The sequence below is a fragment of the Thalassophryne amazonica genome, chromosome 19 (genome assembly GCF_902500255.1).
Source record: "Thalassophryne amazonica chromosome 19, fThaAma1.1, whole genome shotgun sequence".
Classification (NCBI taxonomy): Eukaryota; Metazoa; Chordata; class Actinopteri; order Batrachoidiformes; family Batrachoididae; genus Thalassophryne; species Thalassophryne amazonica.
Genome location: NC_047121.1, coordinates 26,684,366 through 26,756,454, shown reverse-complemented (window position 1 = coordinate 26,756,454; position 72,089 = coordinate 26,684,366). Strand labels below are relative to the sequence as shown.

Below are 72,089 nucleotides of genomic sequence, written 5' to 3'. Positions count from 1 at the left end.
CTGCACTCCGCGCCGCCATTGTAAACGGACTGTCGTCAGTCCTGAAGGAGCATCTGGTGGCTAAGGATGAGCCGCGGGATTTAGATGGGCTTATTGATCTAGTTATACGATTAAACAATCGGTTAGAGGAATGCCGTCGGGAGCGAGACAAAGGACGTGGCCGGGTACGCGTGGTCCTTCTCCCTTCCAGGTCCGAAAAGGTTCCACTCTCCCCACGCTCCACTGCCTCAGCGTTCCGTGTGGCAACAACTCCCCCTGCTGACGATGCTATGGACACGAGCAGGGCTAAATTCAGAGCTACTAACAGACAAAGGAGACTGGCCCGCGGGGAGTGCTTCATCTGCGGCTCAAGCGAGCATCAGCAGAGAGACTGCCCCAAATGGTTAAACACCAACGCCCCCTCTTAAAAACTGGGCTAAGGGTGGGCCAAGAAATTCTGGGACAAACCCGTATTTCTGCACGGCTCCCAGTTACGATCCTGAGTGGGGATCTAACCCTTCAGGCCCCTGCACTGGTGGACACGGGGTCAGAAGGGAATCTGCTGGACAGCAGATGGGCAAGGGAGGTAGGGCTCCCCCTATCAATCAATCAATCAATCAATTTTATTTATATAGTGCCAAATCACAACAAACAGTTGCCCCAAGGCGCTTTATATTGTAAGGCAAGGCCATACAATAATTACGTAAAAACCCCAACGGTCAAAACGACCCCCTGTGAGCAAGCACTTGGCGACAGTGGGAAGGAAAAACTCCCTTTTAACAGGAAGAAACCTCCAGCAGAACCAGGCTCAGGGAGGGGCAGTCTTCTGCTGGGACTGGTTGGGGCTGAGGGAGAGAAGCAGGAAAAAGACATGCTGTGGAGGGGAGCAGAGATCAATCACTAATGATTAAATGCAGAGTGGTGCATACAGAGCAAAAAGAGAAAGAAACACTCAGTGCATCATGGGAACCCCCCAGCAGTCTAAGTCTATAGCAGCATAACTAAGGGATGGTTCAGGGTCACCTGATCCAGCCCTAACTATAAGCTTTAGCAAAAAGGAAAGTTTTAAGCCTAATCTTAAAAGTAGAGAGGGTGTCTGTCTCCCTGATCTGAATTGGGAGCTGGTTCCACAGGAGAGGAGCCTGAAAGCTGAAGGCTCTGCCTCCCATTCTACTCTTACAAACCCTAGGAACTACAAGTAAGCCTGCAGTCTGAGAGTGAAGCGCTCTATTGGGGTGATATGGTACTATGAGGTCCCTAAGACAAGATGGGACCTGATTATTCAAAACCTTATAAGTAAGAAGAAGAATTTTAAATTCTATTCTAGAATTAACAGGAAGCCAATGAAGAGAGGCCAATATGGGAGAGATATGCTCTCTCCTTCTCGTCCCCGTTAGTACTCTAGCTGCAGCATTTTGAATTAACTGAAGGCTTTTCAGGGAACTTTTAGGACAACCTGATAATAATGAATTACAATAGTCCAGCCTAGAGGAAATAAATGCATGAATTAGTTTTTCAGCATCACTCTGAGACAAGACCTTTCTAATTTTAGAGATATTGCGTAAATGCAAAAAAGCAGTCCTACATATTTGTTTAATATGCGCTTTGAATGACATATCCTGATCAAAAATGACTCCAAGATTTCTCACAGTATTACTAGAGGTCAGGGTAATGCCATCTGTTGTGTGGGCCGCCAGAAGAGGAGGTACTGCTGGCCCACCACCAGAGGGCGCCCTGCCTGGAGTGCGGGCTCCAGGCACCAGAGGGCGCAGTCGCCTCACAGGAGCAGCCAGAGTGACAGCTGTCATGCATCACCTGCAACAGCTGTTACCAATCAGCAGGGGTACATCAGCAGGACGACGTCTCCACCTCTTTGCCGAGATATCGTTCTACCTGGAAGGTAACATTCTCAGCTAACTGTGTGACAGTAACCTTTTGTGACTTTTGTGCGTTGTATAACAGACTCCTTTTCCAACGAGAGGTGGAGGTAGTTTTCCTGCCGTGCGGATTGCTGGGTGCAAACGCGCCCACATTTAATTGTTTCTTTGTTCCTCACCAGCAGTACCAGGTCCGACACGCGGAGGCAGTGGACACCTGGGAATTCGGGACTTGGCGGCTCCAGTATTCCCGGGGTCTGGTGGCGGAGGAAATCATGTGGTTCCGGTTCTGCTTTGGACAGACGTCTCCTATCTTCGAGCCTGCCCACACGACACATCTTTGTTAATTGACTTTTGTCCATTGTTGTAATCTGTTGTATTTGTTGTGCACATTCACAACAGTAAAGTGTTGTTATTTGACCTACTCCATTGTCCGTTCATTTGCGCCCCCTGTTGTGGGTCCGTGTACTTACACTTTCCCAACAGGATATCTCGGCCAACGTCATGGACCCCGTGGGGCGTCAACCGGCTGTTGAACGGCCAATGGAACAACAGGGCGCACAGGCATCTGCAGGAGGAATGATCGGTGAGTTGCAGCGGATCCTCACCGCTTTCACGGCTCGGTTGGATTTAATGACCGAGAAGAACGTCCTCCTTAACCGCAGGGTGGAGGCTCTCGCCGCGCAGGTGGAAGCGCGCCCTCAGGGCGCTGCTGCGGCTCTCCCTCCTGTCGACCCTGTGCGTAACAGTGACGTTCCACAGGTCGTTCAACGACCCCTCCCACCTTCCCCTGAAGCATACATAAGCCCTCCAGAGCCGTACGGGGGTTGTGTGGAGACATGCGCGGACTTTCTTATGCAGTGTTCGCTCGTCTTTGCACAACGTCCCGTCATGTACGCGACTGATGCTAGTAAGATAGCTTATGTAATTAATCTGCTTCGCGGCAAGGCACGCGCTTGGGCTACAGCGCTTTGGGAGCAAAATTCACGGCTCCTTCTGACATATGATGGGTTTGTGAGGGAATTCAGAACAGTGTTCGATCACCCAAATAGAGGAGAGACCGCTTCAGCCATGCTGCTGTCAATGAGACAGGGGCGCCGGAGCGCAGCTGCTTATGCAGTCGACTTCCGCATCGCGGCTGCGAGGTCCGGCTGGAAAAACACTGCCCTCCGCGCCGCCTTCGTAAACGGACTGTCGTTGGTCCTGAAGGAGCTCCTGGTGGCCAAGGACGAACCGCAGGATTTAGACGGGCTTATTGATCTCGTTATACGATTAGACAATCGGTTAGAGGAACGCCTTCGGGAGCGAGGCGAAGGACGTGACCGGATACGCGCCGCCCCTCTCCCTTCCGGGTTCGAAAAGGGGCCGCCCTCCCCACGCTCCACAGCCGCAGCGCTTTGTGGGGCAACAGCTCCCCCTGTTGACGTTGTTAGGGAAACGCACAGGGCCAAAATGGGGAGGCTGATCCGTGGAGAGTGTTTTCTCTGCAGCTCAACAGAGCACACACAGAGAGACTGCCCCAAACGGCCAAAACGTCAACACTCGCCCTTAGAGACTGGGCTAAGGGGGGGTCAAGACATTCAAGTGAGACACACACAAATTGCCACACGACTCCCAGTCACAATCCTGAGCGGGGATTTAAACCTTCAAGCCCGAGCACTGGTGGACACGGGGTCAGAAGGGAATCTGCTAGACAGCAGATGGGCAAAGGAGGTAGGGCTCCCTCTGGTGGCGCTTCCTACGCCATTGCAGGTGCGGGCACTAGATGGCACCCTCCTCCCTTTACTCACACACAAGACACCACCAGTAACTCTGGTGGTGTCTGGAAACCACCGGGAGGAGATTGAGTTTTTTGTAACTCCTTCTACCTCCCGCGTGATTTTGGGCATCCCATGGATGTTAAAGCACAATCCCCGGATCGATTGGCCGTCTGAGGTGGTGGTTCAGTGGAGCGAAACCTGCCATCGGGTGTGTTTAGGATCCTCGGTTCCTCCCAGTTCCCAGGCTAAGGAGGAGGTCAAAGTCCCTCCCAATCTGACGGCAGTGCCGGTTGAGTACCACGATCTTGCTGACGTCTTCAGCAAGGATCTGGCACTCACCCTTCCCCCGCACCGTCCGTACGATTGTGCCATTGATTTGGTTCCAGGCGCTGAGTTCCCGTCCAGCAGGCTGTACAACCTCTCACGACCTGAGCGCGAATCAATGGAGACCTACATCCGGGACTCATTCACTGCCGGGCTGATCCGGAACTCCACCTCCCCGATGGGGGCAGGTTTCTTTTTTGTGGGCAAGAAAGATGGCGGACTTCGTCCATGTGTTGATTACAGGGGGCTGAATGAGATTACGGTTCGCAACCGATACCCGTTGCCATTATTAGATTCCATGTTCACCCCCCTGCATGGAGCCAAAATCTTTACTAAGCTGGATCTTAGAAATGCGTATCACCTGGTTCGCAAATTTCTACAGGAGGTTCATTAAGGGCTACAGTCAGGTAGTTAGCCCCCTGACAGCCCTGACCTCACCAAAAGTCCCCTTCACCTGGTCGGATCGTTGCGATGCCGCGTTCAAGGAGTTGAAACGGCGCTTCTCGTCTGCACCCGTTCTGGTGCAGCCCGATCCTAGTCGCCAGTTAGTGGTTGAAGTGGACGCCTCGGACTCAGGGATAGGAGCCGTGCTTTCCCAGAGCAGGAAGACCGATAAGGTCCTTCACCCGTGTGCCTATTCCCACAGGTTGACCCCGGCTGAACGGAACTATGACGTCGGCAATCGAGAACTCCTTGCGGTGAAAGAGGCTCTTGAAGAGTGGAGACATCTGTTGGAGGGAACGTCCGTGCCATTCACGGTTTTCACTGACCACCGGAACCTGGAGTATATCAGGACCGCCAGGCGGCTGAACCCCAGGCAAGCCCGCTGGTCACTGTTCTTCGGCCGTTTTGACTTCCGGATCACCTACCGTCCCGGGACCAAGAACCAGAGATCGGATGCCTTGTCCCGGGTACATGAAGATGAAGTCAAAGCGGAGTTGTCGGATCCACCGGAACCCATCATCCCGGAGTCCACTATCGTGGCCACCCTCACCTGGGACGTAGAGAGTACCGTCCGGGAGGCCCTGGCACGAAGCCCGGACCCCGGAACTGGGCCGAAGAACAAACTATACGTCCCACCAGAAGCTAGGGCTGCAGTCCTGGACTTCTGTCACGGCTCCAAGCTCTCCTGTCATCCAGGGGTGCGAAGAACCGTGGCAGTTGTCCGACAGCGCTTCTGGTGGGCGTCCCTAGAGGCCGATGTCCGGGATTATATCCAGGCCTGCACCACATGCGCCAGGGGCAAGGCTGACCATCGCAGGGCATCAGGTCTACTCCAGCCGCTGCCTGTGCCTCATCGCCCCTGGTCCCACATCGGCCTGGATTTTGTCACGGGCCTCCCGCCGTCCCAGGGTAACACCACCATCCTCACGATAGTGGACCGATTCTCCAAGGCGGCCCACTTCGTGGCCCTCCCGAAGCTCCCAACAGCCCAGGAGACAGCGGACCTCCTGGTCCACCACGTCGTCCGGCTGCATGGGATTCCAACAGACATCGTCTCCGATCGCGGTCCCCAGTTCTCCTCGCAAGTCTGGAGGAGCTTCTGCCGGGAACTGGGGGCCACGGTGAGTCTCTTGTCCGGGTACCACCCTCAGACCAACGGGCAAGCAGAACGGGTAAACCAGGAGGTGGAGCAGGCCTTGCGCTGCGTGACTGCCGCACACCCGGCGGCCTGGAGTACCCATTTGGCCTGGATCGAGTATGCCCATAACAGCCAGGTGTCTTCAGCCACCGGCCTCTCCCCTTTTGAGGTATGTCTGGGGTATCAGCCCCCGTTGTTTCCGGTGGTTGAGGGAGAGGTCGGTGTGCCCTCGGTCCAGGCCCACCTACGGAAGTGCCGTCGGGTGTGGCGTGCCGCCCGTTCTGCTTTGCTAAAGGCCCGGACGAGGGCAAAAGCCCATGCAGACCGTCGGCGGACCCCGGCCCCTGCGTATCGGACAGGGCAGGAGGTGTGGTTATCCACAAAGGACATCCCCCTCAAAGTGGACTCCCCCAAGTTACAAGACCGTTACATCGGCCCATTCAAGATCCTGAAGGTCATCAGTCCAGCCGCAGTGAGGCTTCAGCTGCCGGCCTCACTGCGGATCCATCCTGTGTTTCATGTGTCCCGGATTAAACCTCATCACTCCTCACCCCTCTGTACTCCAGGTCCGGCGCCGCCTCCTGCCCGGATCATCGATGGCGAGCCGGCTTGGACTGTGCGCCGGCTTTTGGATGTCCGTAGGATGGGCCGGGGCTTCCAGTATTTGGTGGACTGGGAGGGGTACGGCCCCGAAGAACGCTCCTGGGTGAAGAGGAGCTTCATCCTGGATCCGGCCCTCCTGGCCGATTTGTACCGCCGCCACCCGGACAAGCCTGGTCGGGCGCCAGGAGGCGCCCGTTGAGGGGGGGGTCCTGTTGTGTGGGCCGCCAGAAGAGGAGGTACTGCTGGCCCACCACCAGAGGGCGCCCTGCCTGGAGTGCGGGCTCCAGGCACCAGAGGGCGCAGCCGCCTCACAGGAGCAGCCAGGGTGACAGCTGTCACGCATCACCTGCAACAGCTGTTACCAATCAGCAGGGGTACATCAGCAGGACGACGTCTCCACCTCTTTGCCGAGATATCGTTCTACCTGGAAGGTAACATTCTCAGCTAACTGTGTGACAGTAACCTTTTGTGACTTTTGTGCGTTGTATAACAGACTCCTTTTCCAACGAGAGGTGGAGGTAGTTTTCCTGCCGTGCGGATTGCTGGGTGCAAACGCGCCCACATTTAATTGTTTCTTTGTTCCTCGCCAGCAGTACCAGGTCCGACACGCGGAGGCAGTGGCCACCTGGGAATTCGGGACTTGGCGGCTCCAGTATTCCCGGGGTCTGGTGGCGGAGGAAATCGTGTGGTTCCGGTTCTGCTTTGGACAGACGTCTCCTATCTTCGAGCCTGCCCACACGACACATCTTTGTTAATTGACTTTTGTCCATTGTTGTAATCTGTTGTATTTGTTGTGCACATTCACAACAGTAAAGTGTTGTTATTTGACCTACTCCATTGTCCGTTCATTTGCGCCCCCTGTTGTGGGTCCGTGTACTTACACTTTCCCAACAGCCATCCAGAGTAAGGATCTGGTTAGACACCATGTTTCTAAGATTTGTGGGGCCAAGTACAATAACTTCAGTTTTATCTGAGTTTAAAAGCATGAAATTAGAGGTCATCCATGTCTTTATGTCTGTAAGACAATCCTGCAGTTTAGCTAATTGGTGTGTGTCCTCTGGCTTCATGGATAGATAAAGCTGGGTATCATCTGTGTAACAATGAAAATTTAAGCAATGCTGTCTAATAATACTGCCTAAGGGAAGCATGTATAAAGTGAATAAAACTGGTCCTAGCACAGAACCTTGTGGAACTCCATAATTAACCTTAGTCTGTGAAGAAGATTCCCCATTTACATGAACAAATTGTAATCTATTAGATAAATATGATTCAAACCACCGCAGCACAGTGCCTTTAATACCTATGGCATGCTCTAATCTCTGTAATAAAATGTTATGGTCAACAGTATCAAAAGCAGCACTGAGGTCTAACAGAACAAGCACAGAGATGAGTCCACTGTCTGAGGCCATAAGATCATTTGTAACCTTCACTAATGCTGTTTCTGTACTATGATGAATTCTAAAGCCTGACTGAAACTCTTCAAATAGACCATTCCTCTGCAGATGATCAGTTAGCTGTTTTACAACTACCCTTTCAAGAATTTTTGAGAGAAAAGGAAGGTTGGAGATTGGCCTATAATTAGCTAAGATAGCTGGGTCAAGTGATGGCTTTTTAAGTAATGGTTTAGTTACTGCCACCTTAAAAGCCTGTGGTACATAGTCAACTAATAAAGATAGATTGATCATATTTAAGATCGAAGCATTAAATAATGGTAGGGCTTCCTTGAGCAGCCTGGTAGGAATGGGGTCTAATAGACATGTTGATGGTTTGGATGAAGTAACTAATGAAAATAACTCAGACAGAACAATCTGAGAGAAAGAGTCTAACCAAATACCGGCATCACTGAAAGCAGCCAAAGATAACGATACATCTTTGGGATGGTTATGAGTAATTTTTTCTCTAATAGTTAAAATTTTATTAGCAAAGAAAGTCATAAAGTCATTACTAGTGAAAGTTAAAGGAATACTCGGCTCAATAGAGCTCTGACTCTTTGTCAGCCTGGCTACAGTGCTGAAAAAAAACCTGGGGTTGTTCTTATTTTCTTCAATTAGTGATGAGTAGTAAGATGTCCTAGCTTTACGGAGGGCTTTTTTATAGAGCAACAGACTCTTTTTCCAGGCTAAGTGAAGATCTTCTAAATTAGTGAGACGCCATTTCCTCTCCAACTTACGGGTTATCTGCTTTAAGCTGCGAGTTTGTGAGTTATACCACGGAGTCAGGCACTTCTGATTTAAAGCTCTCTTAATAGATTAAATGCAGTGTTGAGGCTGTCATTCTCAGCCTCTGTGTGGATGTTAAAATCACCCACTATAATTATCTTATATGAGCTAAGCACTAAGTCAGACAAAAGGTCTGAAAATTCACAGAGAAACTCACAGTAACGACCAGGTGGACGATAGATAATAACAAATGAAACTGGTTTTTGGGACTTCCAATTTGGATGGACAAGACTAAGAGTCAAGCTTTCAAATGAATTAAAGCTCTGTCTGGGTTTTTGATTAATTAATAAGCTGGAATGGAAGATTGCTGCTAATCCTCCGCCTCGGCCCGTGCTACGAGCATTCTGGCAGTTAGTGTGACTCGGGGGAGTTGACTCATTTAAACTAACATATTCATCCTGCTGTAACCAGGTTTCTGTAAGGCAGAAAAAATCAATATGTTGATCAATTATTATATCATTTACTAACAGGGACTTAGAAGAGAGAGACCTAATGTTTAATAGACCACATTTAACTGTTTTAGTCTGTGGTGCAGTTGAAGGTGCTATATTATTTTTTCTTTTTGAATTTGTATGCTTAAATAGATTTTTGCTGGTTATTGGTGGTCTGGGAGCAGGCACCGTCTCTACGGGGATGGGGTAATGAGGGGATGGCAGGGGGAGAGAAGCTGCAGAGAGGTGTGTAAGACTATAACTCTGCTTCCTGGTCCCAACCCTGGATAGTCACGGTTTGGAGGATTTAAGAAAATTGGCCAGATTTCTAGAAATGAGAGCTGCTCCATCCAAAGTGGGATGGATGCCGTCTCTCCTAACAAGACCAGGTTTTCCCCAGAAGCTTTGCCAATTATCTATGAAGCCCACCTCATTTTTTGGACACCACTCAGACAGTCAGCAATTCAAGGAGAACATGCGGCTAAACATGTCACTCCCGGTCCGATTGGGGAGGGGCCCAGAGAAAACTACAGAGTCCGACATTGTTTTTGCAAAGTTACACACCGATTCAATGTTAATTTTAGTGACCTCTGATTGGCGTAACCGGGTGTCATTACTGCCGACGTGAATTACAATCTTACCAAATTTACGCTTAGCCTTAGCCAGCAGTTTCAAATTTCCTTCAATGTCGCCTGCTCTGGCCCCCGGAAGACAATTTACTATGGTTGCTGGTGTCGCTAACTTCACATTTCTCAAAACAGAGTCACCAATAACCAGAGTTTGATCCTTGTCGGGTGTGTCTTCGAGTGGGGAAAAACGGTTAGAAATGTGAACGGGTTGGCGGTGTACACGGGGCTTCTGTTTAGGGCTACGCTTCCTCCTCACAGTCACCCAGTCGGCCTGCTTTCCCGGCTGCTTGGGATCTGCCAGAGGGAAACTAATGGCGGCTAAGCTACCTTGGTCCGCACCGACTACAGGGACCTGGCTAGCTGTAGAATTTTCCACGGTGCGGAGCCGAGTCTCCAATTCGCCCAGCCTGGCCTCCAAAGCTACGAATAAGCTACACTTATTACAAGTACCATTACTGCTAAAGGAGGCCGAGGAATAACTAAACATTTCACACCCAGAGCAGAAAAGTGCGGGAGAGACAGGAGAAGCCGCCATGCTAAACCGGCTAAGAGCTAGTAGCTGCGCTAAGCAAGCGGATTCCTAAAAACACACAAAGTGAATAATGTGTAAATAATTTAGAGGTGATTCAGCAGAGGGAGTGCTTTAGTTAAGCCACGTGAAGATTACACTGTGAAACAAATTGTTATCTAGGTAACTAGATCAATCTAACTGCGCAGATTAAACAGCTAACAGATACAGCAAAACACTGCTGTGCTCCGGAACAGGAAATGATACAATACCGCAGTGAGAGCCAACCACCAGTAGAGACCCTAGTGGCGCTTCCTTCCCCATTGAAGGTGTGAGCACTAGATGGCACCCTTCTTCCCTTAATTACACACAAGACACTACCAGTTACTTTGGTGATGTCTGGGAATCACCGGGAGGAGATAGAGTTTTATGTAACTCCTTCTACCTCCCGTGTAATTTTGGGCTTCCCATGGATGCTAAAACACAATCCCCGGATCGATTGGCCGTCTGGGGTTATCGCTCAGTGGAGCAAAACCTGTCACCGGGAATGTCTAGGATCCTCGGTTCCGCCCGGTTTGACTGCTAACGAGGAGGTTAACGTCCCCCCCAATCTCACGGCGGTGCCTGAGGAGTACTATGATCTCGCTGACGTCTTCAGCAAAGATCTGGCACTCACTCTTCCCCCACACCATCCGTACGATTGCGCCATTGATCTGATCCCGGGCGTTGAGTACCCGTCCAGCCGGCTGTACAACCTCTCACGTCTGGAACGCGAATCAATGGAGACCTACATCCGGGACTCGTTAGCTGCCGGGCTGATCCGGAACTCCACCTCCCTGATGGGTGCAGGTTTCTTTTTTGTGGGTAAGAAAGACGGCGGCCTCCATCCATGCATCGACTACAGGGGACTGAACGAGATTACGGTTCGCAACTGATACCCTCTACCCCTGTTAGATTTGGTGTTCACGCCCCTGCATGGAGCCCAAATATTCACAAAACTTGATCTTAGGAATGCGCACCACCTGGTTCGGATCCGGAAGGGAGACGAGTGGAAGATGGCATTTAACACCCCATTAGGTCACTTTCAGTACCTGGTCATGCCATTCGGCCTCACCAACGCCCCTGCGACGTTTCAAGCCTTGGTGAATGACGTCTTGCGGGACTTCCTGCACTGATTCGTCTTCGTGTATCTGGATGATATTCTCATCTTTTCCCCAGATCCTGAGACCCATGTCCAGCATGTACGTCAGGTCCTACAGCGGTTGTTGGAGAACCGGCTGTTTGTGAAGGGCGAGAAGTGTGAGTTCCACCACACTTCTTTGTCCTTCCTGGGGTTTATAATCTCCTCCAACTCCGTTGCCCCTGATCCGGCCAAGGTTGCGGCGGTGAGAGATTGGCCCCAACCTACAAGCTGCAGGAAACTGCAACAGTTCCTCGGCTTTGCAAATTTCTATAGGAGGACTGCTCTGACCTCCCCCAAAGTACCATTTACCTGGTCGGATCGGTGCAAGGCTGCATTTAGGGAGTTGAAATGCCTGTTTTCAACTGCACCAGTTCTGGTGCAGCCCGATCCTAGCCGCCAGTTTGTGGTTGAAGTGGATGCCTCGGACTCAGGGATAGGAGCCGTGCTGTCCCAGAGCGGGGAGTCCGATCAGATTCTCCATCCTTGTGCCTATTTTTCATGCAGGTTGACCCCGGCTGAACGGAACTATGACATGGGCAATCGGGAACTCCTCGCGATGAAGGAGGCTCTTGAGGAGTGGAGACATCTGTTAGAGGGAGCCGCGGTACCATTTATGGTTTTCACGGACCACCGGAACCTGGAGTATATCAGGACAGCCAAGCGGCTGAACCCCAGGCAAGCCCGCTGGTCATTGTTCTTTAGGCGTTTTGACTTCCGGATCACCTACCGCCCCGGGACCAAGAACCAAAGATCGGATGCCCTGTCCCAGGTTCACGAAGTCTAAGTCAAAACAGAGCTGTCGGATCCGCCGGAAGCCATCATCCCCGAGTCCACTATCATGGCCACCCTCACCTGGGACATGGAGAAGACCCTCCGGGAGGCCCTGGCATGGAACCCGGATCTGGGGACGGGCCCAAGGAACAAACTTTACGTCCCACCAGAAGCCAGAGCTGCAGTCCTGGACTTCTGTCACACTTCCAAGCTCTCCTGTCATCCAGGGGTGTGAAGGACCGTGGCAGTGGTCCGGCAGCGCTTCTGGTGGGCATCCATGGAAGCCGACGTCCAGGACTATGTCCAGGCTTGTACCACCTGCGCCAGGGGTAAAGCTGACCATCAACGGGCACAGGGACTCCTCCAGCCGTTACCTGTGCCCCATCACCCCTGGTCCTACATCAAACATAAAAGAAACTGTTGTTCCAGCTGACTGTTTACTGGGTGTGTTTCCACACACTCATTATATCTGTTTCTCTGATTCCTGCCAGCAGTACCAGATCCGACAGTTGGAGATGGTGACCACCTGGGGACTCAAGACTTGGCGGCTCCAGTATCCTTCGGGTTCGGTGGCAGTGGAAATCGTGTGGGATCCGGTTCTTCTCGGGACGGACGTCTCACGTCACCTTGTACATTTTGATTGTAATCCAAATTCTGTATTTGTCTGTATTCTCGTTGTGCACATTTCACAACAGTAAAGTGTTGTATTTTGGCTCATCTATTGTCCATTCATTTGCGCCCCCTGTTGTGGGTCCGTGTCGTTACACTTTCCCAACAGTCATCCTTGCTAAGAAAAGGGATGTTTCAGGTGTCCACCCCCATGAGTCACCTCGGGTTTGGACGGGGACGATGTCACTAGTTAATACATTGCAAACATGGACAGTCGATAAAAAGATGAAGTTATTAAAAATAAATGTTTGATTGTAATTATCTTTCCTTAATTATTATTATATTCAAATAACACTGATCTCATTAAAATGATCAATTTTAGGTTTTGGTTTCTTATGTGACTGAAATAAAGAATCATTCTTAATTGTCTCTGAAAGAACATTTCAAATACTAATAAACATACACCCTTGAGCAGTGAGATATTTTTTCCTCCCAAATTACAGAAATTTAAGTGTTCAGATAAAAACCAGTGCCCGTATTCACAAAGCATCTCAGAGAGCTCCCAACTTAGCCTAAGACCCGTCACGCATACGTAGCACGAATGAGGCCAAAGGTCATCCGAATGAAGAACCAACCCACATTCGAAGTGTCAAGGTGCAGTCTGGTGCGGTCAGTCTTAGGAGCAGTCAACACTGCCGGGCCCATTCACGGCTGCCTCAAATGTTTTGCACATGCCCAAAACACTCGTGGCACAGTCGAGGTGGGACACCTATTGAACGGCAGTCTATGTGCAGCCTGAGCACAATCCCACTGCAATCTACATAATCGTACGGCGTCATAACAGCATTCGGAGCAATTTGATTGTGGTCGGGAGAAACTCAAAATGAATTGGGCACATCAAATCCTGCCGGCATATCCCGCTTGTGCCACGTATATGCACCTTCACTGGATCCCATTCAGGCAGCGCAAAGGAAATGTCGATATGCAACATGTATGTGGCACGCATACATCATGTGAAGTGGATGTGAACATTGCGCAATCAAACCAAAAGTACTGTCTGTCACTGTGAGTGAATGCATCATTGTGCATGTCAGAGGCTTGGCACGGCACCTGCAATGCAGATGAATGGGATGTCACCCCGTAATACACATGTTTACCATCAAACTCTGTCGCAGGAATGATGGTGGAACTGTTTCGTCAGCTCATGACACCATAAATAACATGTATACTCATCTCCGGTATGGCCCCAGGTGTGTGTCACAGTGCAGGGTGGACAACGGCCAGGGGCTGCAGCCTGTGGCATAGGGGTAGGAGGTGGGGGGGAGGGCAACTGCTGCCCTTGGGCTCGGTAAAATGCTCAAATTCGGACAGATGGGCCATGTAGACTCTGAATACAGACTAAAATAACCTAAAATGTCAGACTTATTTTCGCAATTAATGTAAGCAATAAAACCGCTATTTGGTCACCAGTAAAAATATAAATATGGGTATATAAATATATGGTAATTTAAAGAGTCATGGGGGTTTCTGAAATTCGGGCAAATTTGGTGTCGCCCCCCCCAAATAGACCCCACCTCCTATGCCTATGTGAACATCGGCTCACAAATACCTTGTCCACCACGACATAAAAATATCCCATATCAGGTGCCGTCCCACGGCGTGCACCGATGATCGGACAAACAGGGCGGCACACAGCCCCTCTGTGTACTCTGTGCTGTGTCTGTGAGCACAGTGCTGACAGTCCATCATGTATAGGACACACATGTCCATCCTGCCAGCGGAATGTCCTGCTCAGAGTTCAGTGCGCGCGAGGGAGAGAGTGGACGAGCGAATCAGTGAGTGAGTGGGTGAGTGAGTGACAGCACTCAAGCACATTCGTCCGGCAGTCTGAGCTCTTTATTTATGATCTTGGTGCAGTCTGACAGCAGTCTATGTTTCTGTACTGTTGTCTAATAACAGTACGGAGCTGCGGTCGTGCGGGTGCACACGAATCAGTCCGGACTGGATCTGCCCACATTTTACGTGGTCGTCCGGCAGTCGTATATGGCTGTCTGAGTGTCTCTCCCTCCTGACTGCATCTCAGTTATTGCCATTTTTGCTATTCCGGCCTCAGTTGGCCTGGTTTGTGTACATTCATACAATGTGTGACAGGGGTCTAAAGATTCCTAGCAAGGAATCTTAGCCTAAAAGTGATCCAAGAAGTGTTCTTTGAGCAAGGAGGGAACAGAAACATTTATCTTTGGGAGGAGACCGGGTTGACCCCATTGCTAGGAATGACACAATCTTCTAAGAGCTGTGATTGGCTGTCACAAAAAGGAAAGAGAAAAAAAAAATATATGCACTCTGTACTCCTAATTATGAATGGACAGTAAAATCAACCGATCATATAACTTGAACTGTATTAAGAAATATGTACAAACGTGAAAATAATTTAATGTTATGATGAAACTCAGGAAAATGAAATGAAGTGTTACACAGCTTGAAAATGTTTGAACGTACCTCATTCACATGCTGATCATTATATTGATTAGCTTATTACACACACCTGTTCCTAATCTGTAGTTCATCACCAGGGTGTATATAAGCTTCACGGGTTGCACTGTTTCCTTGCCAGATCGTTGTGCTTTATGGCATCGCTTCATAGCCCTGTTCCGTATGTTTTGTCTCAGCCTGTTTTCTAGCTGTGTATTTCGGACTGCCTGCCTGTTTTTTGGGCCATGCCTTTGCCTCATGTTTCTGACACTGTTGCTGATTTTGACTGCCTCTCTGTGCACCAGACCCTGCTTTTTGTACCAGTAAAACCCTTTTACCAAATTCCATCTGAATCTGAGCTCTGCACTTGTGTCCAGCCATTTTGTACCACTGTTTCTGAGACTAACCTGGTTAAATAAATGTAAAAAAAAAAAAAAAAATACTATAATAAGCACTGTCACCCATGGATCTCAGGGCCTATATAGGACTTACTTTACTACTTCAAGGAAAAAAAAAAAAAAAAAGTCTGCAATTAACTGGTGTGGCATATAGGCATGTATTTCCACAAGAAAAGTTTATAGTTAAAACACAAAACATGACGATATTTTGCTGTTTTATTGATAATACTTCTTCAGATTAAAATTCCTGATTAAATTTCAGTCTTTCCTGCTAAACAGAATAAAGACAGAGGGAAATGAGCAGCCAAAATAAGATCACCAATCACTTTATCACCTTCCACATTCCACATTTTCTCTCAGTGACTTTGATTTAATTTCACCTCGTTACTTTCACTGCAAAGGGGGAAAAAATCCAGGCCCACAATTAGTCTAAGGGAGGCAGGGGTGCGGAGTCAGACGGACCGGGGCGAGTTGTGATTTGGCTTGAGTTTCAAGGCAAATGGGTAATTAAGGCTTTTCCCTGGCTGGCCTGCACTTTGCAGTCCCCTACAGGGGGGATTATCTCAGCCAAGAGAAAGAAAGTGAGAGAAGTAATGAGACCCAGTAAGAGGGGAGAAAGTGAGAAAGCAGTGGATGGCAAAGGAGTGAAGAGATTTAAAAAAATCACCGCTAATTCATATTAAAATATCCTGGATGGACATGGTGGGTAGATATGCGTCACGTTTGAAATACCAAAATAAATGTCTGAGGTTTGTGTGTGAAAGTGCTGATGGTAATGTAATTTAGTCAGTGTCACAGCATCATATTAGGTCAAATAAACAAAGAACAACACGGCAGTGTTTTAGTTTTAATTAAGAGATGTGTCTTTGTTGACTTGCCGCTTCAGTCGACCCCACCACAGCTGACAGGACGTGATGAGGATGGCACCCTCTCTGCTACCTCTCCTTCATTATTAGCCCTGCAACCTGCTTTTATTTCCACTACCTCAAAAGTGTGTGAGGGGTGGGGGTTGGATTAAGTCAGACAGACACCTCTGGTTATTCAGAGGTATGGAATTATTTCAAGACCCTGACTGGCTGTCAGCGCTTGCTGCGTTTCTTCCCCTCCTCATTAAAAAAAAAAAAAAAGCTACTTCAAATGACTTAAGCCGCTGGTCGTCAGCGCAAAAGCCACACTGTTGACAGGTACAGTAGGGTCTTAAGCCTTCAAGATCAATGACGCTATTCTCACTGACAAAATCCCCCTGCGGGGCTCCTCCCCGACTGGATGACAGAGAAGTGATAGGGTGGAGGGGGAGAAAGTGATGGAGGAGTGTACGTTTAGAGGGACTAACATATCAAGGCGGGGGGGGGGGGTCAAATGAGAAATGACAGAAAAACAGTAGACCCACCTTTGAAACATTACAATAGGTTGATTACTGTGACACTTACACTGTGTGGCTTACTTTTTCAGGTGCTTGACAGCTGTGCCAGAGTTGTACTGATTGGCCAGTGGTGCGGTGTCATCAGTCGGCCAGTACCAGCACTTTGACATAACATAGACCTTTGGGCCTTTTGTAGTTGCTGCTCAGACAAGCTTACATGAACAACATATATAGTAGCATCACCTTCAGCATGCATATGTCTAAAGTGGATATGCATAAATTATGGTTGTTTTGTGGTAGACATTATTATATATTATATAGTTCAGGAATGTAAATACCACAGGAGATATAATTTTTTAATTGTTTTAAACCCTATGCAAAGCAGACAGAAATGAAATGAGAGAGATGAGATTTACTGTCCTTGTCATTACACGAGTGCAACAACAACGAAATTACATTTACACTCCAATTACCTCAGCCAAGATACAGCAATTTATCCACAATTATTACTTGTTTACCCTAATAATGGCACACATCAGAATTAAAGACAACACATACATTTGACATTGTTTATGTGCACTAAACTTGAAACAGTCTTTCATCCGAATTGAGGTCTAGAGTAAAAATTTATGAAGAATATTCTCTGGTCCTCAGCAGCACATTCTTTTGCAATGCAGCGATATGCTCCGAGATGGTATCCATTTTGCGTTTGAGTTCAAGAGTTCATACAGTCAGAGATTACACAGCATTGCCCAATTCATTAATCATGATGGACAGATAAGGGGATGAGATTCTGGAAGCAGCCGTCTTACTAATATTCCTGTGGGTCAGGGCAGCGCACAAACCAAACAGCGCCAAACCTCCCACCATAAAAGCGAATAGAAATAAATCCTCAACGTCTTCCACAGAGAGTGGAGCCAAGCATGTCACACTCCATTCTCTCAGGCATTGAGAGCATAGCCCACTGGGTAGGTTCCATCAGTGCACGCAGGGTCCCCGAGCCCTGATTTCCTTGTCGAAAAAAATTGTGTCAATAGCATTGAGAGACCAGATGATCAATTCCATGGTTAATCCAAATCTTAATTTGAAGAATTCACAGTCTGGTGAAGCTGGGACTTTGAAGGTTGGAGCAGACATAAAGAACAGAAAGGAGGAGAGGAGAGGGGAGGAATGTGACCATCCTTGCTGGAGTCCCAAGCTGAATAGACCTGCAGGATGGGAGGTGGTCCTGTAACATGGAGACTTGGGTACGATTCCTATTCATGCTACGTGTGTCCTTGGGCAAGACACTTCATCTGCATTGTCTCAGTCAATCCAACTGTAAATGGATACTGGCCTTAGCTGGGGGAATAAATTGCAATAAAGTGCGAAGTTGTAGACATTCATGCACTTGACACTTGGGGATAAGCAATGACATCCGTCGACCTCAGGGAATGTATAGGTCTTACTTCTTCTACATGCTGCTGAGGAGTACAGAGGCATGGTGACACCAGTGCTTTTGCCAGCACATTTTCCTCCCAACTTGTCACAAATTTATGTTTTGTGTGTATTTCTAAATCATGTCATTTTGTGTGTATTTCCAAATCATGTCCAATCAACTGAATTTACCCCAAGTGGACTCCAATTAAGTTGTAGAAACATCTCAAGGATGATCAGTGGAAACATGATGCACCTGAGTTCAATTTTGAGCTTCATGGCAAAGGTTGTAAATACTTATGTACATGTGATTTCTTAGTTTTTTTTTTTATTTTTAATAAATTTGCAAAAATCTAAAAAAAAACAAAACTTTTTTTTTACACTGTCATTATGGGGTATTGTGTGTAGAATTTTGGAATAAGGCTGTAACATAAGGTGTGGAAAAAGTGAAGCGCTGTGAATACTTCCCAAATGTACTTTATTACAATATTTATTACAATCAGTTATATCTCTGTGTATTGTAGTGGCATCTTTTGCCGGTTCATTCCAACCTTTTTACCAGGCTTCATTAAAAGTACTTTATGTTTAACCAATCCTGCTCAGAAGCTAATAACAAAAATGATAAAATCACACTCTGTGGTGGAGGTAACCATGAGGCAGGAGTGTTTAATTATGGCAGAGGTTTCACGGCCAATCAGGGAGGAGTCCCTCGATGTGGCTGGTAATTATTAACATTATCATTCACCAACCTTGTCCCTGTCCAATTGATTGGCATGCCTGTTTCATGGCTCTTTCCAAAAGCATCAGCGCTATCACATTCCCCGGTCTCTGCCTCGCTTCCACTGTCAATTTCCCCCGGCAAATGAATCCTCATCAGAGGTTTAGTGGGCTGAATTTGATCCCTGAGTGCAGACCTGCACACAAATGGAGGAAGAACTGGCACTGCCTCCTGTTTCACCCAAAATAAAGGAACACAAAGTAAGTGATTGTACATGATTTGAGTCAACGTGTTCTTTCAAGCTTTTGTTTCTTTGTATGTGCATATTGTTCCACCACAAAACCTCGTATTGCAGTTTTTGTTACAAAGCAAAACCCATCGATTTACAACACACTTGCAATCACAGCCACTTAGACAATTATACAAATTTATTATCTGAATGAATCAAAGCTTTCATATCAGTGAGAACAAACAAAGAATGAGCAAAATGTGATTTTCTGCAGCAAACACTGAAAACTTGAAAATGTGGCATCATCTTCTTTTTTTTTTTTCATGCAAGCAAAGTGACAAGCGGGGTGGGTTTTTTTAAAAGATGCTGCAGAGAGAAAAGAGGGAAGCGGTGCGTTCGGGGTGGAAGAACTGAAGGCGTGCTGTAAGAGGTACGTGGCGTCTTTTTGATATTCAGATTCGCCTGCCTACACACGGCATTATGACACATTTGGATGATCGCATTGTAGGATTAACGGGCCTGCCTTGTCATTTTCAACAACAATGCCACGATTTAGGGATGCTATTTCTCACACAGCGCTTCGCATTAACGCCCGGCCCAAAGATTTACATAAATCTTTGTCTTAAGATGAAAGCGGAGTGGGGCTTGAGACAATGAAGTTAAGCTTTGGAAATAGGAGAGAGAAGAGAGGAAGGAGAGCCGTCATCGGGGCGTCTGTGATGGAGGGATGAGATGGAAGAGAAGAAAAGGGAGGAAAGTTTGAGCCTAAATCAACTGGTAGTCATGCTGATTTTAAGAGTCCCCCCGCCCATCCAGATTGGCGTCCATATGGCAGAAATAATAGTGAATCGCCGAGGAGGAGAGAAATTTGCATTTTGTGTCTTGGAGGAGTTACGGGACGGTTAGACAATTGGAGGTGAAGGTGATGAATGCATCTGTGATTCAGTGTCGCGTCTCTGAAAGAAAGGCTTCTGCTGGTTCAGAGCAACTCTGCCTTACTTCTCCCCCCGTCTTTCTCACCCTTTCTGTCCTCTAATCTCCTGGCCTGCAGCAGTTGTTGGGAAAAGTGCCCTAGATTGTTGCGCCTCCCCCTTTGCCTTGATTGGATTCATCCATGCTGATTGGGAATCTAAGCCAGTGGAGAAAAAAAAAAGATAAGATCAGATATATCTGACCACTCAAGGCATTTTTTTCTTTGACATAGAGAGAAGGTTACGGGGGGAATGAGCGATTAGAAAGAGAGAGAAAAAAACAATGACAACAGCACTACGATTATCACTCATTGCAGTCGTTGCATCATAGGCTATATTTGACATACTGGCCATGATTATAGAAGTGACACCTTCCACCAAAGGCACATACAAACATTGACTGCACACCATCACTCCAATCTTTTTTTGTGTGTTCATGATAATTCATCAACACAAAACAGTTGAGCAAATCCTTTAAATACACTTTGCAGTGCAGTGAGACCCCAAGTACTACCATCCCAGTCCATCCGCCAACTTCAGAGTCAGCCCAAAGACAGGGTTTGATCTTTAAATACACCTTATAGTGTAGCAGTACCATCTCACTTCAACCACCAACTTATCACGCCCTGCATCACCTTTGGGGGTCTTGATGTGATACAAGAATACAGGCACACAAGTCACCTATCACTAAGTGGACAAAACATGTGACTACTGCGAAACAAACCTTGGTAGAACTGACAAATACCTCTGCAGACACTGCTCAAATTCATGACTTGAATGTTGGTCTTCCATGATCCTGAAAAGAACCTGACTGGCCGTCTTCCTAAACTGTCAGCAAGACTTTTTTTCCGCAGCCAGCAAATCTTTCATTGCAGTCAGTGGAAATTTCTCCAGTCAGTCCAAAGACAGGGTTGTGTCCAATCATTGCACAATAGAAATGATGCAAGAACTGCAGACAATTTGTGTGAACATCCAATGTTAGAGTGATGTGTTAACTCAGTACATTTATTTTGGCATAATTACAAGGCAACGACTCAGTTGCTCACATGGTGAAGAAGATGACACCTCTGTGAAAAGGTAGAATGTTAACACTAAACTAATGCTGACACTAGACACTGCAAAGCCTGCTGAGAAGAAAATGGATGCTGCTCAAATTTAGGAACACCATTATTGTGTATTCAGAGCTGATTAGTGACTGGTAAATCTGAGTGATGCACACTGATGTATATTTGGTCCTGATGCAGTTCTCAGAATGAAAGTACAAATTCAGCTTTATCCCTGTCACTTTTAAATGTTCAACCACTGACTGACTAGTTTTGCAAAATCAATAAAAAAAAAACACACAATCATGTGTACAACCTGGCCTTGAGGTGCATGGATGGACTGCATTTAAATGGACTGCAGATGCGCAAAGCACTTCACAATTATGCCTCACATTCACCCATTCACACAAACACACTGATATCAGGTTGCTGCGATGCAAGGTACCCACTACACACCGGGAGCAACCAGGGGATTAAGGACCTTGCCCAAGGGCCGTTAGTGATTTTGCAGTCAGGCTGGGATTTGAACTGAGGATCCTCTGGTCTCAAGCCCAATGCTTAACCACTAGACCAGTGGTGCCCAAACTATTCCAGAAAGGACCGAGAGGGTGCAGGTTTTCTTTGCAGCCACTGACTCCAGCAGGTGATTTCACTGACAAATTCATCCCACCTGTTCAAAGTGATGTTAATCAGTGAAATCACCTGCTGGAGTCAGTGGCTGCAAAGAAAACCTGCACCCTCTCGGCCCTTTCTGAAACAGTTTGGACACCACTGCACTAGACCATCACCTCTCCATGAAATAGCCTAACCTAGGGCATAAACTGTACTAGCCCATAACATTTGGGGATAAAGCAGGCTAGCCCAGTTAAACCCAGGGTAAAGTCTGGTCAGTGGGTGTATCTTGAGCTGGTCCACCAGTGCAGAGAAGACATGTACACTGCAACTTCAAAAGCAGAAAAGTGAATGCATGGTAAAATGTTCCAGATTCCAAATGTTGAACTGGCAAATAATCCTCTATCAAAGTAGCAATGTGCTTCTTGATAACCTGCGTTACCACCATTAGACTCTAGACATGGCCTCAGGACAAGAGGTAGCATCTTGACTGCTGGACAAAACAACTCACCATGTGTCAGTAGCCAAGAAGCTAATCTACATGCTGGTGTTTGGTGAATTTGAACTTTATTTTTAAAGAATTTGGTATGGCCATCTAACAGCAACTTTTCAAAACTTAAGATTTATACTTTAACCCTCTGGGGTCTGAGGGCATTTTTTGGACAGTTCACTCGCCTGGCATAAATGATTTATTATTGCTGTTAACAGCTCTCCCTGCATCCCACAATCAAGTTTTCTTTCTCTTTTTTTTCTGGACAACTGGTGCTTTCAGAATATATATGCCATAGTTGTGTTTTATAAGTGTAATAAAGGTTTACATTCAAAAATAGGCAAGGAAAAATAAAGCGAAAAATAATTTTCCACACACATTTATTCAAAACACACAGCAAACTATAATAAACAACTGTTTTGATACTTTATAAAGGTAATTTGAGGTCTTGTGTGAAAGACTGTACAACAAAAAGGTTCAAACAATAAACACAAATGCACATTTTGAACAATATATACAAAATGGTATATGGGTTTTGTTGTCCATTGATATGGTAAACAGTGCTTTACGTCGAGAAAGCAACAGAGTTATCCAGTAACATTCACATGCAAACTAGTGGAGCAATCCTGATAGTTACACACTCTTTGTTTAAGCACGTGAGATTGTCATCAGTGGCTCTCCGTCCGTTTCACTGATCGCTGTGCATAATGGCGCAGGGTGCATGGACACCAATAGTATGTACTCATTGGAGCACCCAGGGGCTATTCAATCTGCCCTACGATTGGATTTTGGAAAACCATGTGATGGTGAACCAATTCTGATTAGACACTCACATTGCGCACATCATCACACAGCTTCTATGAGGAGTACAAAGATGGCCGATGGCTGGCTCGAAAGTCTGCGGACTTAACTTTTCAGCAAAAAAAGTAAGTTTCTATCTCATATCATTAAAAAGTTATTTATAATTTAGTAAAGCTTGGTCTTAGCTGTCGTATATGATGGCGTCGGCCCCAGAGGGTTAATGAGGTATCAAGGCTCATAGATGCAGTGCAAAATGCAACGGCAACCTGATCTAGTGGTGACCTGACGCCTGGCCTGGGAATGTAGTTGGGTTTTGGCACATGAACATGCAAATTTGCAAACATGCATGTAACAATATTTGTAATGCTCAAATTTGGTGGCAATAGATCTAGATTACCTGCATCCATTTTGTCTCAGTGGATATCAGTGGCCAAACATCTGCTTTGTGAATCAATGACCTATCAAATATGTCACATGACCCTGTCAGATCATGTGACCCAAATGGAAAGTGTGTATCTAGGGGATGGATCCTGGTTACACCTGTCTGTCTGTTGCAGTGTTCTCGAGCAAGACACTGAACCCCAAAGTTCTCCATTCTGAGTATGGCAGTCATTCTAAACTGGGTTTGCAGGTGGTCTGCAGCCTGTAGAAATCTCCTCAAGGATGTGGCGATTTAGAAATGCACTTGAATAACTGTCAAATATTCATTCAGTTAAAACCCACATGAAGGGGCCAGTAATGTGGTGCAAAGGCATTGTGAGGATACAGCAACATGTCAAAGTTTACAACATGACCTGATGAAAACTTAGTAGTTACAGAATTCTTACTCACATCCACATCCCAAAATACAAAAGAGTGTTAATTAGTGGAGCTCCTATGGATAAATTCTATCAATCATATGAACTTTACCAAACATATATTGACACTAGCAGCAAAGGAAAAATGAGCCATTGAACAGAAACGTAAGAACAACATACATTTTCTTTGTATACATTAAAACAAATCCTCAAATCTGCAGGATTTGTTCAGAAGTAATAGAGATCACATATGGAAACAAATAGAAAAAAACTTACAAGAAGTTACATCAGTTCCAGTAATAAACTTTATGTTTGACTTGTTGTGCTTATAAGTCTCAGTTTGATATTACACATATCTACTAAGGATGTTGTATGTGGAATTATGTATGCATATGTATGTACTTATATATATATATATATACGAGGTCTCTTAGATAATAAACCGACCCTTTTATTTTTTTTTTTTAACTACGAGGTCTATTAGAAAAGTATCCGCCCTTATTATTTTTTTCAAAAACCATATGGATTTGAATCACGTGTGATTACATCAGACATGCTTGAACCCTCGTGGGCATGCAAGAGTTTTTTCACGCCTGTCGGTTACGTCATTCGCCTGTGGGCAGTCTTTGAGTGAGGAGTCGCCCACCCTCTCATCGATTTTTTCATTGTTTAGGAATGGCTCAGAGACTGCTGCTTTGTTTGATCAAATTTTTTTCAAAACTGTAAGGCACAACTGAGTGGACACCATTCGATAAATTCAGCTGGTTTTCGGTAAAAATTTTAACGGCTGATGAGAGATTTTGGTCTGGTAGTGTCGCCGTAAGGATGGCCCACGGTGCCTGACGGCGATCTGCGCTTCGAGGTGGCAGCGTCTCACCATTTCAAGTTGAAAACTTCCACATTTCAGGCTTTGTTGACCCAGGAAGTCGTCAGAGATGTTATGTGTCGGACGCAGCTCGGAGAACCGACCAGCGTTTGAAGGACCCAGTATGAAATAAGCAGAGCACGGTACAAAGGCTAACTGAATTTAATACATAACAGTGAAAATGTAATAACAGAAAGGTGCGGCCTGGCGTGGTGCGCTCCCAGCAGCGCTAACGGTCCGGAGCCAGAAGCTGTTTCGGACCCAAGGACCCCGCCGACACCCCCCAGGTGGCCGCAACAACCGAGTCTGTGAAAGAAGGAACCATTATGTGAGTCCACACTCTACACACAGAACACTTAAAGGTGTACAAACAGCAAACACTTCCTGGCTTGATTACTGATCAGCTTCCCAACCTGCAGGCATGGAACATCCCGTTCACAAAACTCCACCGCAGTGGAAGCTGATACATGACTAACATACAGCTCAATACAATAAGGTGTGAGGGACACCACATTTACTGACTGTATAACTGTTAGTCACAAAATCCAACGTACCTCAGGAAGTGTGCTGACGAGCGTGAGACCTCACCCCCTCCTCTTTCACAGACCGTGCATCAAACCTGGACATTCTCAGCGTCCGCTGCTGATGAGATGGCTCCCAAGACGACGATCTCACCCGTCTGGTCACAAGGTCGAGTCTCTGGCAAATACACACTGTGCACTCCAGTCTTAAATGCCAACATGCTCCAATCCATCCAGATGCACCTCAGCTGTGAGTCCTGACGAGTCGCAGGTGATCAGGGTGAGGTCCTGACAGCCTCAGCAACACAGCCACTCAGTCCCAAATGCACGCCACCTGGGAGGAAAACAAAAAGACAAACAAACCGGCAGCCAGGCCCCCCCAGCCATATAACAAGAGAACAGGGCATGTTCCAACTTGCCCGTTAAGGTTTCCAACGGAGGTGTTTTTCCTGTCGCGACCCCCCGCGGTCGGGTCTGGCCCGACATGCGACTCTGCCCGCACGTTCTTTCATTACAAAATGTCCGATAACAATGGAATGTCCGAATAAACTCCTCATGCCGACTTCTTCTGAAAGTTCTCTGTTCTCTGACGACTTACTGGGTCAACAGAGCCTGAAATGTGGACGTTTTCATCTTGAAATGGCGAGACGCTGCCGCCTCGAAGCGCAGATCGCCATCATGCGCCGTGGACCATCCTTACGGTGACACTACCAGACCAAAATCTCTCATCAGCCGTTAAAATTTTTATCGAAAACCAGCTGAATTTATCGAATGGTGTCCACTCAGTTGTGCCTTACAGTTTTGAAAAAAATTTGATCAAATAAAGCAGCAGTCTCTGAGCCATTCCTAAACAATGAAAAAATCGACGAGAGGGTGGGCCACTCCTCACTCAAAGACTGCCCACGTAAGACGTAACCGACAGGCGTGAAAAAACTCTCGCATGCCCACGAGGGTTCAAGCATGTCTGATGTAATCACACGTGATTCAAATCCATATGGTTTTTGAAAAAAATAACAAGGTCGGATACTTTTCTAATAGACATCGTATATATATATTCTATTTCTACTTCATTTTCTTATTTTATTGTATTGTTACAAGTATTATTATTGCTTATCCTTGCACACACTGTTTGATGCACATTTTCCTCTACTCGCACCCATCTTGTGTGTTTTTTTAAGAGCTGACGTAACGTGAAGTTCTCCACTGTGAGATCAATAAAGTGTTATCTTATCGTATCTTATCTTATCTTGTTACTGTCATAGATTGTTCTTTTCAGTTCCCAATTTATACAAATCACATATTGTACAAATTTACTAAGGATCTTATATCTTGTTTGACTGTCACATGAATTACTTACAAGTTCCAGATAGAACAGATACAAACTTTATAAAATTTATGGGATGTACCATGTGTTACAGGACATTTTAGAAAAAAAAAAAGCCTAAAATAATCCTGCTCATATATTGCACAATTCATTTTTGTGGGATTTTTAGCCCATCAAGTGAGGTCTGGGGAAATGCGCTAGTACTGCATCCACCACACTATGGAAGCATCTTCAAATCAAATCAAATCAATTTTATTTATATAGCGCCAAATCACAACAAACAGTTGCCCCAAGGCGCTTTATGTTGTAAGGCAAAGCCATACAATAATTACGGAAAAACTCCAACGGTCAAAACGACCCCCTGTGAGCAAGCACTTGGCGACAGTGGGAAGGAAAAACTCCCTTTTAACAGGAAGAAACCTCCAGCAGAACCAGGCTCAGGGAGGGGCAGTCTTCTGCTGGGACTGGTTGGGGCTGAGGGGAGAGAATCAGGAAAAAGACATGCTGTGAAAGAGAGCAGAGATCAGTCACTAATGATTAAATGCAGAGTGGTGCATATAGAGCAAAAAGAGAAAGAAACACTGCATCATGGGAACCCCCCAGCAGTCTAAGTCTATAGCAGCATAACTAAGGGATGGTTCAGGGTCACCTGATCCAGCCCTAACTATAAGCTTTAGCAAAAAGGAAAGTTTTAAGCCTAATCTTAAAAGTAGAGAGGGTGTCTGTCTCCCTGATCCAAATTGGGAGCTGGTTCCACAGGAGAGGAGCCTGAAAGCTGAAGGCTCTGCCTCCCATTCTACTCTTACAAACCCTAGGAACTACAAGTAAGCCTGCAGTCTGAGAGCGAAGCGCTCTATTGGGGTGATATGGTACTATGAGGTCCCTAAGATAAGATGGGACCTGATTATTGAAAACCTTATAAGTAAGAAGAAGAATTTTAAATTCTATTCTAGAATTAACAGGAAGCCAATGAAGAGAGGCCAATATGGGTGAGATATGCTCTCTCCTTCTAGTCCCCGTCAGTACTCTAGCTGCAGCATTTTGAGTTAACTGAAGGCTTTTCAGGGAACTTTTAGGACAACCTGATAATAATGAATTACAATAGTCCAGCCGAGAGGAAATAAATGCATGAATTAGTTTTTCAGCATCACTCTGAAACAAGACCTTTCTAATTTTAGACATATTGCGCAAATGCAAAAAAGCAGTCTACATATTTGCTTAATATGCACATTGAAGGACATATCCTGATCAAAAAATGACTCCAAGATTTCTCACAGTATTACTAGAGGTCAGGGTAATGCCATCCAGAGTAAGGATCTGGTTAGACACCATGTTTCTAAGATCTGTGGGGCCAAGTACAATAACCAGTTTTATCTGAGTTTAAAAGCAGGAAATTAGAGGTCATCCATGTCTTTATGTCTGTAAGACAATCCTGCAGTTTAGCTAATTGGTGTGTGTCCTCTGGCTTCATGGATAGATAAAGCTGGGTATCATCTGCGTAACAATGAAAATTTAAGCAATGCCATCTAATAATACTGCCTAAGGGAAGCATGTATAAAGTGAATAAAATTGGTCCTAGCACAGAACCTTGTGGAACTCCATAATTAACCTTAGTCTGTGAAGAAGATTCCCCATTTACATGAACAAATTGTAATCTATTAGATAAATATGATTCAAACCACCGCAGCACAGTGCCTTTAATACCTATGGCATGCTCTAATCTCTGTATTAAAATGTTATGGTCAACAGTATCAAAAGCAGCACTGAGGTCTAACAGGACAAGCACAGAGATGTGTCCACTGTCTGAGGCCAAAATCTTGGGTCCTGTATTACAATGACCATGTGTAGTGGCTGTACTCCTCTCTGTTCTGCATTGTGTTGTGTTGTTGACTCCTCACACTCGCTTCATTTGGGAAGCAAACTCACGATCTCCGAAATGGGAGGTGGCTGCTCTAACCAGACGGTTAGAGCACTGATGCACCTTCATGCTGGATCATGTTCAGAGAAAAGCGAAACATGGCCAGAATGTTGATGCTGATGTTACCCTAAAATGAAAGCTATACACCTCATCTAACTCTCCTGAAATCACCACTCAACTGACACAAAGTTATTCTTGTGGTACCCAAGGACCCTTTGAGAAGATTGCGTACCAAAGACATCCAGTCATTGTCTTAGGTCACTGGTCACTGCCCAAGTTTCACAACCATACAGCATGACAGGAAGCTTTGCAAAGACTTGGACCTTCTTTCTCCTGCAAAGATATCAGCATTGCCAAACACGTCTGTCCATCGACCTCATGACTCCATAAGTTCTTCTCAGGTGTTTCTTCCAATGGCCAATCACAGGAATTCATGAAAAACTTGGATCTCGGTCCAAGACAATCACACACTCAATCCAGTTTGACTGTGACAGTTATGTGCTGTTGGTTTAACTTTAAGCTCTTTGCGTTGCAGGAATTTTCTTTGAGACTTGAATGTCCTCTTTTTGGATGTCATGTACTGCATTGCGACCTCATGCCTACAGATGAAAGCTGGTCGTCTTAAACATTATTTTTGTTTGTCCTTTATAAAATCAGGTTTTCTATTGGTCGGCTGGAACAGCTTTCATCATCATTTTTTTTGTTGTTGTTCTCAGCAGTCAATCATCAGCATAAAAGAAATTTTGTTCATATGGAGTCCATGCAGACAAGCACAAACACACCTTCTCGTGTCAACAGCTGTCACTTTCCGCGTCTTCTTCTAGCCCTGTCTATCTGCTCTGTTTTAGATTACTTCTTTCGATCTGTCTTTCTTTTTCTGTCTGTCCTAATCTCTCTCACCCATCTCTGTCCTTTCTTCATTAGTTCCAGCGTAGGAGACACCCCGCCTCCTCACACTCCAACGTACAAAATCCCCCATACACCCTGCCTCTGATACCCTTCAACTCCCCCCCACCCGACCACCACCACCACCACCGCTGGTGGTAATAAAATAAACTAATGGAGTTGGAGTGACGTCCCACCTTGAACCAGTGGAGAGGTTATTTACATCAGGAGGGGGTGGGGCTGGAGGGTTTGAGGAGAAAACTGTGGCGATTGGCCACCTCGATCTGTCACCCGTGACGGGCCGAGCGACGCTCATCAGTTAACGGTGAGAGAGTGAGAGATACCGAGGAAGCTGAAAAAAGAGGAGGAATGTGTTGTTTGTTTGGTCACCTTCCTCCTCTTGTGTCCTCCTCTCCTTTCCTGCACTTCTTAACCAGGCTGAAAGAACATGAAAATATCATATAACCACACACACACACACACACACACACACACACACACACACACACACACACACACACACACACACACACACACACACACACACACACACACACACACACACACACACACACACACACACACACACACAGACATCCACACACACACCATCTCCTTAAACCAACAGAGATGGTTGTTTTTGGCCAATGTGGTCCTCCTGTAGCAACACCAAGCAGCTCCTGGTGTCACCCAAAAACAAGAAGGGGCACTCAGAGAGTGCAACATCTGTGTGTTACATTTGACACACATTTGTCCAAATTTATTCTGGTATTGATACCAATTTTGGTAATTTTGGTATTGATACCAAGTAAATACAGGCCCAGTATCGCCGATATCGATACAGATACCGATACCTTTTCATATTTAAGCTTCATAGATCCAAAGGATCCAAAAGACCTAGGATAGAATTTCGCCAAACATTGTATGTGACAACAAAATACTTTATTATCACAATCAACATTTAAAAAAAAAAAAAAATCACTCAGCACAGCTTAAAACAAAATCTCCTGCGTGCGGGAGAGAAAAAAAGCTTGAGTATCGATCTTTTTACACGAGGATCGTTCAATATCAATACCAGCATTGGTATCAATATTATCGATATTAAGATTGATGCGCCCACCTCTAATACTGACTGCACTGCGACCTCATGCCTACAGATGAAAGCTGATCACCTTAAACATCATTTTTGCAGCACAGCAGCAGCATGACTTAGTGGTTTACACTGGTGGCTCACAGCAAGAAGGTCATGGGATTGCTTCCCATATTCCCATTACCAATGTGGGACACCCACACGTGGCTAACTAGGGGGGTCCAGGGTCATGCCCGGACCCACACAACTGTGGGACTAATGGGTGTCCCACACAAACTCATGCGGATGCAGGACACAGCTGTAAATCCCGCCCAATGCGGGACAGTTGGCAGCTTTGGTTTCCCGCCCTTTCTGTGTGGAGTTTACATGTTCTCCCTGTGTCTGTGTGGGTTTCCTCTGGGCACTCCAGTTTCCTCCCACAATCAAAAACATGCTTATTTAGGGTCTCCTCCTTTCTCTGTCACCTCATAAAATATTCGTACCATTGAACTCATAAACATTCATTATTTGTATTGTATTCTATTCTATTCTATTCTGTTCTTTGTAATTCAGTGGTACCATAATACATGGCTCTGTGTGGACCAAAACGTAAGTCCTTTTTATGTTGTTTGTAAATTTATATAATATAAAATGACAAGGATCTATTTTATCCTTTATATAAAACAAATAATGAATGTTTTTACATTCTTTCAATGGAACGATTATTTAATTAGGTGAAAGCTGGAACAAACCATTCAGCGAAGCTTCACCTCATTGAATGATCTGTTCCAGCTTTCACCTCATAAAATATTCATACCATTGAACTCATAAACATTCATTATTTGTATTGTATTGTATTCTATTCTTTGTGATTCAGTAGTATCATAATACATGGCTCTGTGTGGACTCGTTGTTTGATAAAATCTGTTTAAAACTGAACCACTTTACTCTGGACTAACAAAAAAACCCTTCCAACTTTTTTAACCCCCTGCAGTTTGCGTGTCAGCCCAACAGGGGAATGGAAGATGCCATCATCAACTTACTGTCACCTGGAGGAGGCAGGCAGCACTGTAAGAGTCATGTTCTTTGATTTCTCCAGTGCGTTCAACACCATCCGGCCTGACTTGCTCAGCGATAAGCTACCTAACATGAAGGTGGAGGCTCCGTTGCTTGCTTGGATTACAAACTACCTTACAGGCTGCCCACAGTATGTGAGGCTTCTTGACATTACCATTATCACCTGGATTTTTTTTTTAATCTACAGGAGCAGCCCCTATGAAGCCATGCACAGACCCTCCAGTGTTTTCTGGAGACCCTTTTAATTTTGTTCCTTTTACTGTGCAGCGAGTTCGTAAAGGCTCTCAAATCATTAGATCACAAAAACTCCCATGCACCAGAGTTGATACAGCTCTATTTTTTGAAAATGGCATCTGATTTTGCAGAACAGCCTCTTACAAGGCTTTTTAATCTCTCCATCCAAAACAATGAAACTCCATCAGTTTGGAAGTTTGAAACTCTTGTCTGTGATGAATTACAAGTGTCTTTATATTCAAATGAACTTCTCTCAAAGGCTTCAGGAAAAAGCATAGCACCATGGCTGCGGCCGCAAAAGTAATTAATGACAGAGTTGTTGCTCTTAATAGAAAGCAGTACTGTGCTTCACTTTTAATTGATTTGTCAAAAGCTTTTGACATTGTGAACAAATGTTGTTTAAAAGGATAGGCTTCTTTGTTTCTGACTGTCAGATCATGTTTCCTGGTTCACAAATTATTTGAGTGATATGACTCAGTGTATTAAGTGTGATGGTCTGTGTTCTGACTTTATGAGTGTCCACAAGGGGGTGCCACAGGGTTCAGTAGTGGGCCCCCTCTTGTTCATTATGTACAATACTGAATTAGGACAAAATGTGTCTGATGCTAATATGCATTTTTATGCTGATGACACACCCATTTACTGTTTTGGACTCACCCCTGCTAAAGCTGTTGAATCTGCACAGAAAGCTTTTAATGTGGTCCAGCACACACTTTTGCAGTTTAAACTGGTGCTCAATGCTGACAGAGAGAAAAAAGGCAGAATCAGTCGGCCAGAAAAACTACACCTAAGGTGAAATTCATCATCATTAAGTAACAGGAAAACAGAGAAAATAATAATGTGATTGCTGACCACTAGCCCTAAACTTCACTAACAGACTCAGAATTTAGATAAAGTTGAGGCTGAGACACACTCTGATAACTAATAAAATGAATTTCAAAGGATAGGAAGCATAGTATCATACTATGCTAGTGTGCTAGCTATATGAAAAGGGAGAATAAATGCGTCTTAAGTCTGGACTTGAAAGTCTATACAGAATCTGACTGTTTTATTGATGCAGGGAGATCATTCCAGAAAGCAGGTGCATGATAAGTGAAAGCTTTGTGACCCGCAGACTTTTTTTCACCCCTAGGGACACAAAGTAGTCCTGCATCCTGAGAAGGTAGAGCCCGGGCCGGTACGTAGGGTTTAATTAGGTCAGCTAAGTAGGGAGGTGCTAGTCTGTGAATAATTTTATAGATTAATAGCAGAACCTTAAAATCCAATCTCACAGATACAGGAAGCCAGTGAAGAGATGGGTGTAATGTGGTCAAACTTTCTGCAAAAAGGTTCATTACACAGCAAGACAAAAAAAAAAAGATCAAGAACGGTGAGAAAAAGTGCAGGAATGAAGACACAAGGAAAAATGAACTGGCAAAGACTTGAAGGAAAACGTTAATAACAGACGTGATTAGAGAAAATGAGACACAGATGTTGCAGAACAACCAGGAAGAGGGCGTGGCAAACAAAAGAGACAAGACACACCCAGACCCAACCCAAAACACAAGACAAGAGCGTGCAGTCAAAAAACACAAAGCAGACAAAAGAAAAACCTAAACATGAATATAATGAAAATACAAAAACCCACACATGAAACAACAACTCACATGACTGGTGGAGTGTCACCTCTGGGTTGGGGAGAGTTATTGCCCCAAGTAGAGTAGTTCAAAGATTTTTGGGTCTTGTTCATGAGTGTGGGTAAGATGGAGCTTGAGATCAAATGATGGTTTGGGGCTGCATCTGAGATCCTGTGAACACTGTACCATGGTGAAAAAGGCAAGTCAGAAGGCGAGACTCTCGATTTATCAATCAATTTAGGCCCCCATCCTCACTTATCGTCAGGAGCTTTGGGTAATGACTGAAAACACAAGGTCATGGATATAAGCTGCAGAAATGAATTTCCTCTGTAGGGCTTACATTCAGAAACAGGGTGCGAAGGAGGAGCCAGTTGAGGTGATTCGGACATCTGGTGAGGATGGCCCTGGTCACCTCCCTCGGTAGGTCTTCAAGGCACGTCTAATTGCAAGGAGGCCCTGAGGAAGAAACTCAGGATACGCTGGAGTTATGATAATTCCCACATGGCTTGGGAATGGCAAAGGATTCCCCCAGGAAGAGTTAGAGGACAAGACCAAGCATAGGGAAGTGTGGGATGAGCTGTTGGTCTGCTGAAACAGTAACCCAGACCCAGTTAAGCTGCAGAAAATGAATGAAGGTCAACACTGAACAAACAATTGTACTGAATTGCACAGGTTTGCACAGAATCATAGTTCTACACTTAAAAGGATCATTCCTAAATTGTATCATATCTAATGTATCTACATATAAGATAATTTCTATTCTATTCTATTCTAAGTGATTTATTACTTTGTACTGTGAATTGAAGGATCCTGGTTTCAACATCCAGATGGACACCACTGGACATGATATTCTAATTCTGGCAGTGTTGCCTGGAAATTATTGTTTATTTATCATTAATACTGTCAATAAACAATCATTTCTAGCAGTTCAGGAAATAACTAAATAAACTAATTACTTTTAAGTTGAATGGGAAATGCTGGCTTTTCAGACTTTATATTCAGTCACATAAACCATATTTATCAGTTCCACATCTTGCTGCTCACATGCTGTAAATCCTTTTGAGGAATTGTTCTTTTAATTTTCTCACCATGCATTTCATACGCAGACATCATTGTATCTCATTCTATTATTCAGCTCAGGTGTAGTTTATTAATTTAAATACTCTTTCTGTGTTCCAGTCAGCACAACTTTCAAACCATTATCAGAATGATTGTGTGTGTGAAGGATATTCTCTCACAATCGATGATCGGTGGACAAATCATTTAAAGCAGTGACTTATTATGATGCACGCTGCTGTTATTTATTTTATATTTGTGATTTTTTTTATGCTTTCAGTTCTTCCTCTCAAATAAGACTCATTTATTGTGCATTAGGATCTGTTATGTTTCATGTCACATACAAAGAAGCAGGAAAAGAGATGATTTCAGAGCCACTTCCAAGCAAACGCAGGACTGCCATGATACAGTAAGGTCCACAAATACTTGGACAATGACACAATGTGTATTCATTTGCTCTTGTGACCATTATAATAGAGATTAAGTAATTCAACAAAAATATTTCAAATAGCCATTTATGGATTGCAACTATTTATACACATACAGAGCTTCTATTTTTTAAATCCAAAAGTATTTCCATTTTGATGTGAAAATAACAATTAGTGATTGGTAAGTAAAAATATCTATCATGCCAATAACTTTATACACATGCCCAGAGAACAAAGACACAAAATACAATGGCACATGGCAACTGTTAAAAAAATGAAACAAAATACATAAAATATTAAAAGATAAAATATAAAACATGAAAAAAAATGTGGTTGGCATGATGGCCATTGACTCACAAGGAGCCCAACCACCCTTAAACAGGTCTTGTTTTTCATCCTGCTGAGTGTCACCCTCTTCACTTGGGTGGAAGGTAGTGGGCGGGGGGGGGGGGGGGGGGGGGGGGAGTCAGTTTATATACACCTCACTCATCCATGAATCAGATTATACTGGGTTACAGTGTTACCAATAGCAGGACCAATGCTGAATGTAATCTGACACACTTTTCAAAGAAATAAAATAATTCGGGACTAACTCTCCTGGATGTCAAACAACACAGCAACCAATTGTGCAATTACATTTGGTCTGTCAAAACTGGTGTAACTAGTGTTCTAATTCCTCATCTGTTCAACTTATTTTGATGTAATTACACTCTAAAACTGATAGGAGCTCTTGCTCACTATTTGCATCCATGACTATGCAGTGATAGACGGCTAAAATAATCCAGTATTTGCTTGTGTCCCAATATAGTATATGGTCCAAATGCATGTAGCTGTCAACAGAATAACATTACGTCTCTCACTTTATTTGTCCGTGACCCGGGTCTTATGTTCATTTCGTCAGTGTGACTTTCTAGGTGTGCTTGCTCCCCATTTATCTTATGTGTGTTACGGTTAGGGGTCTAGATGGGACCGGACCGGTACTTGGTGATGGACTTAATGTGCAAGGGAGCAAGAAACAGGACAGAATATGAACGAAAGGAGATTTATTAACACTAAACAATGAAATAAATGCGGCCTGCTGAGGTGAGAGTCAGCCTGCTCGTAGCAGTGGAAATCCTGGTAGTGCATGATTTCAAGCCTGTCTCGAAGGAGAATGTCAACTAAGTGTTCAAGGACCAGGACCAGGTGGAACGCTCGCCTGGGGAATAAAGACACACAGGATGAGTGAATGCACTCGTAACACTGGAGCCTCCAAACAGTCACAGTTCATGAAAGGGTTAACACAGGTTGAAATAAAGTTATCTTCTTAAGAAAAACAGTTCACTGTTCAGCAGTTGTTCATAGTCCATAAGTTGTATCCAAAGGTCAGAGGTCAAGTGATGCATGTTGAAGCGCAGCCCTAATTAAGCAGGACTTGATACAGCTGGGCTGAGTTCTTCAATTGTTTTACGTTAGAGTTCATGCAGGTCTTATACAGAGTTCTTGGAGTAGTTCTTTATCCTAACACAGTCACAAACAGGAGCAGGTGAGATCGAGATCCCGAAAAGTCCGTGGAGTTAACGTTTCAGCAAAAAAAAAAAAAAAAAGCACGTTTCTATCTCATATCATTAAAAAGTTATTTATAATTTAGTAAAGCTTGGTCTTAGCCGTCATATACGATGGCGTCAGCCCAAGAGGGTTAAAACTGACTTTAGAATGATTTAAGAGGTTTTACCTTGTCATCTGATGGTTAATAATCCCATTAATTTCCATTTGATCGCTTTTGGGTGAAGAGAGTCTGTCTCAGATGAGATGCTGAGCTCCGAAATGACAAATGCGCAGTGGAGGCAAGGCGGACCAGTTTTTAGGGGCGGACGTTCGGTCTACAACACCACATTTGATGTCACACACCCCCAGTTCACCTGTTGTCATTTGTCATAGTCTTCTCCGTCACACCACCTGGCTGTTCCCCAGTTTTGTGTTTTTGTATTGGATTTTTGGTGTATCCCACATACTGCCACCTGCTGGTTTATCTGTAACACACCTTGTTGGATTTATAAAATCACCTTAGGTTTTTTGGAACACATCCTCTTCTGTTGTGGCTGTCTGCAAGTGGGGTTCTATTTTGAGTCTGTAATAGCACTAATCGTAACACTCCAAAACAAAAAAAGGTATGTGCACTAGTGGGTGTGCATGCATGTGTACATGTGTGAATCCATGAAATGAGCAGGACCTAAGTGGCTCTGGTGTTCGGAATCACTGACAGAGTTATTGTGACGTTTTAAAAACACAGATTTCTTTGACAAAGACTTTCCATATTGGGAGACGATCTTGTTTCAAACTTCAGCCTGTGATTGATGACCTGCACTAATTAATGAGGGCGCTCTGATTAAATGTCAAATTATTCAGCGCAAATGTGAGCTCAGCCACTGCTGCTTGGATTTTTACAAGCCAGGAATGATGATACACTTTGATGTGTGCTCTGACGTTTCAGACATTATACTGATTGACCCAGCAGGGGTTCCCTTAATTAAAGGTCAAAATTTCAAACTTTGCAAGGCCATAATTCATATGTCATCCATCCTAGTTTAAGTAAGCTGAAGTGATGATGCGTCTTGTTGCTGATTGGCTTATGAGGGACTGCAAATCAAAAACCTTTCACACAATACATATATTTCCTTGGCTAAAAACAGTCAGCCTTCATTTCTCGTAACATGCACTATAGTATGCACTATTAATTTGATGCCAGCTAAAATTAAAATACATTGCAGATTGTTTTCTTTTTTTGTTTTTTTTTTAGAGTGAGCAGTGGACGACTTCATTGGAGCGACTGAGTGGAGTGGAGAGTGAAAATCTGTGGAGCGGTCTACAGTGACTGTGGTGGTGGAAATGGGCGGGGTGGAGGATGTACGGTTGTGTCAGCAGTGAGGTCACATGCTCTGCATAGACGTATAGACTGCTTTCTTCAGAATTGCTTACTATTCTCAAAAACTTCACCAAATATTAAAATTTTGCATTAAAACAATTCTAAATGTTTTAATAGATTAAAATTTTTTTTTATTATTATTGTTTTTATCATCTGGCACAGGGCAACAAGGCAACCCAATCTCACACCATTTCGTGATGGTACAACCCAGTCTCACGGCAGTTCATGATGGCATTCCGAAAAGTAAATGAATCTATGGGTTTGTGACACCATCATGAAAATGGGGTGCTTTTCATGATGGGGGTACAAATTCGTTTCGTGATGGATGCATGAAATCTGGGGTGATCGGGGGGGGGGGGAGTCTGGGAAGCGGTTTGGGGAGACACTTACATTATGGTTATGGTTAGAGTTAGGAGAAGGGGGATGATTATAAATAGTAAAAAAAACGCGTCACGAAAATGGGGTGCTTTTTGTGACAGGGATGAAAAAGTGTTAGACTGGGCTGTAGCTTCACGAGAAGTGAATTAATCCATTAGTTCATGAAAGTTTTGGGCAGAGGTTTAAGAATGCATTTCCAAAACTATGTCTATGCTTGTGTCCTTATTGAGCATTGTTGACTACAGTATACAAATACTAAATAAGTTAAATATATTGAAAAAATACAATCTGGAGCATTATGCTCATCACAGGTAAGGCAGCACTGAAAAGCCAATTTTATCTTAGTTTTGTGTCTTTCTCACATAATTAAATTTGCAACTTTAAACCAAAAGCATGCAAAAAATACATGAAAATCTAACACTGTCACTTTAAAATGATTAGTCGTAGGACGCTCTATCCTCTTCTTCTTCATCATCATCATAAGTGGATGAAGACGTGGAAGAAGTAAACTTGTCCTCATTGATGTCTGACAGATTGGTGAAAATGGATACGGGTATTTCATCACTGTGGGGAACCAGTCATATAGCAGATGGTAGGCTGAAGTATTGCAAGTGTTGTTTGTTTTTCTTTTTGAATCCCTTGACGTTTACTAGGCAGAAGTAGTAGTCATCCAAGTGGTTTTTCGGTTCTCTCCAAACCATTGGCACACCACATTTGAGCTTAGCATGCTTTCCTTGAGACCAGGATCGCAGTGTTTCGACACAAGTTGTGCAAATTTGGTGAGGCGCCCAATTTTTGTCCTGGTCACCAAGTGGTACTCTGAAATAAGCATGTACACTCATTTGATAAAAGTATTGAGATTACGTCTTTGAGGTGGTAAAGTAAAGCAATCACAGAAATAACAGAAAATATCTGGGTTATTGCAACACTTCCGTTGCTTGAAAGTCATAGACATGTTAACTACCTTAGCTTAACTCTCTGGGGTCCAAGGGCATTTTTGGACCGTTCACTCGCCTGGCATAATTGTTTTATTATTGCACAATCAAGTGGTATGTCTCTTTTTTTCAAGACAACCTGTACTTTCAGAATATATATGTTATAGTGGTGTTTTATGAGTAATAAAGGTTTACAATCAGAAATAAGAAAAGAAAAAAAATAAAGCGGGAATAGTTTTCACACACATTTATTCAAAACATACAGCAAACTATAATAAGCAACTATTTTGACACTTTATAAAGGTAGTTTGGGTCCTTTTATTTCAACCAATAATTTACATAATTGTTTCACTGAAATTGGAGCAACTTTAACGTTTGACCCTTGTACAAACTGAAACTAACCTTTGTCACAATTTTTGCTGTTTTTACCCCGTAACACCACAACATTCAGTGATAGTCCAAACTAAACGTTTTTGGAATCTTTATGATCAGATAAGTAATGTGGTAAATTTCAACATGATTGGAGCATTTTTACATTTTGACCTATGTGTAATCCTTCATTGACCCCTACCTGGCTACAGCTACGACCCTGGGATGGCTATCATACATTTTTGGGTAGGCCGTGGTACACTGAGGCTAGATTGTAAGTGTCACTTAGTCCCTTAAGAGGTACCGATTAGGTGAAAATTGATGAATGGCTCATGGACTAACTTCTTGGTGTAGAAGCTTTTAAACAGTTGATGAAAAGTCCTGAACAACACTGCACTGATATTTCTTTGCAGTCAAATGGATTTGAAGTTACAAAGTGCCAAATCAGGATTTTATGGTGGGCAGTCAAACAGCTGGAAGCCACAGTCAGGCACAGCAGCTGTGTTAATTACTGACTTGTGGCTGGGGCATTGTCAAAATGAAAACAAATAATGTCTGTCAAGTCCACTGAGTGTCTGGTTGTGACAGCCTTACGTAGCCCTTTGAAACTTGGGTAAATGAAACAAACCACCTTACTACTAGCAAGGTCTTCTCTAGTCAGCTGATTGTACCAATTAAACGGGTACTATTTCATAAAGAAAAATGAACAACAGCATCCCCAAATCCTGGACTTTCTATCTTCAAATCACTATTACTGTAATTTACCAGACGATGAGTCTTTTTTTTATTTGTTTTCCTGGTGCTGTATTTTATTCTTCAATGTGACTTACTAAATATGAAAAATATAGCATTATCATCTAAGGACAGAGGATGGCGCTGTCTACATGTGTGACAAGCTGCTCCTGCACACTGATCTGAAAGAGGCACTGTCCTTGACACTTGAGAGCACTGTCATCATCAGCATATCTTCATTAAGCTGGATGCCAACCAAGTAAAACAAGAAGAAGATCTGTGTGAGAAGAACATGCTGTATCTGAGAAAACTTAAAGACAACAGTCTTAAATAAAGAGAGGGACTAACCTTAATAGACTCTTGAATAAAAAATTATTTTCATTTCTATAGCACCAAACCACAACAAGGTTGCTTCAACACAAGTAAGATCTAACCTTACCAACTCCTACAGCAAGCACACAGGTGACAGTGGTAAGGAAAAACTCCCTCTGATGATTTGAGGAAGAAACCTCAAGAAGACCAGACTCAAAGGGGTGACTTCTGCTTGGGCCATGCTACCAACACAATTGACAGAAATGAATGAACAGGGAATTTTGGGCATCCATGCCGGTGCACAGGACGGGAGGCTTGCGGGAAAATACACCACCCCTCTGGATGTGGCCGCACCTCCAACAGAGAGATAAAAACAGAATCAGGCATCAGAAAAACAACAAATACAGTATAATTTGTCAGCATTAAGCAACAAGAAAAACAGGAAATACTAAGGTGATCACTGGCCACTAGCCCTAAGCTTCGCTAAAAGACCCAGAATTTTGGTAAAGTCGAGGTTGCGACATGCTCCATTTCCTAATAAAATGAGTAAAAAAGCATAGAGCTATACTATGCCAGTATGCTAGCCATACGAAAGGGAAAACAAGTGTGTCTTAAGTCTGGACTTAAAAGTCTCCACAGAATCTGACTGTTTTATTGATGCAGGGAGATCATTCCACAAAGCAGGTGCACAATAAGAGAAAGCTCTGTGACCCGCAGACTTTTTATTCATCCGATGGACTCAAAATAGTCCTACACCCTGAGAACACTGAGCCCGGGCCGGTACATAGGGTTTAAGCAGGTCAGCTAAGTAGGGAGGGGCTAGTCCATGAATAATTTTATAGGTTAGTGACAGAACCTTAAAATCTGATCTCACTGGGACAGGAAGCAAGTGAACAGATGCCAAAAATGGGTGTAATGTGGTCAAACCTTCTTCTTCCTGTCAAAAGTCTGGCAGCGGCATTTTGAACAAATTGGAGAACCAGTTGAAGACCCCTAATGTAAATAAACCAGAAAATAGAACATTGCAATAGTCCAATCTAGAAGAAACAAATAAATGAATTAGAATGTCAGCATCAGCCATAGACAGGATGGGAGGAATCTTCGCTATATTTCGCAGGTGGAAGGAAGCAGTCCTTGTAATATCTCTAATATGGAGGTCAAAGGATAATGTAGGATCACAAATTACACCAAGGTTCCTCACTTTGTCAGTGTGATGTATGACACATGAGCCTAGGCTAAGCGTTAGCTGGTCAAATTGATGCCGAAGTCTCATTGGACCAAGAACCATCATTTCAGTCTTGTCAGAGTTTAACAGTAGGAAATTGCTGGACATCCAGCTTTTCAATGATGCAAGGCAATCTTCTAAGGATTTTATGTGGATGAGATTACCAGCAGTTATCGGCATGTATACGAGGTAGGTCCATAAAGTATAGATCCTTTTTATTTTTTTCAAAAACTATATGGATTTCATTCATATGTTTTTACGTCAGACATGCTTGAACCCTTGTGCGCATGCGTGAATTTTTCCACGCATGTCGGTGACGTCATTCGCCTGTGAGCACGCCTTGTGGGAGGTGTGGTCCAGCCCCCTCGTTGGAATTCCTTTGTCTGAGACGTTGCTGAGAGACTGGCGCTTTGTTTGATCAAAATTCTTTCAAAACCTGTGAGGCACATCGAAGTGGACATGGTTCGAAAAATTCAGCTGGTTTTCGGTGAAAATTTTAACGGCTGATGAGAGATTTTGAAGTGATTCTGTCGCTTTAAGGACTTCCCACGGAGTGGGACGTCGCGCAGCGCTCCCAGGCGCCGTCGTCAGCCTGTTTCAAGGTGAAAACCTCCACATTTAAGCCTCTGTTGACCCGGGACGTCGTGAGAGAACAGAGAAGTTTCAGAAGAAGTCAGTTTCAGCATTTTATCTGGATATTCCACTGTTAAAGGAGATTTTTTTAATGAAAGACGTGCAGGCGGATTCGCATGTCGGCTTGCAGCCGGCACAGCGCAGCGCAACAGGAAAAACACCTCCATTGGAAGCCTTAAGGCTTATTTCTCAGATACTCACTCCACTGAAAGCCATCAAAAGCCGCCTGGATTTTAGAAATGGTTATCAACACGGAAGTATTTTCCTGTGGCGGCACATCGCGGCGGCTGCAAGCCGACGTGCGAATCTGCCCGCACGTCTTTCATTAAAAAATCTCCTTTAACAGTGGAATATCCAGATAAAATGCTGAAACTGAAACTGAAACTTCTCTGTTCTCTCACGACGTCCCGGGTCAACAGAGGCTTAAATGTGGAGGTTTTCACCTTGAAACAGGCTGACGACGGCGCCTGGGAGCGCTGCGCGACGTCCTGCTCCATGGGAAGTCCTTAAAGCGACAGAATCACTTCAAAATCTCTCATCAGCCTTTAAAATTTTCACCGAAAACCAGCTGAATTTTTCGAACCGTGTCCACTTTGATGTGCCTCACAGGTTTTGAAAAAATTTTGATCAAACAAAGCGCCAGTCTCTCAACAACTTCTCAGACAAAGGAATTCCGACGAGGGGACGGGACCAGTCCTTCCCAAGGCGTGCTCACAGGCGAATGACGTCACCGACAGGCGTGGAAAAACTCACGCATGCGCACGAGGGTTCAAGCATGTCTGACATACAAACATATGAATGAAATCCATATAGTTTTTGAAAAAAATAAAAAGGACCTATACTTTATGGACAGACCTCGTAACTGAGTATCATCAGCATAGCAATGAAAGGTAATTCCAAAACACCACAATATATGCCCAAGGGGAGCTATATAAAGGGAGAAAAGCATGGGGCCTAAGACAGACCCCTGTGGAACCCCAAATTTCATGTCACTAAGGTTAGAGGTAGTGTTGTTGTACAAAACACAGAGAGCGACTGGTCAGGTATGATGTTAACCATGCAAAGGCATTTCCAGTAATCCTAAAATGATTCTCCAGCCTACTGAGTAGAATATGGTGATTTGTGGTATTAAATGCAGCACTAAGATCTAACAGCACCAGAACCGTAGTGGTGTCCGAATCCATTGCAAGCAGAAGATCTTTCATCACTTTAGTGAAAGCCGTCTCTGTGGAGTGATATTTTCTATAAGCAGACTGCAGTGGCTCAAAAAGATTATTCTCAGTAAGGTGGTCCATGAGCTGCTGTGAAACCACCTTTTCCAGAATTTTAGAGCAAAATGATAGATTTGATATTGGCCTTTCAATATACTAGGGTCAAGATTAGATTTCTTAAGTAATGGTTTAATCACTGCATATTTTAAACATTTAGGAACAGATCCAGAGGTTAATGAGAGATTAATAATTTCCAGCACAGACGGCCCAAGAATGGGCCACAGGTCCTTAAACAGTTTTGTTGGTATAGTATCAAATAAGCAGGATGTGCTTTTTGTAGATGTTATGAGTTTAGTCAGCCTGCCTATGGTGAGATACTTGTTGTGTGGGCCGCCAGAAGAGGAGGTACTGCTGGCCCACCACCAGAGGGCGCCCTGTCTGGAGTGCGGGCTCCAGGCACCAGAGGGTGCAGCCGCCTCACAGGAGCAGCCAGGGTGACAGCTGTCACGCATCACCTGCAACAGCTGTTACCAATCATCTGATCGGCAGGAGTATATCAGCAGGACGACGTCTCCACCTCTTTGCCGAGATATCGTTTCTACCTAGAAGGTAACGTATCTCAGCTGACGGATTGTATCCTTTTGGATTTTGTGCATTGTTCTGGAGATTACTTTTCCAACGAGAGGTGGAGGTAGCTTTCCTACCGTTCGGATTCCTGGGTGCAAACGCGCCCTCATTTAATTGTTCTTTGTTCCTCGCCAGCAGTACCAGGTCCGACACGTGGAGGCAGTGGCCACCTGGGAGTTCGGGACTTGGCGGCTCCAGTATTCCCAGTGTCTGGTGGCGGAGGAAACCGTGTGGTTCCGGTTCTACTTTGGAGAGGCGTCTCCTATCTTCGAGCCTGCCCACATGACACCTTTGTGAATTGACTTTTGTCCATTATTGTAATCTGTTGTATTTGTTGTGCACATTCACAACAGTAAAGTGTTGTTATTTGACCTATTCCATTGTCCGTTCATTTGCGCCCCCTGTTGTGGGTCCGTGTACTTACACTTTCCCAACAGGATATCTCGGCCAACGTCATGGATCCCGAGGGGCGTCAACCGGCTGTTGAACGGCCAATGGAAGAACAGGGCGCACAGGCGTCCGCAGGAGGAATGATCGGTGAGTTGCAGCGAATCCTCACCGCTTTCACGGCTAGGTTGGATTTAATAACCGAGCAGAACGTCCTCCTTAACCGCAGGGTGGAGGCTCTCGCCGCGCAGGTGGAGGCGCGCCCTCAGGGCGCTGCTGCGGCTCTCCCTCCTGTCGACCCTGTGCGTAACAGTGACGTTCCACAGGTCGTTCAACGACCCCTCCCACCTTCCCCGGAAGCATACATAAGCCCTCCAGAGCCGTACGGAGGTTGTGTGGAGACGTGCGCGGACTTCCTTATGCAGTGTTCGCTCGTCTTCGCACAACGTCCTGTCATGTACACGACTGATGCTAGCAAGATAGCTTATGTAATAAACCTGCTTCGCGGTGAGGCACGCGCTTGGGCTACAGCGCTCTGGGAGCAGAATTCACGGCTCCTTCAGACATATGATGGGTTTGTGAGGGAGTTCAGAACAGTGTTCGATCACCCAAATAGAGGAGAGACCGCTTCAGCCGTGCTGCTGTCAATGAGACAGGGGCGCCGGAGCGCAGCTGCCTATGCAGTCGACTTCCGCATCGCGGCTGCGAGGTCCGGCTGGAATAGCACTGCCCTCCGTGCCGCCTTTGTAAACGGACTGTCATTGGTTCTAAAGGAGCACCTGGTGGCTAAGGACGAACCGAGGGATTTACATGGGCTTATTGATCTCGTCATACGATTAGACAATCGGTTAGAAGAACGCCGTCGGGAACGAGACGAAGGGCGTGGCCGGGCACGCGCCGTCCCTCTCCCTTCCGGTTCCGACCGTGTTCCGCCCTCCCCACGCTCCACGGCCCCTGCGCTCCGTGTGGTTACAGCTTCCCCTGCTGACGAAGCTATGGACACGAGCAGGGCCACATTTAGGGCACCAGACAGACAGAGGAGGCTGGCCCGCGGAGCGTGTTTTGTTTGTGGCTCGATAGAGCATCAGGTAAGAGACTGCCCCGAGTGGTTAAACACCAACGCCCGCCCCTAGAAACTGGGCTAGGGGTGGGCCGAGACATTCACGTGGGACACACCCACATTGCCACACGACTCCCAGTTACAATCCTTTATGAGGATTTAACCCTGAAGGCCCCAGCACTGGTGGACACGGGCTCTGAAGGGAATCTGTTAGACAGCAGATGGGCCAGGGAGATAGGGCTCCCTCTGGTGGCGCTTACCTCGCCTGTGCAGGTGCGGGCACTAGATGGCTCCCTACTCCCTCCAATCATGCATAAGACACCACCTGTAACTCTGGTGGTGTCAGGAAATCACCGGGAGGAGATCGAGTTTTTTGTGACTCCTGCTACCTCCCGTGTGATTTTAGGGTTCCCCTGGATGTTAAAACACAATCCCCGGATCGATTGGCCGTCCGGGGTAGTGGTTCAGTGGAGCGAGACCTGCCATCGGGTATGTTTAGGTTCCTCGGTTCCTCCCGGTTCCCAGGCTAAGGAGGAGGTCAGAGTCCCGCCCAATCTAGGGACGGTGCCGGTGGAGTACCACGACCTTGTAGATGTGTTCAGTAAGGATCTGGCGCTCACCCTTCCCCCCCACCGTCCGTACGATTGTGCCATTGATTTGGTTCCAGGCGGTGAGTTCCCGTCCAGCAGGCTGTACAACCTCTCACGACCTGAGCGCGAATCAATGGAGACCTCCATCCGGGACTCTTTAGCCGCCGGGTTGATCCGGAATTCCACCTCCCCGATGGGTGCAGGTTTCTTTTTTGTGGGTAAAAAAGACAACGGACTTCGTCCATGCATTGATTATAGGGGACTGAACGAAATCACGGTTCGTAATCGATACCCGTTGCCCCTGTTGGATTCAGTGTTCACGCCCCTGCATGAAGCCCGAATATTCACTAAGCTAGATCTTAGAAATGCGTATCACCTGGTTCGGATCCGGAAGGGAGACGAGTGGAAGACAGCATTTAACACCCCCTTAGGTCACTTAGGATGTTCCAAGCTTTGGTTAATGATGTCTTGCGGGATTTCCTGCACCGATTCGTCTTCGTATATCTAGACAATATACTCATCTTTTCTCCGGATCCTGAGACTCATGTCCGGCATGTACGTCAGGTCCTGCAGCGGTTGTTGGAGAACCGGCTGTTTGTGAAGGGCGAGAAGTGTGAGTTCCACCGCACATCTTTGTCCTTCCTGGGGTTTATCATCTCCCCCAACTCCGTCGCTCCTGATCCGGCCAAGGTTGCGGCGGTGAGAGACTGGCCCCAACCCACTAGCCGTAGGAAGCTGCAACAGTTCCTCGGCTTTGCAAATTTCTACAGGAGGTTCATTAAGGGCTACAGTCAGGTAGTTAGCCCCCTGACAGCCCTGACCTCACCAAAAGTCCCCTTCACCTGGTCGGATCGTTGCGATGCCACGTTCAAGGAGTTGAAACGGCGCTTCTCGTCTGCACCCGTTCTGGTGCAGCCCGATCCTAGTCGCCAGTTAGTGGTTGAAGTGGACGCCTCGGACTCAGGGATAGGAGCTGTGCTTTCCCAGAGCGGGAAGACCGATAAGGTCCTTCACTCGTGTGCCTATTTTTCCCGCAGGTTGACCCCGGCCGAACAGAATTATGACGTCGGCAATCGAGAACTCCTTGCGGTGAAAGAGGCTCTTGAAGAGTGGAGACATCTGTTGGAGGGAACGTCCGTGCCATTCACGGTTTTCACTGACCACCGGAACCTGGAGTATATCAGGACCGCCAAGCGGCTGAACCCCAGGCAAGCCCGCTGGTCACTGTTCTTCGGCTGTTTTGACTTCCGGATCACTTACCGTCCCGGGACCAAAAACCAGAGATGGGATGCCTTGTCCCGGGTACATGAAGATGAAGTCAAAACGGAGTTGTCGGATCCACCGGAACCCATCATCCCGGAGTCCACTATCGTGGCCACCCTCACCTGGGACGTAGAGAGAACCGTCCGGGAGGCCCTGGCACAAAGCCCGGACCGCGGAACTGGGCCGAAGAACAGACTCTATGTCCCACCAGAAGCTAGGGCTGCAGTCCTGGACTTCTGTCATGGCTCTAAGCTCTCCTGTCATCCAGGGGTGCGAAGAACCGTGGCAGTTGTCCGGCAGCGCTTCTGGTGGGCGTCCCTGGAGGCCGACGTCCGGGATTATATCCAGGCCTGCACCACCTGCGCCAGGGGCAAGGCTGACCATCGCAGGGCTTCGGGACTGCTCCAGCCGCTGCCCGTGCCCCATCGCCCCTGGTCCCACATCGGCCTGGATTTTGTCACGGGCCTCCCGCCGTCCCAGGGCAACACCACCATTCTCACGATAGTGGACCGATTCTCCAAGGCGGCCCACTTCGTGGCCCTCCCGAAGCTCCCGACGGCCCAGGAAACAGCGGACCTCCTGGTTCACCACGTCGTCCGGCTGCATGGGATCCCAACAGACATCGTCTCCGATCGTGGTCCCCAGTTCTCCTCGCACGTCTGGAGGAGCTTCTGCCGGGAACTGGGGGCCACGGTGAGTCTCTCATCCGGGTATCATCCCCAGACCAACGGGCAAGCAGAACGGGCCAATCAGGAGATGGAGCAGGCCCTGCGTTGTGTGACAGCCGCGCACCCGGCGGCCTGGAGTACCCATCTGGCCTGGATCGAGTATGCCCAGGTGTCGTCAGCCACCGGCCTCTCCCCTTTCGAGGTATGTCTGGGGTACCAACCTCCTTTGTTTCTGGTGGTTGAGGGAGAGGTCGGTGTGCCCTCGGTCCAGGCCCACCTACGGAAGTGCCGTCGGGTGTGGCGTGCCGCCCGTTCTGCCTTGCTGAGGGCCCGGATGAGGACGAAGGCCCATGCAGACCGTCGGCGGACCCCGGCCCCTACGTACCGGCCAGGGCAGGAGGTGTGGTTGTCTACCAAGGACATACCCCTTCAAGTGGACTCCCCTAAACTGCAGGACCGGTATATCGGTCCGTTCAAGATCATCAAGGTCATCAGTCCAGCCGCAGTGAGGCTTCAGCTTCCGGCCTCACTGCGGATCCATCCCGTTTTCCACGTGTCCCGGATCAAGCCCCATCACACCTCACCCCTCTGTACTCCCGGTTCGGCACCACCTCCTGCCCGGATCATCGATGGCGAGCCGGCTTGGACTGTGCGCCGGCTCTTAGATGTCCGTAGGATGGGCCGGGGCTTCCAGTATTTGGTGGACTGGGAGGGGTACGGACCTGAAGAACGTTCCTGGGTGAAGAGGAGCTTCATCCTGGACCCGGCCCTCCTGGCCGATTTCTACCGCCGCCACCCGGACAAGCCTGGTCGGGCGCCAGGAGGCGCCCGTTGACGGGGGGGTCCTGTTGTGTGGGCCGCCAGAAGAGGAGGTACTGCTGGCCCACCACCAGAGGGCGCTCTGTCTGGAGTGCGGGCTCCAGGCACCAGAGGGCGCAGCCGCCTCACAGGAGCAGCCAGGGTGACAGCTGTCACGCATCACCTGCAACATCTGTTACCAATCATCTGATCGGCAGGAGTATATTAGCAGGACGACGTCTCCACCTCTTTGCCGAGATATCGTTTCTACCTAGAAGGTAACGTATCTCAGCTGACGGATTGTATCCTTTTGGATTTTGTGCATTGTTCTGGAGATTACTTTTCCAACGAGAGGTGGAGGTAGCTTTCCTACCGTTCGGATTCCTGGGTGCAAACGCGCCCTCATTTAATTGTTCTTTGTTCCTCGCCAGCAGTACCAGGTCCGACACGCGAAGGCAGTGGCCACCTGGGAGTTCGGGACTTGGCGGCTCCAGTATTCCCGGGGTCTGGTGGCGGAGGAAACCGTGTGGTTCCGGTTCTACTTTGGAGAGGCGTCTCCTATCTTCGAGCCTGCCCACATGACACCTTTGTGAATTGACTTTGGTCCATTATTGTAATCTGTTGTATTTGTTGTGCACATTCACAACAGTAAAGTGTTGTTATTTGACCTATTCCATTGTCCGTTCATTTGCGCCCCCTGTTGTGGGTCCGTGTACTTACACTTTCCCAACAATACTCTCAAATTCAGTAAATCTAGGTAAAACCTCAGTGATGATACACACCTCAATAGCAGGGTGTAGTGGCTGGGTTAAGGCATGCTGGGATATGTTTAACCTAATATCATTTATTTTCTTGTCAAAGTAATCCAAGAAATCTTGTGCTGTAACAAGGAGAGCAACGTATAGGTGGTTGTCCATGAATAAGTGTTGCCCCTGTGTCAAACAAGAACTTAGAGTTATGCTTGTTTTTGTTGATGAAATCAGAGTAATAGGCCCACTTTGTAGCCAGTAATGCATGCTTATAGTCTATGATAGCATGACACCAAGCAAGGTGGAATACTTCTAATTGTGAACTACACCATTGCCATTCTAGACGTCTAACCTTATGCTTGAAGTCACACAGGTAATCACTGAACCAAGGTGACTGTGTTTTTTGGGGGGGAGGGGGCGTGGTTTTAATATAGCTGGCGCAATCATGTCGAGTGTCATTTTCAGCGCTGAGTTTAAAGCTAAGATATCAGGCAGTCTGGCTTTGAGTTCAGTTGTAGCTGAGGAGATGATGTGTTGCCACAGTGATATATAAGGTTGTTGTTCCACTAAACACGGCAGCAAAACTGTAAACCTAAAAACTGAGTGATCAGAGACCACTGGTGCAAGAGGCATGATGTCAATATTTGTGACAGCAATACCACATGTGAGAACCAAATCCAAGGTATTTCCACTAATGTACATTAAATCCTGAATGTACATCCATAATTTCCATAAATGATTTGCAAAGGGGATCAGAAAGCTTATGAACTCTGAAGTCACCAATAATCAGAATGTTATCTGCAGTAGTTGACAAGTTCGAGATAAACTCACCAAAATCATCTAAGAATTCAGACTATGGGCCAGGGGGCCTATATTCAGTAACAAAGTAATACGGCTGATTTTTATTCTTGTGACCTTGGCAATACGTAACATCGTGGACAGAGCGGAGAATTAGATGTTCAAACAAATGATATTTATGAACCCCAACAGCTAATAAACTAAACCTAGATTTATAAATAACAGCAACACCCCCATCTTGCTTTGCATCCCGAGGGACGTGACTAAATGTCCTTCATAGACCTTGACCTTCATAAGCTCTTGAATAAAGAGAGGGAATAACCTTCATATTATTCAGTATTCTACTTGTGTGGAGTTGTTGACAACCAGAACCACAATGACGAGACAGCTAGGGTAAGACGAATTTTAACATTTTAAAAATGTATAGATGTCTTAACCCATTCATTTACTTCACTGGGTACATTCGTTTAGCTCTGGAGAGACATTTTGTCTGTTCAATGGCAACAAGAAACAGTTTACTTCTGAGTTCTTTGTGCCTCCACAGTGCAGAATGAGACAACAAAAAGAACTGATTTTAAAATGTGATTTTTCATCATATTTTTCAACAATATATTGTTCATTTCAGCATGTTATTAATTCTATATCCATGTGAGATGTTATCGACTCACATTCATGCTAGTGCAGCAAATAACCAAAACAATACTTCACATGGTGATACAAGCACCAAATCCAGCACAAATTCTCCTTAGATATTGCTATTTTGAAAAAAACGACGGGCCACTTGAGTTTTCAATAGGCAGCCATGTAGGGGTCAAATGAAGAATTACACAGAGGTTAAAATATAATAATGCTCCAATCATATTGAAAACTATACCACATTATTATCACTTACTGAGGCGTTGCTGGGCCGGTAGCATAGATTTACATTTACACTACCTGTCCATAGGTAGCTACCCAATACTACTGCTACCCAATACCTGCCCACAGTAGCGGGCAGGTATTGGATAGCGGGCAGGCATCCCACTACCCACCCGCTGTGCATAAAGTGATGACATCATAGCATGCGCAACCCAAGAACTGTCCGCAGACGATACCATGAAAATGCGAGACGTGTGTGTTGGTCCCATTGTGGATTTTCCGGATGATTTTATCATGGATAGTACAACAATGAACACCAGCCAAAGCAGCCAGATTGATGAGGATGCCCTGGCGAATTTGGAGAGCAGTGCAGTACGAGCCAACACGACAAAGTTAAAGTGAGCCAACTTTTTATGTACGCGTTTGCTGGGTGTCGTGCATTTTGAAATGACATTAAATATTCTTAATCTGATTTCACGTGTTGTGTATCTCATTAAGCGATAATAATGCAAATAATGCAATATAATATGTTGTCGTGCGGTATGCATTTTCTGAACCCCTCCGTCCATGCCCAGTTGCCCAAAATGACAGATATTCGTCCGAGTTAGAAAATGCATACCGACCTCCAAAAGCATGTTATTGTTATGTGGGCTGCTGAAGAGGAGGTACTGCTGGCCCACCACCACCAGAGGGCGCCCTGCTTGGAGTGCAGGCTCCAAGCACGAGAGGGCGCCAGACCCAGAAGAAGTGACAGCTGTCATTCATCCTCTGCACCAGCTGTCACTCGTTCATCATCATCATCACCACCATAAAAGCCGGACTGCAACTCCACCTCCTTGCCGAGAAATCGCAACTACTGAAGAGGTAATTTCTCTGCTGACTGACACTTTGTGTGTAATAACCTGAACTTCTGTTGCAGCCGTTTTCCTGGAGTGTTGCCTTGTCTGGGGAATTGGCGTTTGGTGTGACAGCGACGGCTTCGCCTCACACCCCAACCCAGATAAGTGGTTAACCAGGAGCTGCACGAGTGTGTGATTGGAGGTGGAGGTGCTCCCTCCTAACTGTGTATGGACTGTGGATTACCGAGTGTGTGGACTCACACTCATTCATCTTATCTCTGCTTTCTGCCAGCAGTACCAGGGTCGACAGCCGAAGAAAGAGGCCACCTGGGGACTCGGGACTTGGCGGCTCCGGTGTTCTTCAGACCGTTGGTGGTGGAAGCCGTGTGGGACGCGGCTTCTCTCTCGTCGGGGGTCTTCTATCTTCGAGCCTGCCCACACGTCACCTGGTGTCAACTGACTGTGCAGATTTCTGTGAATTTAGTTGTGTATTATCACAACATTAAATTGTTACTTTTTGGCTTATTCATTGTCCGTTCATTTGCGCCCCCTGTTGTGGGTCCGTGCTACGACACCTTCCCAACAGTTATTGTATCATTATTTGTCTGATCATAAAGATTCCAAAAAGGTATAGTTTGGACTATCTATATGACTGAATGTTATGGAGTTATGGGGTAAAAACCTTAAGAATGGTGACAAAGGGCAATTTCAGCTTGTACAGGGATCAAAAGTTAAAGTTGCTCCAATTTTAGTAAAAAATGGTGCAAATTGTTGATTGAGCTACTTGGATTAATAAATGGAATAGTTTTGACTGTGTTGAATGCTTGGTCTCTAAAGTAAAGGTCAAATAATGTTGGCATCCATTGAATTCTATGACATGTGACATCTGTTACCCCGTAACGAGATAACTAAGCATGATACATGGTGCAAACTATTCCTTTTTGAAACCCTTTTAACTCAACCAGTAATTTGCATCATCTTTGAACAAAATTGGAGCAACTCTAACTTTTGACCCCTGCACAAACTTGTTGTTTTTACCCCATAACTCTATAATTCAGTCATAGATAGTCCAAACTATACCTTTTTGGAATCTTTACAATCAGACATATAATGTGGTATAATTTTCAATATGACTGGAGCATTTTTATATTTTGACCCCTATGTAATTCTTCAATTGACCCCTACGTGGCCGCCTATTGAAAATTCAAGTGGCCCATTGGTTTTTTCAAAAGAGTAATATCTAAGGTGTACTTTTGCCAAATTTGGTGCTTATATCACCATTTGAAGGATTTCTCTGTAAATATTCTGTTATCTGCTGCACTATGCCTGATAGCTAAGCGCCACAAAAAAAAAAAAAAAAAAACAAACAAAAAAAAAATCACACAGCAACAGCCAGAAACACTGCCCGTACCTCCGCCGTGGCTCTTCTACCGCTCTGCTGTTGTTGATGTGTTTTTCATCTGCAGTTTCTCTGAAAGATGATGAGCAACTTCTAATTAGTTCCTAATTTACAAGCGAATGGATCAGCGTCCAGGAGGTTAATGCTGCCTGATTCCACAGGAAATAACTGGCCCGGCTCCAAACAGGAGTGCCGGCCGAGACACTGCATCTTCCCTCCCCAAGGAGAAAAGGTAGCATTAGTAATTACCTCCTGGACCACAAGGCCAGATATCTGTCCACCTTTTGATAAAGTCCACAAATTGAGGTCAGTTGGGGAGGGAGAAACCCTGCGAGGTGTACGTGGTTTGAAAGATTTTTTTTGATTGCTGAAAATGCAGATGCACCAAGTAAATGTCCTCAATTAGAATATTGCATTTAAATCCTCCCTGACCCCCCCCCCCCCCCCCCCCTTCACTGTTTGTAATCTTGGATGTATTTGTGGTGTTGTGGTAAAATTGCTGCAATTATCCAGAGGAGGCCTTAGGGTTGGAGATGAGCGTCAGGATCACTTGGCCTGATGGTAACAAATGGAAACAAAAAATCCACAATGGAGATGTTCGTGTTTCAAATATGTCTCTCTGTCACTGACAAGCCTCAAACAGTCTGTGCAAACCAATGTGCAATCACAACAATACAACCAACGTCCTGTCTGTTAACACCTAACAGTCCACTGTGCATAAATGACACGGTCTTGTTTTATATCAAGATTAAAAAAAAAAAAATCAGACTCTGGTGGAAGCTGTGATCAACGATTTGCTCGTAAGGAAAGTGAAACATGAGTTTAACCAAAATGATGGGCTTGCATAAATCAGGGAGGCCCTCCGCTAGAGGTGGGCGATACCGGGAATTTTGGTATTGATCCGATACCAAGTAAATACAGGCCCAGTATCGCTGATACCGATATCGATACTGATACTGATACTTTTTTCATATTTAAGCTTCATAGATCCAAAGGATCCAAAAGACCTATGATAGAATTTCACCAAACATAGTACGTGACAACAAAATACTTTATTATCACAATCAACATTTTTGTTTAAAAAATATATCACTCAACGCAACTTAAAACAAAATCTCCTGAGGTAGAGGGCTGACAAACCACAATACAACAAAACTGGCTGGTGCTGCTGAGCCACATGACGGCACAACAACAAAAGACCAGAGGTGGGGAGGGTGTGCTGCTCCATGTTGTGTGACACAGCGCAGCGCTACTCTTACAGACAGAGAGTAGACTTTGATGAATCTGCGTGCGCAGCAGTCAGTGTGTGCGGGAGAGAAAAAAGCATCGAGTATCGATCTTTTTACACGAGGATCGTTCAATATCAATTCCAGCATTGGTATCGATATTAGGATCGATCCGCCCACCTCTACCCTCTGCACACTGCTGAGGTGGAATGTCCTGCAGCACCATCTGACTGCTAAACAGGATTTTTTTTGACTTGTAAATACACACAGTAGAAAAAGAGAGAAGAACACAACTGAGGCTGAGAAGGTCCATTATTGTTGTTGTACAGTCAACGTAATTTGTCCTCTGCATATCATCCATTCTAAGTACAGTTAGAATCTAACCACTAGGAGCAAAGGGCAGCCACAATACGGCACCCAGGGACCGACTCCAGATGTAGAGATGCTGTCTTGGTCAGGGACCGAGACAGGAGCAGACCCTAAATAACCATGTTTTTGATTTTGGGAGGAAACCAGAGTGCCTGGAGGAAACCCACACAGACACTGGGACACAGAAAAGGCAGGACGCGATCTCATAACCTTCTTGCCACTAAAACTCCAACAATGACTGCAAGTCCACCAGGAAGGGACAGAGCAGGCTGTACTTTCTGAGGAGGTTACAGTTGATTAACATCTGCAGGAAACTCCTGTGGATGTTCTACCAGCCCGTAGTAGCCAGCGCCCTCTTTTACACCGTGGTGTGCTGGTGGGGGGCAGCACATCCAAGAAGGACACATCCAGGCTGGACAAAATGATCAGATGGGCTGGCTATGTGGTTGGCATGAAGCTGGACTCTGGTGACGGTGGCAGAGAAGAGAACACTGGACAAACTGCTGGCCATTATGGATGATGACAGTCACCCTCTGCACACCGTCATCAGCAACCAGAGGTGCCTCTTTAGCAACAGACTGCTCCTTCACAGGTGCAGGACCAACAGACTGAAAAACTCCTTTGTCCCTCAGAACATCAGACTGTACAACTCCTCACTCAGGGGGAGGAGGAGTAACAGGAAGACAGGGGAGGGGAATGAGAGGAACAGTAGTAGCCAGTAATCCAGTATTGATCAGTATGCCTGGTATTTATATTTATATTTGCACACTGTTTGTCTTTTTTAATTTCACTTTTGATACTCTGTGTGCTTCTTACCCTGTGTGCTGCTATACAATGCTGTTAGAACCTCAATTTCCCTGAGGGAGTCTTCCCAAGGGATCAATAAAGTTCTATCTAATCTAATCTAATCTAATCTAATTTTCCACAGCAGACTTATCCGCTCAGACCCCAGACGTACTGATTAGGGGTTCAAGTAGCCGGCAATGGCATCTGACAATACTGGAGCATCACTTGCCATAACTGTAGCACAAAAAAGACATCACGAAGATGAAGTCATACGAACTCCAGGTTCAAACCTGAAGAAAGACATGTCTTTTGTTGTCAGTATCGATGTTGTCAAAGTACATCTCAGTGTATGTGTATGTTAGAGGTGGGCGGATCGATCCTAATATTGATACAAACGCTGGTATTGATATTGAACGATCTTCATGTAAAAAGATCGATACTCAAGCTTTTTTTCTCTCCCGCACACACTGACTGCTGCGCACGCAGATTCATCAAAGTCAACTCTCTGTCTGTAAGAGCAGCGCTGTGCTGTGTCACACAACACAGAACAGCGCACCCTTGTATTGTGGTTTGTCAGCCCTCTACCTCAGGAGACTCAACACAAATATAAACGCAACACTTTTGGTTTTGCTCCCATTTCGTATGAGATGAACTCAAAGACCTAAACCTTTTTCCACATACACAATATCACCATCTCCCTCAAATATTGTTCACAAACCAGTCTAAATCTGTGATAGTGAGCACTTCTCCTTTGCTGAGATAATCCATCCCACCTCACAGGTGTGCCATATCAAGATGCTGATTAGACACCATGATTAGTGCACAGGTGTGCCTTAGACTGCCCACAATAAAAGGCCACTCTGAAAGGTGCAGTTTTATCACACAGCACAATGCCACAGATGTCGCAAGATTTGAGGGAGCGTGCAATTGGCATGCTGACAGCAGGAATGTCAACCAGAGCTGTTGCTTGTGTATTGAATGTTCATTTCTCTACCATAAGCCATCTCCAAAGGTGTTTCAGAGAATTTGGCAGTACATCCAACCAGCCTCACAACCGCAGACCACGTGTAACCACACCAGCCCAGGACCTCCACATCCAGCATGTTCACCTCCAAGATCGTCTGAGACCAGCCACTCAGACAGCTGCTGAAACAATCGGTTTGCATAACCAAAGAATTTCTGCACAAACTGTCAGAAACTGTCTCAGGGAAGCTCATCTGCATGCTCGGCGTCCTCATCGGGGTCTCGACCTGACTCCAGTTCGTCGTCGTAACCGATTTGAGGGGGCAAATGCTCACATTCGCTGCCATTTGGCACGTTGGAGAGGTGTTCTCTTCACGGATGATGCGAAGGAGATGTGTTGCACTGCATGAGGCAAATGGTGATCACACCAGATACTGACTGGTATCCCCCCCCAATAAAACAAAACTGCACCTTTCAGAGTGGCCTTTTATTGTGGGCAGTCTAAGGCACACCTGTGCACTAATCATGGTGTCTAATCAGCATCTTGATATGGCACACCTGTGAGGTGGGATGGATTATCTCAGCAAAGGAGAAGTGCTCACTATCACAGATTTAGACTGGTTTGTGAACAATATTTGAGGGAAATGGTGATATTGTGTATGTGGAAAAAGTTTTAGATCTTTGAGTTCATCTCATACAAAATGGGAGCAAAACCAAAAGTGTTGCGTTTATATTTTTGTTGAGTATATATATATATATATATATATATATATATATATATATATATATATATACGAGGTCTGTCAATAAAGTATAGGTCCTTTTTATTTTTTTCAAAAACTATATGGATTTCATTCATATGTTTTTACGTCAGACATGCTTGAACCCTTGTACGCATGCGTGAGTTTTTCCACGCCTGTCGGTGACGTCATTCGCCTGTGAGCACTCCTTGTGGGAGGAGTCGTCCAGCCCCTCGTCGGAATTCCTTTGTCTGAGATGTTGCTGAGAGACTGGCGCTTTGTTTGATCAAAATTTTTTCTAAACCTGTGACACACATCGAAGTGGACACGGTTCGAAAAATTAAGCTGGTTTTCGGTGAAAAGTTTAACAGCTGATGAGAGATTTTGAGGTGATACTGTCGCTTTAAGGACTTCCCACGGTGCGGATGGGTCCGCGCGTCGGGACGCAGCCGGTGCGGTGCGGCGGCACAGGAAAAACACCTCCGTGTTGATAACCATTTGTAAAATCCAGGCGGCTTTTGATGGCTTTCAGTGGAGTGAGTATATGAGAAATTGTTTAACAGCTGGACATGTTCCAACTTGTCCTTAAGGCTTCCAACAGAGGTGTTTTTCCTGTGGCGGAATGTCGCGGCGGCTGGGAGCCGACACTGCAATCCGCCCGCATGTCTTTCATTAAAAAAAAATCTCCTTTAACAGTGGAATATCCGGATAAAATGCTGAAACCGACTTCTTCTGAAACGTCTCTGTTCTCTCACGACATCCTGGATCAATAGATCCACCTCTGCTGGAAGCCTTAAGGACAAGTTGGGACATCTCCAGCTGATAAACAATTTCTCATATACTCACTCCACTGAAAGCCATCAAAAGCCAACTGGATTTTAACAAATGGTTATCAACACGGAGGTGTTTTTCCTGTGCCGCCGCGCCGCGTCGGCTGGGTCCCGACGCGCGGACCCGTCCGCACGTCTTTCATTAAAAAAAATCTCCTTTAACAGTGGAATATCCGGATAAAATGCTGAAACCGACTTCTTCTGAAACGTCTCTGTTCTCTCACGACGTCCTGGATCAATAGAGCCTGAAATGTGGAGGTTTTAAGCTTGAAACAGGCTGATGACGGCGCCTGAGAGCGCTGCGCGACGTCTCGCACCGTGAAAAGTCCTTAAAGCGACAGAATCACCTCAAAATCTCTCATCAGCTGTTAAAATTTTCACTGAAAACCAGCTTAATTTTTCGAACCATGTCCACTTCGATGTGTCTCACAGGTTTAGAAAAAATTTTGATCAAACAAAGCGCCAGTCTCTCAGCAACATCTCAGACAAAGGAATTCCGACGAGGGGCTGGACGACTCCTCCCACAAGGAGTGCTCACAGGCGAATGACGTCACCGACAGGCATGGAAAAACTCACGCATGCGCACGAGGGTTCAAGCATGTCTGATGTAAAAACATATGAATGAAATCCATATAGTTTTTGAAAAAAATAAAAAGGACCTATACTTTATTGACAGCCCTCGTATATATATATATATATATATGGCCAAGGACACTTTTTAAAATCAATATAATTGTCACTGGAATGGATTTGGCATTTAAGAAAACCTAAAAAAACACTTCATTTGTGATAATGTAAACAGAAAGCATTTTGATGATATTACCAGAAAGGTGTGGCAGCCATCTTGGATTTTGCTCTTCATTATCATCAGGGGGGAAATGAGTATGACACAATATCACAATATCACTTGTTTGTGCATATGCTTGGCTCCAGCAAGATGCCCTCCCTTACCAAAAAGTAGTATATGCAAGTATGTTTCAAGTATACTTCTAGTTTACTTTTTATATACTTATCAGTACTATTTTTTGGTAAGGGCTGGTCTCCCTAATCTGGACGAGGTGACTCCATCCCCATGTTTGTTTGTCATAATGGGTCTCTTTGAATTGCTCTTTGTCTGTCTCCCCACCTTGGACCAGTTTGCCAAGGCTTTTCCCTGGATCTCTATTTTATTTTTCATAAAACGGGTGAGCCTTTCATACCAGAGTTGGACTATTAACTGGGGTTCCATCCCAAGCATGTCTGCATCATTGTCTGCACTCTCCCAGTTCATCCAGCCCATGGGCACCAGCCCTTGCTGGGGCATAACATATCATGCCCTGATGGGTGTAACATCCCATTTGGGTGGGTTTTGGACTTTCGCCTGCTTCACACTGCACTGACCCTATGTGCCTGAGCCTGTAGAGCACTTGCTTATTTTGATCCTTGATCTTTGATTCTGATAACTGAATTGTGATCCTGATTTTCCTGATTGCTGATCTTTGATGTTAAATGATGAATTAAACAGCAATCCTGATCATAGATAAAAAATCAGAGGCAGTATCAGGATTAGTGGAACCTCACCACTTTTATGTTTTCTTGTCATTTCCCTGCTTTGATCCTACAGTCAGGAAAAATAATCATGGTGAAGGGGCAAATGCTGACCTTTGATCCTCATCACTGAATTATTCAGCAGTCCTGATTACAGGACTTAATCCTGATTTAAGATCAAATATGAACAGGATTAGGATAAAAAATACAGGATCAGAATCAAAGAAATCAAGATCAAAGGCAGTAGTGTGAATGCTAATGGGGCATTCACGTTGCCGATTGTCATTTGCTGAAGAGGGTGAAAAGTTGATTCATGCCGATCAGCCCTGAGGTCCACCAGACTATGTGGACATCACCATTTCAATGGTGCCCTTCCTTCGACAGTGAAATTTGACCTACATTGACCACCGCCAAACACGGAGCTCCACCAGTACGTATGTCACCCTCCACTGAGCTACATATGTCAGCCTATATTGAAGACAGGAAATTTGGACCCCTGGAGTTAGCTTTCTCTGGTGTTTCACAGAGATTTCTGAGATTCTGCTACATCAGGCAGCTTCATCCACTTTATATCATAGCGTGAATGAGCCCTAAAGGGTGACATCCACCCCTTTATCTGTATCCAGCTCTCCCTTAATGCAAGGCCTAAATCTCCATTGTACATGTGCAGAGAGGCAGACTGACAGACAAAAATCAGCAAAGGCATAACCTCCTTGGTGGAGATAACAAACCAGTTCAGAAACATGAACTTCCCAAATACAAACTATGTTGCAGTGATAATGTAAAATAGTTTCCACTGGAGCTACAAACAAACATCCAAAGTGAGGATGAAGATGACCCAGAAGAACATTTCACCACTCGTGAAATGAGTGGGAAAAGAAGAGTGAGCAAAGATAATGCTCACAAAGAGAATAAATCAGTGAGGAAGAGGAGGGAAAGATGAGAGGAGGAGGCCTATTTATCAGTCTAATTATGAGAGACAGATCAGAGGCCCCAGTGCACTGTGGGACGGTCTGAGTCAGGGAAAAGAGTCCGGCCGGTCGCGCTGAATATTAATAGAAAGCAGAAAGAAAGGAGAAGCATTTTATTAGAGAGACTAATGGTGGATGCGAGTAAACCTCTTTCCAATATCTGGGTTGCTCTGACCTCTCTCAATTTCACAGCCTCTTTTGAATAGACAAGCTCTCTCATCCGCTGGACCACAGTGGGGCAACCTTCTCCGATATCAATATCACACACAGGAATTTAACCCGCTGCACACAGACAAGGCGAAAATACCGCAGCCTGCCTTCAAAAAGCCTTCCTTTGATTTAATGTCCAAACATGAAGTAATGACAACTTCTCGGGTCCTTACTCGCATTTGCTCTTCACAGGTGACTGAAGATATCAGACATTTTAAAAACATTACACTGTGCACAATGCTTTATAGTGCAGCAGATAACAGAATATTTACAGAGGAATGCTTCAAATGGTGATACAAGCACCAAATTTGGCAAATGTACACCTTAGATATTACTCTTTTGAAAAAACCGACAAGCCACATGAATTTTCAATAGGCGGCCACGTAGGGGTCAATTGAAGAATTACATAGGGGTCAAAATATAAAAATGCTCCAGTCATATTGAAAATTATACCACATTATATGTCTGATTGTAAAGATTCCAAAAAGGTATAGTTTGGACTATCTATGACTGAGTTATATAGAGTTATGGGGTAAAAACAAGGATGGTGACAAAGTTCAGTTTCAGTTTGTACAGGGGTGAAAAGTTAGAGTTGCTCCAATTTTGTTCAAAGGTGATGCAAATTATTGGTTGAGTTAATAGGGTTTCAAAAAGGAATAGTTTGCACCATGTATCATGCTTAGTTATCACGTTATGGGGTAACATATGTTGCATGTCATAGAATTCAATGGATGCCAACATTATTTGACCTTTACTTTAGAGACCAAGCATTCAACACAGTCAAAACTATTCCATTTATTAATCCAAGTAGCTCAATCAACAATTTGTACCATTTTTTTACTAAAATTGGAGCAACTTTAACTTTTGACCCCTGTACAATTGACCTTTGTCACCATTCTTAAGGTTGTTACCCCATAACTCCATAACATTCAGTCATAGATAGTCCAAACTATACCTTTTTTGGAATCTTTATGATCAGACAATTAATAGCAGGAGTGGTGGCCAAGTGGTTAATGCGCTTGGTTTCAGTTCGGAAGGTTCTGGGTTCAAATCCCACCCCTGCCACATTTCTCCATGTAATGTGGAGTTTGGTCAGGAAGGGCATCCGGCATAAAACCTGTGCCAAATCAACATGCTGATCCACCTTGGATTTGCTGTGGCGACCCCGAGTGCAAAAAAGGGAGCAGCCGAAGGGACTTACTATGATCAGACAATTAATGTGGTATAGTTTTCAATATGATTGGAGCATTTATATATTTTAACCCCTGTGTAATTCTTCAACTGACCCCTACTTGGCCGCCTATTGAAAATTCAAGCAGCCCGTCGTTTTTTTTTTGTTCAAAAGAGCAGTGTCTAAGGAGAATTTGTGCTGGATTTGGTGATTGTATCACCATGTGAAGTATTGTTTCAGTTATATGCTGCACTATTAAATGAAGGGAAAGTATTTAAACACAGCAGTGGGACAGATTTTAAGGAGCAGATAAAACAGACGGAGATGATTCTGGCAAATTGGTCAAAGCTGTCGTCCAACTATTTCCCTTTCAGAAAGAAAAGCTTCCCTTAAATCAACCTGAAAACTGTCTGGTCTTGTTGGGCTGGAATGTGACGGATACAAGCAGACCTGATGGCGTGCGGCGCTCTCAGACAAACACAGCGAGGCTGCAGGGAACTTTTCCTCTGATAGTAAGTGCCGCATATGCAAATACCACAAAGCACTCACCAAACTGCCCTTTTAATTTTAATCTCGCTACACAGCAATATTGCAATAAGCGCTAAATCTGATCACTGGCCCAGATTTCCTAAAGGTCAGCTTATCTGCAAGCAAAGCCAAAGAGAGCGAGAAAGGATGAGCGAGAGAGGAAAATATGTGTCGATAATTTACTGCTCAGGCAATGAAAGGCAAGAGAAGATGTTATCTTTAAGTAATACACACATAGATAAAAAAGACAGGTTCCCATTATACCAACTGATGCTAAGAAAAGTGCGTTCAAATTAATCAGCAGACTGACAGACACTAGAGGTGGGCAATACCGTGAATTTTAGTACTGATCCGATACCAAGTAAATATAGGCCCAGTATCACCAATATTGATACAGATACTGATACTTTTTCATATTTAAGCTTCATACACTCAACAAAAATATAAACGCAACACTTTTGGTTTTGCTCCCATTTTGTACGAGATGAACTCAAAGATCTAAATCTTTTTCCACATACACAATATCACCATTTCCCTCAAATATTGTTCACAAACCAGTCTAAATCTGTGATAGTGAGCACTTCTCCTTTGCTGAGATAATCCATCCCACCTCACAGGTGTGCCATATCAAGATGCTGATTAGACACCATGATTAGTGCACAGGTGTGCCTTAGACTGCCCACAATAAAAGGCCACTCTGAAAGGTGCAGTTTTATCACACAGCACAATGCCACAGATGTCGCAAGATTTGAGGGAGCGTGCAATTGGCATGCTGACAGCAGGAATGTCAACCAGAGCTGTTGCTTGTGTATTGAATGTTCATTTCTCTACCATAAGCCATCTCCAAAGGTGTTTCAGAGAATTTGGCAGTACATCCAACCAGCCTCACAACCGCAGACCACGTGTAACCACACCAGCCCAGGACCTCCACATCCAGCATGTTCACCTCCAAGATCGTCTGAGACCAGCCACTCAGACAGCTGCTGAAACAATCGGTTTGCATAACCAAAGAATTTCTGCACAAACTGTCAGAAACCGTCTCAGGGAAGCTCATCTGCATGCTCGTCGTCCTCATTGGGGTCTCGAACTGACTCCAGTCGTCTTTGAGTTGAGTGGGCAAATGCTCACATTCGCTGGCGTTTGGCACGTTGGAGAGGTGTTCTCTTCACGGATGAATCCTGGTTCACACTGTCCAGGGCAGATGGCAGACAGCGTGTGTGGTGTCGTGTGGGTGAGGGGTTTTCTGATGTCAGTGTTGTGGATCGAGTGGCCCATGGTGGCGGTGGGGTTATGGTATGGGCAGGCGTCTGTTATGGACGAAGAACACAGGTGCATTTTATTGATGGCATTTTGAATGCACAGAGATACCGTGACGAGATCCTGAGGCCCATTGTTGTGCCATACATCCAAGAACATCACCTCATGTTGCAGCAGGATAATGCACGGGCCCATGTTGCAAGGATCTGTACACAATTCTTGGAAGCTGAAAATGTCCCAGTTCTTGCATGGCCGGCATACTCACCGGACATGTCACCCATTGAGCATGTTTGGGATGCTCTGGACCGGCGTATACGACAGCGTGTACCAGTTCCTGCCAATATCCAGCAACTTCGCACAGCCATTGAAGAGGAGTGGACCAACATTCCACAGGCCACAATTGACAACCTGATCAACTCTATGCGAAGGAGATGTGTTGCACTGCATCAGGCAAATGGTGGTCACACCAGATACTGACTGGTATTCCCCCCCCCCCCCCCAATAAAACAAAACTGCACCTTTCAGAGCGGCCTTTTATTGTGGGCAGTCTAAGGCACACCTGTGCACTAATCATGCTGTCTAATCAGCATCTTGATATGGCACACCTGTGAGGTGGGATGGATTATCTCAGCAAAGGAGAAGTGCTCACTATCACAGATTTAGACTGGTTTGTGAACAATATTTGAGGGAAATGGTGATATTGTGTATGTGGAAAAAGTTTTAGATCTTTGAGTTCATCTCATACAAAATGGGAGCAAAACCAAAAGTGTTGCGTTTATATTTTTGTTGAGGTATAAACATATATATGCAAAATTATCATTAATAAATTACACTGGTCAACTTTTTTTTCCTTGCATGGACTTTGAGAACTGATTTAGGATCATTTTGGGGTGTTGAATCTGAATTTGAGCTCACATTTCCTCTATCACATCACATTTTTTGAAATCTGCATGTTCCCTATTGACGGATTATGCAAAGGTTGCTCATTTACTCATGAATTTGACACCACTAAACATGCACAAAGCATAGTTTTTAAACCGGGTTCGCTAAATGTAAACAAAGAGCCATAATATCGTTTATGGCGTCGAAGAGGTGTGTGAGACTGCAACTTCTGCATCAATGCTTGATATGAGAAATATTTTTTCATATCTCAAAAACGTGATGGAATTGACAAAAACTAACACCAAATATGGATCCAGTGCCTTTCAAATGACTTAAAATCCATTAAAAAAACTTCTTGCAAGAAAATTGTGTTATTATCATGCACACGTTGGTGCTTTTAGCATAAAACACGTAATGATTTTATATATCAGCCCTGCTGACAAGGTTCTTCCCAAACTGACTTAATGTGTTCACATGGATGAACACACAGGACTGAAAACGACACCCCTACCTGCACTCTAGCTGTGCACAGGTTTAAGAAGCTGCATTACATCAGTGAACATTTGCTTTAACTGCACCTATGTTGGTCCAAAAGGAGATCAAGTCGGCCAAGTGACTTCACAGCAAACACACTAGATAACTTCCTCAGCCCTCTGGTGGCCACAGGGATCTTCATGCAGAGCCTTGGGCTCTTCCACTGTTTTTATAAGATTATGTATCTGATGCTGTTACAGTCTAATAGAATTTGCTTTTCATCCAGTGCAAACTGGTTTGATCAGCCCTTAAAATCTCTGTTGTAATCCTGCAGATGTGTGTCATAGAGGGGAGCTCCAGAGGGCCCAGGCTGCTGTGTCAGACATGCAGAAGAAGAGGCTTCATCTGCATTCATCATAGTGAAGCCTGCGCCTGTCCCAAGTGTGAAGTGCATGCCAGACACACAGACCAACAGAGAGCAAAGCATTTTAACACTGATGCACGTCTTCAGACTGTGTGTGTGGATGTCAGAGAGTGTTTCTTTGTACTACATGGTCCACAGCTTCAATCCGCATTGTCCAGGACAGCAGGATGGTTTCTCTTTTCTGGACCCTCCCTCAGTCCGGGTATACTGAAATCCTCTGCAGCAGATCTGATAACCGCCACGCCGGATAACATCAACACATCTCTAAGAAGTCCTTCCCCAGGGTACAACTGCCAGCGCAGATCTCAGCATTAAAATATAATTTTGATGGTCATTATTGAGATAAAGATCATGTTCTTCTGGCAGAAGATTACACTGATAGCGTCAGAACTTGGAACTGTCCTTTCGAGGGACTCTTGTTCAAAGTTATGAGATGAAAAGAGTCTCACTTTGCCAGTCGTATGGTTTGTAACCAGGGTCAAATCTGTGTGAGTGTAGACCTGATAATGTGCGTTTCCTCCATTATGCGGCAAACCGGTGATAGCAGGGCATTGTTTTCGCTGGTGTGTGTGTCGAGGAACAAGACAAATCAAAAACAGCTGGATGAATTTCCTTCAAACTTGGTGGGAGAATTATTAGGACAGATATCTAGAGGTGATTTAGATTTTGGAGAAATTTGTTTAAGGTCAAGGAAAACATGCACTCAGAAATATTTAACCCTAACCTTTAAGATTTATGTAATTTTATTACATGACAAATTCCCATTTACTTTATTTTAGATAATTTTAATACAAACCTACCAAATAAACCTTACATGATGCTTATTCGGGTGATTCTTAGACTACCGGCACTTATTATGTCCTTTGATCATATTGTATGAAAAACAGAAAAAACGGGAAATTTCACACTTTTATAGTTATCTTTACAATGAAAGTGTGTTAAGAAATTTGTTCTAGTAGTCTATGATGACTTTTTCACCTTTTTTCAGCATCATTATATGCAAATATTGCCATTTTGTGCTTGTCCCACACCCAGACTTTTGATCTTCAATGATAAAAATGAATGGTAAAGAAACGTTTTTTTCTAATGTTTTAAAATATCTCTGAATAAAATATCAGTAAAATAATCAAAACATAATTGGGGTATTCAATGTCATACAACTGCAGTGATTTTTTTAAACAAAATGTAGTTGTCCCACACTATTGCCATAATTTCCACCACAACACTGTAATGTCCCTTTAAACAGTTTGTATGAAAGATTGTTTGGGTAGTTTCTATTGAGATAAACAGTGACATCAGAGCACATGTATATAGCGCCAAATCACAACAAACAGTTGCCCCAAGGCGCTTTATATTGTAAGGCAATGGTGTGGTGGAAATTACATTTACAAGGCCAATAGTGCCCATAGTTAAAGAATCACCCATTCATTACTGTAATAAATCTTATTTATTTGAAATGCATAATCCTCAGCTTTATGTATTTAGTATTAATAAAATATAATTAGTCTAAATCAATAATAATTACAGTATTTATTTAAAATACATAAAGTATATTGCTTGAATTGCATAATAATTATGTTATCTATGCCATTTATCTTGTATAGGTGCCACACCCGGGCACCAAGCCCGGTTGTGGCACCCCGATCACACTCACCAGTGCGAACTGTGAATCGGTTCTCCCCCTTGGATTTGCCAGATGTGAATTCTCTGAGCCCACAAGTGACTTCCACTCCTGTCTCCAGGCCAAAACACTGGACTTTAGTGATAGGGGATTCTATCACCCGCAAAGTCAGGTTACAGACGCCGCCGGATGTTAAATGTATTCCTGGGGCCAGAGCTCCCGACATTGCATCTCATCTTAGGGTGCTGACACTGCAGAAGGGAAGACAGATGAAGGAACATGACATGAGATATAGTCACATAGTTATTCATGGTGCCACCAATGATATCAGGATGAAGCACTCAGAGGTCACAAAAATGGACATAGAGAGGACTTGTGACCTTGCCAGAAAGATGTGTCAGCATCGATTAATAGTCTCTGGTCCTAGTACTGATGAGGTGTTTAGCAGGCTGACATCATTAAATAGGTGGCTGGCACAGTTTTGTAGAGAGCAAGGCTTTAGCTTTATTGATAACTAGCCTTCGTTCTGGGGCCGCCATGGCTTGCTGATGCCGGACGGCCTCCACCCTACTGGGGAAGGCACCGCCATCTTGTCTGCGAACATAGATAGAGCTCTACAGGGAGGGTAACATTAGGAATCTACAGCAGGCCACAGAGCAGGTGATTAGAGACCCTGCAAGGCTTATGACAAATGTGGGTGTGGAATCCATTAGCTTAGCGGGGAATTTAGTGCAGAAAATCCACTATGGTGATAGTGCAGTTTATTTGCCAGGGAGAGAATTTCAACAAGTTGAGACTGTGTCCTACTTCCGTAGTTGTGTCCATAAAAATCATAGAGGGATATGCTTTCCAAACTTAATACCCATTACTATATTGGATGATGTTGAAATTGAGGATGGCCCAGTGGTTGTTCCAGCAATAGCAAAGATTTTGTGTCTGCTACCTACAACGCGCGTGGAATGTCTTAAACCTAAACCTACTTCTAGGCATTTTATATATGCTACTCTGGAACCACCCCTAAGACCAAACAGTTCAACTCTCAACCCCACTGAGGTCCTTAGACTGGGTCTCATTAACATAAGATCATTGTCCTCAAAATCATTGTTGATCAATGATCTAATTATTGATCATCACTTAGATATGATTGGGCTATGTGAAACATGGCTTAAACCTACAGCTGTCCTTCCCTTAAATGAGGCCTGCCCACCAGCATATACATTTAGTCACGTCCCTCGTGATGCGAAGCAAGGTGGGGGTGTTGCTCTTATTTATAAATCTAGGTTTAGCTTATTAGCTGTTGGGGGTTAGAAATATCACTCATTTGAGCATCTGATTCTCCTCTCTACTCAGGATATTACACATTGCCAAGGTCAGAAGAATAAAAATCAGTCGTATTACTTTGTCACTGTATATAGGCCTCCTGGCCCATATTCTGAATTCTTAGATGAATTTGGTACGTTCATCTCTAACTTGTCAACTATTATAGATAACATTCTGATCATTGGTGACTTTAACATTCATATAAATAAGCCTTCTGATCCCCTCTGCAAATCATTTATGGAAATTGTGGATGCATTAGGATTTCGCAATGCATTCGGGATTCAATGCACATTAGTGGAAATACGCTGGATCTGGTTCTCGCACGTGGTATTGCTGTCACGAATATTGACATCATGCTTCTTACATCAGTGGTGTCTGATCACTCACTTATTAAGTTTACTGTTTTGCTGCCGTGTTTAGTGGAACAACAGCCGTATATATCATCACGGCGATGCATCAACTCCTCAACTAAGACTGAACTCGAAGCTAGACTGCCTGATGTCTTAGCTTCACATTTGACAAATACCCAGTCAGTAGACTGACTTGTGGATAGTTTAAACTCAGTGCTCAAAACTACACTTGACATGATTGCACCACCTGTGTTAAAACCGCTCCCCCAAATCACAGTCACCTTGGTTCAATGATTATCTGCGTGACCTCAAGCATAAAGCAAGAGGTCTAGAATGGAAATGGCGTCATTGAAAATATGAAGTATTTCATCTTGCGTGGCGTGATGCTATCTTAGACTATAAGCAAGTATCATTGGCTACAAAGCGGACTTACTATGATTTGATCAACAAAAACAAGCATAACTCAAAGTTCTTGTTCGACACAGTGGCAACACTTTTGCATGGACAACCACCTGTAGTTCGCTCTCCTTTTACAGCACAAGATTTCCTGGATTACTTTGGGAAGAAAATAGAAGACATCAGGTTAAACATATCCCGGCATGCCTTAATCCAGCCACTACACCCTGCTATTGATGTGGGCGCCACTACTGAGGTATTACCTAGATTTACAGAATTTGACAGTATCTCACTAGGCATGCTGACAAAACTCGTAATGTCAGCAAAAAGCACAACCTGTTTATTTGATGCTATACCAACAAAACTGTTTAAGGACCTGTGGCCCACTCTTGGGCCGTCTGTGCTGGAAATTATTAATCTTTCTTTAACTTCTGGATCTGTTCCTAAATGTTTCAAATCTGCAGTGATTAAATCATTACTTAAGAAACCTAATCTTGACCCTAGTGTATTGACAGTCGGCCGATATCAACTCTATCATTTTTTTCTAAAATTCTTTAAAAAGTGGTTTCATGGCAGCTCGTAGACTATCTTACTGAGAATAATCTCTTTGAGCCACTGCAGTCTGCTTTTAGAAAATATCATTCCACAGAGACGGCTCTCACTAAAGTGGTGAATGATCTTCTGCTTACAATGGATTCGGACACCACTACGGTTCTGTTGCTGTTAGATCTCAGTGCTGCATTTGATACAGTGGATCATCATATTTTACTTGATAGGCTGGAAAATCATTTTGGGATTACTGGGAGTGCCCTTGCATGGCTGACGTCATACTTGACCAGTCGTTCTCACTGTCTTTTGTACAGTAACACTACCTTTAACTTTAGTGACATGAAATTTGGGGTTCCACAGGGATCTGTCTTAGGCCCCCTGCTTTTCTCCCTTTATATAGCACCCCATGGGCACATATTGTGGCGTTTTGGGATTACCTTTCACTGCTATGCAGATGATACTCAGTTATACATGCCGATAACTGCTGGTAATCTCGTTAACATAAAATCCTTAGAAGATTGCCTTGCAGCAGTGAGAAGTTGGATGTCTAGAAACTTCCTACTTTTAAACTCTGATAAGACTGAAATGATGGTTCTTGGTCCAGTGAGACATCGGCATCAATTTGACCAGTTAACGCTCAGCCTTGGCTCGTGTGTCATACATCACACTGACAAAGTGAGGAACCTTGGGGTAATTTTTGATCCTTCATTGTCCTTTGGCCTCCACATTAGAAATATTACTAGGACTGCTTTCTTCCACCTGCGAAATATAGCGAAGATTCGTCCCATCCTGTCTATGGCTGATGCTGAGACCATGATCCATGAATTTATCTCTTCTAGACTGGACTACTGCAATGTTCTATTTTCTGGTTTACTGCAGTCTAGCATTAGGGGTCTCCAATTGGTTCAAAATGCTGCAGCCAGACTTTTGACACGAAGCAGAAAGTTTGACCACATTACACCCATTTTGGCATCCCTTCACTGGCTTCCTGTCCCAGTGAGATCAGATTTTAAGGTTCTGCTACTAACCTATAAAATTATTCATGGACTGGCACCTCCCTACCTAGCTGACCTAATTAAACCTTACATACCGGCCCGTGCTTTACGTTCTCAGGGTGCAGGACTACTTTGTGTCCCTAAGGTGAATAAGATGTCTGCGGGTCACAGAGCTTTCTCTTATCGTGCCCCTGTTCTGTGGAATGATCTCCCTGCATCAATAAAACAGTCAGATTCTGTGGAGACTTTCAAGTCCAGACTTAAGACGCACTTATTTTCCCTTTTCATATGGCTAGCATACTGGTACAGTTTTGTTTTACGCTTTTTACTCTTTTAATTCATTTATTAGTAATTGGAGTGGGCCGCGGCCTCAACTTTACCTAAATTCTGGGTCTTTTAGTGAAGTTATAGGGCTAGTGGCCGGCGATCACCTTAGTATTTCTCTGTTTTTCTTGTTGTTTAATGCTGGCAAATTATACAGTATTTTTTGTCTTTCTGATGCCTGATTCTGTTTTTTCTCTCTGTTTAAGGTGCAGCTCCATACAGAGATGGGAGTTGTATTCGTGTTGGCGATCCTCCTGTCCTGTGCGCCAATAGCATTTCTTGTATATTCGTCCGTAAATTGTTCTGTAATTTATGTTTGTAGCATGGCCCAAGCAGAGGGTCACCCTTTTGAGTCTGGTCTGCTTGAGGTTTCTTCCTCAGAGGGAGTTTTTCCTTACCACTGTTGCTCTGGGGGTTGGTAAGGTTAGACCTTACCTGTGTGAAGCTTTTTGAGGCAGCTCTGTTGTGATTTGGCGCTATATAAATGAAAACAAATTGAAATTGAAAGCACTCAAAACTCCTCAGTGGTGCTCATGACTGGAAGGTGTCCGCTGACCTCAGTGTAGCGCTGAAATTTCCGATCCACATTGTCAATACCAACGAGTGCCCTGACCTCATAATGTGGTCAGGTGCAAGCAAGCAAGTGCACCTCGTGGAACTCA

At 44.8% G+C, this 72,089-nt stretch overlaps 1 long non-coding RNA gene across 1 annotated transcript; it reads right to left on the bottom strand.

Moving 5' to 3' along the window:
• Window positions 1-13,689: 13,689 nt before the first annotated feature.
• Window positions 13,690-39,701, bottom strand: LOC117500637. The gene is made up of 4 exons (XR_004557813.1): window positions 39,513-39,701; window positions 36,493-36,500; window positions 25,173-25,179; window positions 13,690-13,703 (listed from the first exon to the last, which is right to left on the bottom strand). It is a non-coding gene; the product is annotated as an uncharacterized LOC117500637 (long non-coding RNA).
• Window positions 39,702-72,089: the final 32,388 nt, after the last annotated feature.